The sequence below is a fragment of the Schistocerca gregaria genome, chromosome 6, assembly GCF_023897955.1.
Source record: "Schistocerca gregaria isolate iqSchGreg1 chromosome 6, iqSchGreg1.2, whole genome shotgun sequence".
Lineage (NCBI taxonomy): Eukaryota > Metazoa > Arthropoda > Insecta > Orthoptera > Acrididae > Schistocerca > Schistocerca gregaria.
The window spans coordinates 124363595-124435683 of NC_064925.1; the positions used below are offsets into that span (position 1 = coordinate 124363595).

The following is a 72089-nucleotide window of genomic DNA, read 5'->3' on the forward strand; positions in this document are numbered from 1 at the left end:
TCATGTCCGCCGCTGAGGTGTTCCCGCACCACCATGCCGATTGATCAGGTTGGTTGGGTGGTTGTTTTTGGGGAAGGAGACCAAACAGCGTGGTCATCGGTCTCATCGGCGTACGGAAGGATGGGGAAGGAAGTCGGTCGTGCCCTTTCAGAGGAACCATCCCGGCATTTGCCTGCAGTAATTTAGGGAAATCACGTAAAACCTAAATCAGGATGGCCGGACGCGGGATTGAACCGTCGTCCTCCCGAATGCGAGTCCAGTGCCTTACCACTGCGCCACCTCGCTCGGTCGATTGATCAGGTCAGCAAGAGACGCGAGTATCGCGGAAAAGTCTTCTAGTGCTGCAGTCGGTCTGCCTGAAATGGATTCATCATTTAGTCAAAAATGAAACCGAGAGAGCTGACTAAGTGGTTAGCACCCTGGACTCTCATTCGGGCGGAGAACGGTTCACATCCAGATCCGGCCAGCCAGATAAAGGTTTTCCGTGATTTCCCTAATCGCTGCAGGCAAATTTCTTTCCCCATCCTTGACACAGTACGAGCTTGCGTTCTGTCTCTAGTGACATCGATGCTGACGGGACTTTAAACACAACCTTCCTTCCTTCCTTCCTCAAAAGTGAATTGACAAAACCGTTTTATCATTAGCTAAAAGTGGATCGATTTGAAATCTGTCTGGTATAGAATCCGAAACAATGCAGGAGAATAGCCACAGTTACCACTTTGTGTCATTCGTGGCTTGGGTTGTAGCTCTATTTCGCAGTTCGACATACAGGGCGAGTCAAAAGGTGTGTTACAAGGTATGGTGGTTAGTAGGCGGGTACCAAGTGAGTATGTCCAAGAAAGCCTCGTTTGCGTGCTAGCGTTTCTGAAATGTGGAGGAGAAAGTAGGCAGTTGGGGCCACAAAAGCTAAGTCAGGAGTAGGAGAAAATTTATTTTTTATGTGTCATCAGTCTTCTGACTGCTTCGATACGACTCGCTACGAATTCCTCTCCTGCGCCAACCTTTACATTTCAGAGTAGCACTTGCAACCTACGTCCTCAATTATTTGCTGGATGTATTCCAATCTCTGTCTTTCTCTACTCTTTTTACGCTCGGTATCTCCCTCTGGTACCATGGAAGATATTCCCTGATGGCTTAACAGATGTCTGGTCATCCTATCCTACTCCCAGTGTATTCCATAATATTCCTTTTCCGCCGATTCTACAGAGAACTTCCTCATTCCTTACCTTATCATTCCACCAAATTTTCAACATTTTTCTGAAGCTTCACATCTCAAACGGTTTTCCTACTGTACATGATTCACTACCATACGTTTCTGTGCTCTAAAAGTAGATTCTCATACAATTCTTTCTCAAATTAAGACTTATGTCTGATACTTGTAGACTTGTATTGGCCAGTGATGCCTTTTTTGCCAGTGCTAGTCTCCTTTTAATGTCTGCCTTGATCCGTCCGTCACGGGTTATTTTCCTGCCTAGGTAGCAGAATTACCCTTGACTTCATTTACTTCGTGATCACCAATTTTGAAGTTAGCTTTGTCGCTATTCTCATTTCTGGTACTTCGCACTATTTTCGACTTTCATCTATTTACTCTCAGTCCATATTCTGTGCTCATTAGATTGTTCATTCTTTTCAAAATATCCAACAATACTTCTTCACTTTCACAGAGGGCAGGAATGTCATCAGCCAGTCTCGTCACTGATATCCTTTCCCCTTGAATTTTGATTCCACTTTTGATTAAACGTCAGTTTGTCAGTAAATACCAGTTTAATTACAGAAGGTGCTCAATACGATCATCATTTGGATGGCAACTTTGATGACAGATCGATTTGACGTGGACGCCTAGTAGCGCGTGGGATTAGCCGATCGGTCTGAGGCGCTGCAGTCATGGACTGTGCGGCTGGTCTCGGCGGAGGTTCGAGTCCTCCCTCGGGCATGGGTGTGTGGGTTTGTCCTTAGGATAATTTAGGTTAAGTAGTGTGTAAGCTTAAGAACTGATGACCTTAGCAGTTAAGTCCCATAACATTTTTGCCTAGTAGCTTGGCCCCTTCGCACACTACACCTGGTACCACTGGATTTTCATTCCTGGGAGTACATGAAAACCCTGGTGTACGAGACTCCCGTGGAGTCACCACAAGATACCGTAGTACACACACAAATACCTTATAGCGCCATCCGTCATACGCCGGGAACCTTTCCAAGGATTCCGCGAGTTTTCATCAGGCGATGCACAAAATGTATCGAAGTTGGTGGCCGTGATATTGACCACCTTCTGTAAGTGACTTATATTGGTGTTTACTGATATTAAAGTACGTCGTCTCTTTTACTGCTTTGCCTAGCAGAGGGTACCTACGTCCACCTACACGTTTCAGACACACTAGCATGCAAACGAAACGTTATTGAACATAAATTTATTGGGAAAATATGCTCATATGCTACCCATCTACCAACCCCATACCTTCTCACACACCCTCTATACGCGGCTGCAACAGCGTTTCGATCATGCGCACTGAGCACAGGCCATGGTGCCATCATGACCACCGCCCCTTTTCTTGACACGGATCCTTTGTTTGGCGTACTTCTGCAGCTACGAATTTTTAACAGTATCACACATTTTAATTGGAAAACTACTCACATGTGTGCGGAAAAGGAAATCGCAGCGGTAATTTTTACAAGCTATAAACTAAAGAGTTCAAGCTCTCATGGCGGCTATTTTTATAGGAAACTTGTTCCTCCTGTCTCTCTTCAGGCAAGGACTTTGCGGCCGTAAAGAGAGCGCCATATTGTTTGTGGCTTTAGAAATAAATAAAATTAACTAGTGGTATAAAAATATGAATACATATGAACACCAACAGCAGCCAAAAATTAAGGCAGTTTCATGACACCACTATCCTCTTGTTTGGAATTAATACTTACTGACCTGCTTGCTGTTGACGTAAGCCCTTTCCCCACAAAAACCACCATAATAGAAAGGGCGCAGTGTGGGGTCGAAGTACATGGCTGCGTTAGTCAGTCGGACATGTTCTTTCACTTTCAGTGTTATAAAATGCTTCTCTTACCTGTTCAGGAGCCCAAAATACAGGCAATATATTTCTAATTACACTCATGCTCATAAGTTAAGGATAGTTGCAGAATGTGGTTCCTCACAACTTGGCGCTACACAAAACTGGCGCTAGTAGCATAGATACATAGGGAACACACAAGACACACATGTGTAAGTTCACGGTATTGGTGATAAGTTGTAAAACCGTCCCTAAACACATGTACTACAAAACGCCACTGTTTCCTGAGCATGTACCCCGACATCAATATGGGATATGATCACTATGCACACGTACACAGGCCGCACAACGGGTTGGCATACTGAGGATCAGGTGGTCGAGCAGCTGCTGGGGTATAGCTTTCCATTCTTGCACCAGTGCCTGTCGGAGCTCCTGAAGTGTCGTAGGGGTTTGAACACCTGCAGAGATACGTCGACCGAGAGCATTCCAGACGAGCTTGATGGGGATTAGGTCTGGAGAACAGGTAGGCCACTCCATTCAACTGATATCTTCTGTCTCAAGATACTCCTCCACTATGGCAGCTCGGTGGGGCCGTGTGTTATCATCCACCAGGAGGAAAGTGGGGCCCACTAAACCCTTGAAAAGGCGGACATACTGGTGCAAAATGATGTCCCGATACACCTTACCTGTTACAGTTCCTCTGTCAAAGACATGCAGGGGTGTACGAGCACCAATCATAATCCCACCCCACACCATCAAACCACGACCTCTATACGGTTCCCTTTCAAGGACTTTAAGGGGTTGGTATCTGGTTCCTGGTTCAAGCCAGATGAAAACCCGGCGAGAATCACTGTTCAGACTATACCTGGACTCGTCCGTGAACATAACCTGGGACCACTGTTCCAGTCACCATGTACTGTCTTCTTGACACCAAGCTTTAGGGGCTCTCCTGTGACCAGGTGCCAGTGGAAGGCACCTTGCAGGTCTCCGGGCGAATAAATCATGTCCGTTCAGTCGTCTGTAGACTGTGTGTCTGGAGACAACTGTTCCAGAGGCTGCGGTAAGGTCCCGAGCAAGGCTACCTGCAGCACCCCGTGGCCGTCTGTGGGCACTGCTGGTGAGGTATCGGCCTTCTTGTGTTGTTGTACACAGTGGACGTCCCTTACTGTAGCGTCTGTACACGTTTCCTGTCTGCTGGAATCGTTGCCATAATCTTGAGATCACATGGAGGGCCCGTGCTACGACCTGCTGTGTTTGAGCAGCCTCCAGTCGCCCTAGTATTCTGCCCCTCATAACGTCATCAATATTTCTTTCAGCCATTTTCAATACACAGTCACCATTAGCACGTCTGAAAACATCTGCATGCTTACTCGCTGCACCGTATTTTGACATGCACCAACACACCTCTGCATATGTGGACTGCTGCCAGCACCACCGTGCGACGATCGCAGATCAAATGCAACATTCACCCCTAGGTGATTTAAACCCGCAAACCGCCCACCAGAGCGCTGTCTCACCATGCATCAGCATTATCCTTGACTTATGAGTATGAGTGTGTTTAGAGAGTGTCCCACGCTTTTCGCCAACGCAGTTGTATCATGTACAGGTAGGAGAAGATACTAGTTGACTGAGCTGAGAAGAATTCGACAGATTATCGGTGGAATAATATACGACAAGCGTGAAGACATACCTGGATGATAAAAAGTAAGGAGAGTAGCGTTGCATCCTTTCGCATCGTATACAAAGCACGTTTTCGGTTTCCCCTTTATATTACCTCGGTGTAGGAAATTCCCGAGATTATTTGTTTTGTTTATGTACTGAAAGATGCGGTGGTAGTTACACGTGTTTTAGATGTGGTATAAAGGAGATGCAAATAAAAAGAATATAAAAAAAACCTTAATAAAGAATACCTAGCCGGCGAGGGTGACGCTTTGGCCAGGCCTGGGATTATGACTCCTGCTCACTCTGCACTCCCCGCCCTCGCCTCAAACGAAAAAAAATATGTAACTGGAGTCTTTTTTTTTGAGACCTGTAAAAGAAATTAAACAAAAGTGTCCTGGCCATGGCATAAATATAAAAAGGAAACAAAAGAAGAACAGCGCCTCTTCCAGGACGGGGAGGTGCACCGTCCCCGAATCGAATACTCCCTGCTGATTAACGTTTAGGGTTGGTGTGCCTGGATGTAGCTTTTAGGCGGTTTCCCATATCTGACTATGGGAATACTGGGTTGGTCACACGTCGCACATGTGTTACACGATTCTAAATCATTTCTCAAAATTAGCTCACTTTCACATGAAAATCGCTGCAAGTAGACAGTTGTGCTACACATTTTCCATCCCGGGGAGTAGCCGGTTGGCGACAGGAAGGGCATCCCCCCACTCCTTAAACTAACCACGCCACAGCCGTTAGTAGCCATGTCGACCCTGTGCCAATGCGGGACAAAGGCACAAGAAAAAGAAGAATACAACTTCTGACCTCATAGGCGAAAAATAGCTTGTGTCGTCGAAGCTCTACAGTAACAGATGGCTCGGCGCTGTGACCGATCGGTTCTGGGCGCTTCATTCCGGAACCGCGCTGCTGCTACGGTCGCAAGTTCGACTCCTGCCACGGGCATGACTGTGTGTGATGTTCTTAGGTTGGTTAGGTTTAAGTAGTACTAAGTCTAGGGGACTGCTGACCTCAGAAGGTAAGTCCCATAGTACTTAGAGCCATTTGAACCATTTGAAGTAACAGATGAAGCGACACTGAAAACACTTCAGTCAGTTTTCCACCCTCAAGGCTAACAAACTTGTTAAAATAAACATTTCTCTAGTTTCTTGACGACTACTGCACTTCTTCTGCTACTTCTTCATCCACAATTGCTTGCGGGCTGCATTGCTAAATAGATCTTTACAAAGTTACTTAATGTTTCGTTTTCATCTGCAGAGAAGCCTGCGGAAACTTACGTGGTGACTATTCGTAAACCAAGTTAAATTCCAGTGATTGAAATATCATAAATATTTATTTATGTATACACTGTTCCACTACTCTGATAGTTTGCCTCGAGCATTTGGCAAGGCGGTTTGCCCTTCATGGTAGAGATCAGATTAGATTAGATTAGTACTTGTTCCATAGATCATGAATACGACACTTCGTAATAATGTGGAACGTGTCAGGTTAATAAAAGGTGTCTATACAAGATATTACATTAGACAAAATATTAGATGACACTCAATAATGTTTTTTTTGTGGTTGGGAAATTACCCACTTGCTATATCCAAAAATTCATCTAATGAGTAGAAGGAGATGCCATTAAGAAATTCTTTTAATTTCCTTTTAAATGCTATATGGCTATCTGTCAGACTTTTGATGCTATTAGGTAAGTGACCAAAGACTTTTGTGGTATCATAATTTACCCCCTTCTGACCCAAAGTTAGATTTAACCTTGAGTAGTGAAGATCATCCTTTCTCCTAGTGTTGTAACCATGTACACTGCTATTACTTTTGAATTCGTTTGGATTGTTAATAACACATTTCATAAGTGAATATATATATATATTGTGAGGCTACAGTGAAGATTTCTAGCTCTTTAAATAAGTGTCTGAAGGATGATCTTGGATGGTATTTTGTACACACACCACTCATTTCAAAGAATGATTCAATAAACAAAAGTTTCCTCATATATGTATTTTGAAGTATGTTGTGTGTGCTTGCACTGCTTGACATCTGAAGCGAATAATGAGAAAGTGAATGTTGTGTTTCCTTCTGTACGACATGTGTCTCAATTTCGATGCTGAGTGTATTGAGAAGTGGCTCAGTAATTACTGTATTTGTTCCAATACGTGTTTCCAGACAATTACGAAAAACGGAAGGCGATTAGCCTCCAGCCGCAGACATGGTCGTTGGAGCTGGATCACAAGCTTCAATTGGGTAAGTTAGGTAAATCTTTCTCCAACCGGAAGGTTGGCTTGAAGGAAGGAAGTTTTGGTTTAATGTCTCGTCGACATCGAGGTCATTACAGAGGGAGCACAAGCTGGGATTTTGTCAAGGATGGGAAAGGAAATCGTCCGTGCTGTTTCAAAGGAACCATCCCGTCGTTTGCCTGGAGTGATTTAGGGAAATCACGGAAAACGTAAATCTGGTTTGCCGGACGTGGGTTTGAACAGTCGTCCTTCCGAATGCGGGTCCAGTGTGCTAACCACTGCGCCACGTCGCTTGGTGGGTGTGTTTGAACACTCCATTGCTTTAGTAGTAGTAGTAGTAGTAGTAGTAGTAGTAGTGATATTGTTGGAAGTGGTATGCCCTTTCCTTCCTGCTACCTCTCAATTCAGGGACTGTGCGGCTGGTCCCGGGGGAGGTTCGAGTCCTCCCTCGGGCATGGGTGTGTGTGTTTGTCCTTAGGATAATTTAGGTTAAGTAGTGTGTACGCTTAGGAACTGATGACCTTAGTAGTTAAGTCCCATAAGATTTCACATATATTTGAACATTTTTACCTCTCAGTTGACTTACCCAGCTAATTATAGGTGAGTTAAGCATAGGTTCCAAACCATTGTGCAACTTGGATTTTTGCACATATACAGATCATCGGCAAACGTGAACGAAGCGATAATTAACTGTAAAATTCTTGGTCTACTCATGTTTGAATCCCAGACTTTCGAATTTGTAGTCTGACACAAACCCAGCTTGGCACTGAGGTACAGAAAATCGATGGTGTCTTTCTTTAATGGAGCCCTATTGGTGTTGGTCTTTAATGTAGGAAAATCACGGGAAATCTGTGAATGACTGGATGAAGAACTGAAGTACAGGGTGTAATGGAAGTGCTCGATAGCTCATCTTTGGCTACGTATTGTACTTGCAGTTAAATTAAAAGAAATTGATTACCTGATGCACTCCATGAATTTACTATAGGATGCAGAGAAGTTTGAAACTGTAGTTTCACGTTCTGTATTATTTTAACCCCTCCAATAAAATCGTCTAGTTATGTTACGTACTGAATATGTTTTCATACACGGATCTCACATAAATGATTTTAATTTCATTATTTTTAAGAAAGTTGATTATTTCTCTTATATTAGATTTACTTAAAAGTTTTGATTGTGCAATTGAAGACATTTACATTAACACTGTTAATCATAAACTTTAAGAGTAACTTCAAAGAAAAGGTTATCGATAAGTGACTCCTTTGTTGCGTAAAAGGATTTCGTTGCTACATGTATAAGTAGTTGTAAGAAGTGATTGTCGTATGTAGCTGAGAGGAAGTTGTCGCACTGTGTATGCCACGCCGTATTCTGAACTTCAGACATATTTGAATTCTGAAATTATGACGTCTCATAATGAAGAAAATTAAATGCTATATGACAGATAAAGTGTCTGCAACAAGTTATTTCAGAGTAAATGCTTTAAACAAAACAAAAAAAAACGAATATTCTCCTGCAAGCAGAAATATACCTCTAGCCGTAGAGCCAACAAATAAGTTGTAATAAATCGTAGAAAATGAAATTTACTAAATTAATTTTTAAAGCTATCTTTATTTGATGAATAATTCAACCTTTGCTCGTATTTGTTCCCAGTGGTCGAACATATCATGCAAGCAGCTGCAAATAAATAATTTTCGAGGTTTGTTATAAAAGTAAGTACTGAAGACGGATACAGAGATGTGGAGAGTCTAGTGCACCACCTCTCGCAGTAGTACAATTATCTGTTCTCTTTTGCACTGCGTGATATGAGAAGCGAGGTATGAGAGAGTGGATGTTGTTTGTCCTTCGGTACGACTAGTTAAGTTCCGATATTGAGTATACTGAAAAGTGGCTTCCTTGTTTTTGGTCGAGTTGCGCCATAAATTTCTTTTCTCCCCCACTTCAGTTCAGAACCTCCTCCTTAGCTTCTTCATCTATCCATCTAATCACCAGCATTCTTCTGTAGCTCCACTTTTCAGGTGTCTTCGCTTCTTGTCTGAACTGTTTGTCCCCACATTTTGGATAACTCTAGTGTTAAATGTTTGCTGTTCGGTCAGGAAAATTTTTAATACCTTATTGCTTGGAGTAGGAAAATGGAATGCTGAAACTGGAACGTCTTAATTTAGTCTGACTTCTTACATGTATCTGTTTTCGTGACTCTACAATATTCTACAAGAGCTTTTTCTCGGAAATGGGTGTCTGTGTGTTCCATGTAGCTAAATGTTCATATTATAATAAAGGAGATCGCTTACAAATTACTCGTGCTACCGGTTCTAGAATATGGCTATACTCGTGGGAGCCGTGCCAAGTAGGAATAGGAGGGATATTGAAGGTATCTTGAGAATGGTCGCACGTTTATTTGATCCATGAGAGAGTGTCACAGAGATACTTAAGGAACTGAACTGGAAGACTCTTGAAGATAGACGTAAACTATACCAACAGTTTCGAGAACCGCCTTTAGTGATGTCTCTAGGAATATACTACGAGGGTTGCCCAGAGAGTAATGCACCACATTTGTTTTTCAGCAGGCAACAATGGTAGGAATGCGAAACTTTATATAAGGATTATTTGAAGTTTCCGGAGTGCCAGTGCAAAATTTTCGTTACCTCCAACAGATAGCGTAGCTGCAGCAATGTTTCAAAATGACGTCTGTAAGCGGGCGGGAGTGGCTGAGCGGTTCTAGGCGCTACAGTCTGGAACCGCGCGACCGATACGGTCGCAGGTTCGAATCCAGCCTCGGTCATGGATGTGTGCGATGTCCCTAGGTTAGTTAGGTTTAAGTAGTTCTAAGTTCTAGGGGACTGATGACCGTAGAAGTTAAGTCCCATAGTGCTCAGAGCCATTTGAACCGTTTTTGGTACCGACAGAGCATATACATCCTTGTGTCCCGCTGGAGGAAGGCCATGGGAGAAGAAGGAGATTACGTGGAAAAATAGAAATTGTGGAAGAAATATCAGTCTTTCTTGTGTGTACGTTTCATTGTGTTCAATAAATAATTTTTGAAGAAAAACATGTGGTGCATCGGCGTCCCTCCTACAACTCCCTACATAACTTCGTAGCAGATTAAAACTGTGTGCCCGTCGGAGACTCGAACTCGGGACCTTTGCCTTTCGCGGGCAAGTGCTCTACCATCTGAGCTACCGAAGCACGACTCACGCCCGGTCCTCACAGCCTTACTTCTGTGAGGAGCGGGCGTGAGTAGTGCTTCGGTAGCTCAGATAGTAGAGCACTTGCCCGGGAAAGGCAAAGGTCCCGAGTTCGAGTCTCGGTCGGAGACACTGTTTTAATCTGACAGGAAGTTTCATATCAGCGCACACTCTGCTGCAGAGTGAAAATCTCTTTCTGGAACTCCCTACGTATGGATCACTTTGGGATCGTTAGGATAAGATTAGAATAATTACTGCACACACAAAAGGCACTGAAAAAAAATCATTCTTCCCGCGATCTGTACGAGAGTGGAATGGGAAGAGAGTCTAATAATTGGTAGAATGGGACGTATCCTCTGCCACGCATCTCACGGCGGTTTGCTGAGTATAGACGTAGACGTGGATGTTAAGCTACGCTTTTCTGACGTTGGTAACAAATGAGCCGTTTCAGCATGTTTATTATAGAGTGCATGGCTGTGATTCGTACATAGTCAGGTAGCGTAGCACACCTATGTCGGTACTTTCATTATGAAAGAATTGTATAAATACTGCAATTTGCACTACAGTACACGTAGCTTGACGGAGACGCTCGCGTATCGCCGTGCCGTCGGCCGGTGGGAACTAGGAGCTGACGGTGAAGACACTCCTGCCGCCGTTGAGGTCCCTGAGGATGCTGTCCAGAGGCCGGCCTTTGGTCTCAGGCAGCGCCGCCAGTCCGACGACGGTGCACGCGATGCTGACGGCCGCGAAGAACCAGAAGGAGCCGTATTCGCCCATGGCGTCGGACATGAAGGGGTAGAGCTTGCTCATGAGGGCGGCCAGCCCCCAGATGGTGCAGAAGCCGAGCACCGATGCGAGCCCGCGCAGGCGCGGCGCCACCAGCTCCATCACCAGCACGTAGGGCAGCGGGCCGGGGCCCACGGCCATCACCATCACGAACAGCGACAGGCACAGCACCGGCAGCCAGCCCACGGACGACACGTCCGTGGCCGTCTCCGTCCGCAGGTAGAAGTACGCGCCCAGGGCTATCAGCGACGCCGAGGCGAACACGTTCGTCACGAAAAATATCGTGCGTCGGCCGACGTAGTCCATCAGCGGGGTGGACACGGCGCCGCCGGCCACCTACGGGTACACACACACTTGCGACAACAGCCACCACCACTCTTCTTCATAGTCAGTATGTTTCTCATGTACAAAGTGCTTCTTGCTTACAAGGGAACCTCCCCATCTCACCCCCCTCAGATTTAGTCGTAAGTTGGCACGGTGGATAGGCCTTGAAAAACTGAACACAGATTAATCGAGGAAACTGGAAGAAGTTGTGTGGAACTATGAAAAAAATAAGCAAAGTATACAAACTGAGTAGTCCATTCGTAAGATAGGCAACATCAAGGAGGGTCTGAGCTCAAAAGCGCCGTGGTCCCGTGACTAGCGTGCGCAGCAGCGGCACGAGAGATCCTTGGTTCAAGTCTTCCCTCGAGTGAGAAGTTTTAATTTTTTATTTTCAGACAATTTTTATCTGTCCGTCCGTCCGTCCGATGCGAGGTAACTGCGCCGTATGGGGACGCTACACCTAATGAAATATCGAAACATCCACAAGGAAACCTAAATCGGTCAAGGCAGAAGAATTTTTTTACCCACTCGCCAAGTGTACACGTGAGGCGGGTCGACAACACATTCCTGTCATGTGACACACATGCCGTCACCAGTGTCGCATAGAATATATCAGACGTGTTTTCCTGTGGAGGAATCGGTTGACCTATGACCTTGCGATCAAGTGCTTTCGGTTCCCATTGGAGAGGCACGTCCTTTCGTCTACTAATCACAAGGTTTCGCGGTGCGGTCGCAAAACACAGATACTAAATTTATTACAGTGAACAGAGGCGTCAGTGTACGAACGGACAGATCATAACTTTGCGAAAATAAAGAAAGGAAACTTTTCACTCTAGGGAATACTTGAACCAAGGACCTCTAGTTCCGCAGCTGCTCACGCTAACCACGGGACCACGGCGTCCCTGGTGTCACACTATCCTTAATGTTGCCTATCTTTGGACAGGGGCTACTCAGTTTGTATGTTTTGCTTATTTTTTTCATAGTTCCACACAACTTCTTCCTGTTTTCCCGATTGATCTGTGTTCCGTTTTACAAGGCCTATCCATTGTGCCAACTTATAACTAAATCTGAGGGGGTCGCGATGGGGAGGTTCCCTTGTTAGTAGTATGCCATATGTTGAGTGGTAAATTCGAGGGCGTATTTCTCCGAAGAGTGGAGGAATGTTGAGTGGTACTTAAGATAGGTAAATAAATTAGTGAAATCAATGTGAAGTGAAGTAGAAATTAGAAAATAAATGGATAACTTAGTTTAGTTTAGAAGAATTACACACTGGCAAACAGCGGACAAAGCAGCAGTGGCAATGGCCGGCGCTTGAAGTCAGCATGTTCAGGAGAGAAGCGGAAACTGTCGGTTTAGCCGTAAGGGCATCGCCCGACCTCCACACGTGTTTCTCAATTGTCACATGTGATCAACGGCCCTCGCCTAAATTCCAAGAGCCAATAGCCGGCGTTAAGAAGATTCCTCGAGAAGCTTTTCAACGTGACAGAAGAGGCAATGACCGTGAAGTCGTTCACCTCCAGCGAACTGAAGTGAATAAATACGCAGTGGGCCCGACAAGAAGACTAGTTTCAGTTCAGTTTCGGAGCTGAAGACCGTCATGCAGGAAGAGACTACATCGTACACAGAAGCACCAAATCCACCGCTGTGATGGAATAGCAAGCCGCAGCCTCGCCGCCAGTAGACAGAACTAAAAGGTATTTGAAGACTGATTTTTACGTACCCGGGTGACTCGTGAGGATGGCCGACGCACAACACTGACACACGCGGCCGCTTAGAGAACAGAAACACTGGGACGCCACATCCGAGGTATCACTATCCGATTCACGACTTCATTCTCAATAATGAAACGGGTCACCACGATGCGCGTCTCCAGTCAACTGGGCGAGACGGCGACACGAGATACACACCGCCAGGCGCAATCAGACGCCGCCGCTGCCGCAGCAGAAGGCTTCGCAAACGGCACAGCTGCCACTCTACCCAGCCAGAACAATCCAGTAAGAAAAGCGTTGTACAAATCTTCAATAAAAGTTATCTTATGTAAAAATGCTGTTTCATTCTACCTCATACCCGAGCCAAGGAAGAACCCACCCTGCCCACATGTTGTTAAGAAAGAAAAAGTAATTTATTTTGTGTTTTCCATCCTGTCATAAAGCTTTAGAATCAAATGCCCTTTGCAGTAATGCTCATCCTGACAACTGACTAGCATCAAAAGAGAAAAGTCAGTTACAATCAGTGCCAGAAGTGTTACACATAGTTTAAATAACGCAAAAATCTCCAAAATTGGCGAAGTTTAGCAGAAGCTCAAAATTTAGCACGAACTTAAAGGTGCGATGCTTTTAATCCGAGCCCGCATCTCGTGGTCGTGCGGTAGCGTTCTCGCTTCCCACGCCCGGGTTCCTGGGTTCGATTCCCGGCGGGGTCCGGGATTTTCTCTGCCTCGTGATGGCTGGGTGTTGTGTGATGTCCTTAGGTTAGTTAGGTTTAAGTAGTTCTAAGTTCTAGGGAACTGATGACCATAGCTGCTAAGTCCCATAGTGCTCCGAGCGATTTTAATCCGACAGAAAACACAAAGACATCCTTGTCTGTCCATCCTTTAGACTGGAGGTCCGGGGGACTAGAGCCGTTCACTACAGTAAGAAAATGAAACACCTACAGCCGTCCTCTTGGTGTCATTTACTATGAACGTACCAGTTTCGGCACTTCAATGAACCATCTTCAGGCCTTAGTTGACGCTGAAGGGCTTATCACCTCCATATACAGGGTGAAAAGTATTTAAACGGACGGCCGCGCGGGATTAGCCGAGCGGTCTTGGGCGCTGCAGTCATGGACTGTGCGGCTGGTCCCGGAGGAGGTTCGAGTCCTCCCTCTTGCATGTGTGTGTGTGTTTGTCCTTAGGATATTTAGGTTTAGTAGTGTGTAAGCTTAGGGACTGATGACCTTAGCAGTTAAGTCCCATAAAATTTCATACACATTTAAACAGACAAACTCTGGGAGGTTGTAGGAGACACCAAAACAAATGTTTTTCCCTAATGTCATCTTTTCCTTTGAGGAGTATTTAAACCGGTAGCGGAAGATTCCTCTGGTGGCAAATTAATTAAACCAACAAACACTATTCCATTTTTTTATGACCAAGAGACAACACATTAACACAAACCAATTTCAATTACAGTAGATTTTCGAAAATGCCTCCATTGACAAGTAAAGGCCGTGCGGTTCTAGGCGCTACAGTCTGGAACCGAGCGACCGTTACGGTTGCAGGTTCGAATCCTGCCTCGGGCATGGATGTGTGTGATGTCCTTAGGTTAGTTAGGTTTAATTAGTTCTAAGTTCTAGGCGACTGATGACCTCAGAAGTTAAGTCGCATAGAGCTCAGAGCCATTTTTTGACACGTAAACAAAGGTTACACCGTCGGATCGTGTTCTGTCTGACGGGCAAAAACCCCAGGAGTATCCTGAATTGTTCCTGTTGCTGCTACTATCCGGGCTACCAGATCCTCTTCTGATGCAACAGCAGTTGCGTGAACAAGGTTGCGCATCTGTCCCCACACAAAAAGTCCTGAGGGGACGTATCTGGGGATCGAGAAGGCCATCGTACAGGACCACATCTGCCAATCCACTTTTCTGGGAACCGTCGGTCCAGGAATCGACGCACACGACGACCGAAATGTGCCGGCGCTCCGTCGTGTTGGAACCACGCGCGTTGTCCTGTAGGGAGCGGGACGTCTTCCAGCAATTCTGGCAATGCTCTGGAGAGAAAATTGCAATAGTGCCTGCAATTTAATGGCCTAGGTAGCAGATACGGCACAATTAAACAGTCTCCAACGACACCGACCCACACATTAACGAAGAACAGCACTTGATGAGCGCTATTAACTGTGGCGTGTGGGTTATCCTCACTCCAAACATGCGAATTGTGCATATTGAAGACTCCATTATTCCCGAACGTTGCCTCATCGGTAAACAACACAGAGGATGGAAATGTAGGATGCATTTCACACTGTTCCAGGTACCACTGCGAAAACTGTGCTCTGGGTGGATAAACAACTGGTTTCAGGTTGTGGACACGCTGTAAGTGAAACGGACGTAACAATTGCTCTTGAAGTACTGTTCTTGAATTTGTCTGATTCGTCCCCATGTTACGTACAATTGCACGAGTGCTGATTGCAGGTTTCACATGCTGCAAGACAGCTTCCTCAAATTGCAGCGTTCTTACCGTGCGACGGCGTCCCTGTCCAGGTAATCTGCTAAATGACCCGGTCTCACGCAGACGTTGGTACACAGCAGCAAAGGTCGAATGATGCGGGATACGGCAATTAGGATATTATTGTTGATAAACCCGCCGTGCAGCTCGTCCGTTGTGGTGCGCTACGTAGTACGCACCAACCAAATCAGTGTACTCACTCCAGGTGTATCGTTTCTTTAGTAAACATAGAGAATGGACTACTACACTGGTGGACAGCAGTTGCCTACAACTGAAGAGCTTAATACGGCCTCCACCGGTTTAAATAATCCTCAGAGGAAAAAAAAAAACATTAGGGAAAAATATTTGTTCTGATGTCCCCTACAATCTCCCAGAGTCTGTCGGTTTAAATACTTCTCACCCTGTATACGATGCATCAGTGGCCAACATAACTGTTTTACGCACTTATGGATAGTCTGCATACACTTGTTTTGTTGAAGAGGAATGGATATCTCTAAAAAGAACATCACAGAAGTTGGGAAGAAAAACACAGGTACCAGGAAGGAGACTGCGAAGAAACCATGGGTCACAGAGGAAATACTTTAGTTGATCGACGAAAAGAGGAAGCAAAAAAAGTGTTCAGGGCAATTCAGAAATAATGAAATAAAAGTCACTTAGGAATGAAATAAATGGGAAGTGCAGGGAAGCTATGGCGAAATGGGTGTATGAGAAATATGAAGAAATTGGAAAAGAAATCTGTGTCGGAAGGACTGAGACAGCGTATATAAAAGTCGAAACAACTTTCGTTGAAATTAAAATAAAGGGCGGTAACATTAAGAGCGCTATGGGGATTCCTTGGTTAAATGCAAGGAAGATAGCCGATAGATCGAAAATGTACATTAAAGAGCTGTATGAGGTGGAGAACATATCTGATGACGTGATAGGAGAAGAGATAGGAGTCGACAGAAAAGAAGTAGGCGATAGATAGAATTGAAAAGAGCTTTGCAAAATCTAAGATCAAATAAGGCAGAAAAAATAGACAAAATTCCATGGGAATATCTAAAATCATTGAGGAAAGTGGCAACAAAACGGCTATTCAGGTAGGTGTGTATAATGTATGAGACTGGCAATATACCATCACACTTTCGGAAAAAAACATCATCCAGACAGGTCCAAATATAGCAAGAGCTGACAGCTGCGAGAATTATGAATTATCGCACAATCAGCTTAACAGCCATACATCCAAATAGCCAAAAAATAATATAGAGAAGAAAGGAAAAGAAAGTGAGTATCCGTTAAACGACGATCCGTGGGAGAATTATCCAACTATCAGCTTAACAGCTCGTGCATCCATGTTGCTGACAATAATAACAACAAAAGAATGGGAAAGAAAATTGAGGGTCTATCAGATGGTTTTAGGAATGGTAAAGCCACGAGACAGACATCTCTCACATTGTGGAAAATTCTGTAAATTTGTGGTAAGGTCTTATGGGACCAAGCTGTTGAGGTCATCGGTCCCTAAGCCTACACACTACTTAAACTAACTTCCGCTATGGACAACACACACACCCATGCCCGAGGGAGGACTCGAACCTCCGATAAGGGGAGCCGCACGGACCGTGACAAGACGCCTTAGACCGAGTGGCTACCGCACGCGGCTCTTACATTGTGGTTGATAAGGGAAGTAAGACGGAAGGAAAATTAAAACTGACAGGTTTCGACGACGTGGATAAAGCGTTCGACTGTGTAAAATGATGTAATATGTTAGAAATTATGAGTAAAATAGGAGTAAGCTTTAGGGAGGGCTGGGTAACATTCAGTATTTATAAGACCCAAGACGGGAAAGGTTTAAGATTGCGATTAAAATTCAGGGTGAAGGGATGTGAATGATAAGATTTGCTGACGACATTGCTATCCTCAGTGAAAGTGGAGACGAATTACAGGATCTGTTGAATGGAATGAATATTCGAATGAGTACAGAATACGGTCCGAGAACAAATCGAAGAAAGACGAGAGTAACGATAAGTAGCAGAAATGAGAACAGCGAGAAACTTAACATCAGAATTGGTGATCACGAAGTAAATGAAATCAAGCGAAATTCTGCTACCTAGGCAGGAAAATAACACATGACGGACGGAGCGAGGAAGACACAGAAAGCAGACTAGCACTGGTAAAAAGGGCATCCCTTGTTAAGACAAAGCTACTAGCCTCAAACAAATGTCTTAATTTGAGGAAGAAAGTTTTCGGAACGTACGTTTGGGACACAGCAATGTATGGTAGGACATGAACTATCGGAAAATTGGAGCAGAAGAGGAGTATGTGAGATGTGATTCTACAGTTTAATGTTGAAAGTTAAGTGGCCTGGTAGGGTAAGGATCGAGGAGGTTACCGCAGAATCTATAATTATGAATAAAGCACTTATATTTGATTTAACCGAATCATTTACAAGTTTGTTACTTCGGAGGGTCTTTTACACCCTTGTAGACGTTAAGTATAAAGTACAAGACACAGGGATAGTGACTGCACTAGGTGAGGAAGACAGCGTTTGTTTCCTCTGGAGCTCCTAGTAGTCTATGCCACACACAGTGGAAACTGTTGCCTTTATTATACTTAAGTTCATGCCACGTTGTACGATTTAAAATGTCAAGAAAATACACTACTGGCCTTTAAAATTCCTACACCACGAATATGACGTGCTACAGACGCGAAATTTAACCGACAGGAAGAAGATATACAAATGATTGGCTTTTCAGAGCATTCACACAAGGTTGGAGCCGGTGGCGACACTTACAACGTGCTGACATGAGGAAAGTTTCCAACCCATTTCTCATATACAAACAGCAGTTGACCAGCGTTGCCTGGTGAAACGTTGTTGTTATGCCTCGTGTAAGGAGGAGAAATGCGTACCATCACGTTTCCGACTTTGATAAAGGTCGGATTGTAGCCTATCGCGATTGCGGTTTATCGTATCGCGACATTGCTGCTCTCGTTGTTCGAGATTCAATGACTGTTAGCAGAATATGGAATCGGTGGGTTCAGGAGGGTAATACGAAACGCCGTGCTGGATCCCAACGGCCTCATATCACTTGCAGTCGAGATGACAGGCATCTTATCCGCATGGTTGTAACGAAACGATCCCTGAGTCAACAGATGGGGACTTTTCCAAGACAACAACCATCTGCACGAACAGTTCGACGAAGGTTTCAGCAGCATGGACTATCAGCTCGGAGACCATGGGTGCTGTTACACTTGACGCTGCATCACAGACAGGAGCGCCTGCGATGGTGTACTCAACGACGAACGTGGGTGCACGAACGGTAAAACGTTATTTTTTCGGATGAATCCAGGTTTTGTTTACAGCATCATGATGGTGGCATGCTTGTTTGGCGACATCACGGTGAACACACGTTGGATGCGTGTATTGGTCATCGCCATACTGTCGTATCACCCGGCGTGATGGTATGGGCTGCCATTGGTTACACGTCTCGGTCACATCTTGTTCGCATTGACGGCACTTTGAACAGTGGACGTTACATTTCAGATGTGTTACGACCCGTGGCTCTACCCTTCATTCGATCTCTGCGAAACCCTACATTTCAGCAGGATAATGCACGAACGCATGCTGCACGTCCTGTACGGGCCTTTATGGATACTGAATATGTTCGACTGCTGCCCTGGCCAGCACATTCTCCAGATCTCTCACCAATTGGAAACGTCTGGTCAATGGTGGCCGAGCAACTGGGTCGTCACAATACGACAGTCACTACTCTTGATGAACTGTGTTATCGTGTTGAAGCTGCATGGGCAGCTGTTCCTGTACACGTCATCCAAGCTCTGTTTGACTCAATGCCCAAGCGTATCAAGGCCGTTATTATAGCTAGAGGTGGTTGTTCTGGGTACTGATTTCTCAGGATCTATGCACCCAAAATGCGTGAAAATGTAATCACATGTCAGTTGTAGTGTAATATATTTCTCCAATGAATACCCGTTTATCATCTGCATTTCTTCTTGGTGTAGAAATTTTAATGCCCAGCAGTGTAAGTGTTTGCTGTTACGCTGGAATATAATTTAAATAACTGACGATGACAAGTCTTTGATGACACTATTTTTTGGGTCTATAAATAAAGTACTTCGCATCGGTGTGGCCTCCACGCTGCACGTTACCTGTAGAACGCCCATGATGATTGTGGCGAGCTCCGGAGACAGTGCGTTGCCCCCTTCCTCGAAGATGAAGACGGCGTAGTTGATGACGGCGAAGAGGCCGCACAGCTGCTGGTTGACGGCGACCATGACGATGAGGCACAGCCCGACGACGGCGGCCCGCGAGCACGCCTGCCGCTCCAGCGCCGGTCGCTCCGCCCCCGTATCCGCCCCCGCGTCCGCCCCCGCCTTGGCCTTGTGCCGCCCCAGGGAGGCCTCGATCAGCGCCATCTCGTGCTCCAGCTGATCCTCCGTGATGCCGCGCCGCAGCCACCGCAGCGACTGCCGAGTTGTTGACATTACTGTCTTAACTTAGGCTCTTCTCAGAAGGTGTGACGTACGGTACTAAAGAACAGTGTTCCGGAACTTCCTAAAAACGTAACCTATAATTATAAGGACAAGTCGTTACTTAACATCATTACCAAGAATCCCGAAAAATTTCTTGACCACTTTTCTTCAAATTTTTACAGGATACTCTACTAAACATTTGGACCGACATAGGTCACACAATGTTGACTGGAATATTCTTTTTCAAATTCTAAAGGTGGCAGGGGTAAAATACAGGGAGCGAAAGGCTATTTACAATTTGTACAGAAACCAGATGGCAGTCATAAGAGTCGAGGGGCATGAAAGGGAAGCAGTGGTTGGGAAAGGAGTGAGACACGGTTGTAGCCTCTCCCCGATGTTATTCAATCTGTATATTGAGCAAGCAGTGAAGGAAACAAAAGAAAAATTTGGAGTAGGTATTAAAATTCATGGAGAAGAAGTAAAAACTTTGAGGTTTGCCGATGACATTGTAATCCGGTCAGAGACAGCAAAGGACTTAGACGGGCAGTTGAACGGAATGGATAGGGTTTTGAAAGGAGGATATAAAATGCACATCAACAAAAGCAAAACGAGGATAATGGAATGTAGTCAAATTAAATCGGGTGATGCTGAGGGAATTAGATTAGGAAATGAGACACTTAAAGTAGTAAAGGAGTTTTGCTATTTAGGAAGTAAAGTAACTGTTGATGGCCGAAGTAGAGAGGATATAAAATGTAGACTGGCAATGGCAAGCAAAGCGTTTCTGAACAAGAGAAATTTGTTAACATCGAATATAGATTTATGTATCAGCAAGTCGTTTCTGAAAGTATTTGTTTGGAGCGTAGCCATGTATGGAAGTGAAACATGGACGATAACTAGTTTGGACAAGAAGAGAATAGAAGCTTTCGAAATGTGGTGCTACAGAAGAATACTGAAGATAAGGTGGATAGATCACGAACCTAATGAGGAGGTATTGAATAGGATTGGGGAGAAGAGAAGTTTGTGGCACAACTTGACTAGAAGAAGGGATCGGTTGGTAGGACATGTTTTGAGGCATCAAGGGATCACAAATTTAGTTTTGGAGGGCAGCGTGGAGGGTAAAAATCGTAGAGGGAGACCGAGAGATGAGTACACTAAGCAGATTCAGAAGTATGTAGGTTGCAGTAGGTACTGGGAGATGTAGAAGCTTGCACAGGATAGAGTAGCATTGAGAGCTGTATCAAACCAGTCTCAGGACTGAGGACAACAACAACAACAACAGGTCACACATACTTTAATATACATAATACGAGGCGTGTTTTTTTTAAGTAAGTACCGTTTTGAAATTAAAAGAAAGACGTGCTAACATATCTCAATAATTTTATTTTTACATGAAAGCCTGTCCCTTAATCTACTTTTCTACATAATTTCCGTCAACACTGAGGCACTTGTCATAACGTTGTACCAGTTTTTGAATACCCTCCTCATAGAAGTCTGCCGCCTGACTTGTTAACCGCTGCATCACCACTGTTTTGACTTCGTCATCGTCTTCAAGACACTGACCACCCAGATGTTTCTTCAAGTGAAGGAACAGATGGTAGTCACTGGGCGCAAGATCGGGGCTGTACGGAGGATGATCTAGAGTTACCCATCGAAAAGATGTGATGAGATCTTTGGTCTGATTCGCCACATGCGGACGGGCATTGTCTCGCAGCAAAACTGTGCCCTTGCTCAACTTCCATGGACTGTTGCTTTGATTCTGGTGTAACGTAGGCCACCCATGTTTCATCGCCCCTAACAGTTTGGCTTGAGAAAACATCAGCGTCGTTGTGGTACCGCTCAAGGATAGTCAATGCACTGTCTAAACGTTTGGTTTTGTGCACATCCGTCAACATTTTCGGTACTCAACGTGCGCCCAATTTAAGGTAATTCAAGTGCTCGGTCACAATGCCCTACAAAACACCAAGAGAAACATTAGGAAAGTCATCCCGCAAGGAGGAAATCGTAAAGCGTCTGTTTTCTCTCACATTATTGTCCACTACATGCAGAAAACTTTCATTAACGACCGAAGGACGCCCACTCCGTAGTTCATCATGCACATCTGTGCGGCCATCTTTAAATGCTCTCACCAACTTTCTTACCTTCCATCACTCATAATGTTTTCTCCGTAAGTGCACAGATCTCACGATGAATATCGATCGCTTTCAGGCCTTTAGCACTAATAAATCTTATAACAGCCCGTACCTCACAGTCGGCGGGACTCAGGATTATCGGAGGCATCTTAAACATTCAGTACACAACGTAAACAAGGAAGAATCAGACTGTAATGGCGTCAGTGCGTAGATTAAGGTACAGTCTTCCATGTAAAACTAAAATTATTATGATATCTTTGCACGTTTCTTTTTAAATTTCAAAACGGTACTTACTTAAAAAACACGCCTCGTATATCTATAGTGCTTCAAAAGGAAAGGCGTTCTTTAACGTTGTTACCAAAAATCTTGAAACGTTCTGGACCAATTACTTCAGATTTTTACACAATACTGTACTAAATGTTCTGACGGACAGAGACTACATATTTTTTAAAAATATTTGCAGTATATAAATATAGGTGTAATATATATAGGGGAAACATCGTTAGAGAAAATGTTGGAAGTTCTTCACCAATTTATTTCAGATTTTATACCCCTTTCTAATAAACAATCGGACAGGGACATGGAAGCCACTACCGATAAGCGGGTTTCACGGAATTGAATTGTAGGCAAGGGTGCAGGTATGTAGCTAGTACACAGACTTTGAGACGTTGACAAAAGTCCAGTTTTTCAAAACAGTCAACAAATTTACTTCAAAATCTTTACACAATTTTATACTAAATGTTCGGACGGGCATAGACTACATATATATTACATAAATATCTGTGAGAAATAAAAACTTTGATGTTCGCCGATGACATTGTAATTCTGTCAGAGACAGCAAAGGACTTGGAAGAGCAGTTGAATGGAATGGATAGTGTTTTGAAGGGAGGATATAAGATGAACATCAACAAAAGAAAAACGACGATAATGGACTATAGCCTAATTAAGCCGACTGATACTAAGGGAATTAGATTAGGAAATGAGACACTTAAAGTAGTAAAGGAGTTTTGTTATTTGGAGAGCAAAATAACTGATGATGGTAGAAGTAGAGAGGATATAAGATGTATACTGGCGATGGCAAGCAAAGCGTTTCTGAAAAAGAGAAATTTGTTAATATTGAGTATAGATTTAAGTGTCAGGAAGTCATTTGTGAAAGTATTCGTGTGGAGTGTAGCCGTGTATGGAAGTGAAAAATGGACGATAAATAATTTGGACAAGAAGAGAATAGAAGCTTTCGAAATGTGGTGTTACAGAAGAATGCTGAAGATTATATGAGTAGATCACATAACTATAGAGGAGGTATTGAATAGAATTGGGGAGAAGAGGAGTTTGTGGCACAACTTGAATAGAGGAAGGGATCGGTTGGTAGGACATGTTTTGAGGCATCAAGGGCGACGATGTTAACTTGTTTACATTTTGTTGTGTGTACACTGCAATTGCATTCCGACGCACATGTCACTTATTGTGTGATACTGGACATAATAGGACGTGCTTCGAAGAAGGTATTTCCCAATCTGAAAAAAGCAGACGTGCTCATAGTTTATGGGAATGTAGTAAGCATGCCGTTCGTTTATTACCATGTGCGTCGAAAGACAACTTCAATTACATATGACATAAACGATGTATCACTGCTGCCAGCACTGCAGTTTCCTCGAAAATTTTGACGACCATAGACTATACATTTTTAAGTATATGTAATACGTATATATATATATATATATATATATATATATATATATATATATATATATATATACGTCAGCAAAAATCTCCTAAAGTTTTTGATCGATTTACTTCAAGTTTTTTCACAATGATTAACATTCAGACAGTCAGTCAGTTTCTTTAAACAATACTGCGTTCTTTCTTCTGCTAACTACGATTGCGAGAAAAAATGTTTTGCTATGAAAATGTGTATTTTAGTTTTCTTCCTCACAGTCAATTTCAACTGTGATATAAGGGCATTTAAACCATTAGAAAAATTGTTTCTCACATATATATTCTTTCTTCTCACATACAGTGTCAAACAAAATTTGCGTACGCAGGTACGTGCTGTTTCGTTTTATTCTAAACAATCGGTTTTAATACAAAGCAAGAAAGTTTTATTTATGTCTCATCGCCTTATAATTAGATTACTACTGGTACTACTACTTCTACTACTACAGGATCTGAAGCGTCCGAAACTCTTTAATCCTTCCAATCCGCAGATTAAAACCATGCGATATACTGTCATTGAAGCTACTGTCCTGATAGTTGCAGAACCGGAAGACATATCTCTCATACCGCATATGCCAATTATCCCAGCCAATTTACCAATTCATTTTAAGAGGCTTCAGTTTCCCATCAAAGTTTCTTTTGCAACACCAACAAACAAGGCTCCAAGTCCGAGAAAGAGGGGGCGAGCCGACAGGAAAGAGGCAATGAACGGAGAGAGGGAGATGAGGAGATGCATAGAGAAGAGGGCAGGAGGAGTTGGACAAAGGGAGGGTGGAAGACGGAATTTAGGACGTACATCCAATTCCTATACATATTTAGCAACTGCGAAGTATTGCTGGGTTCGCTAGCAATACATACTGTCAAATATACTTTACGTAGAGGAGATGAGACCATGACAATCATTGCAGAGATTCTGCTGAGTAACTGTTCCATGGCTGTTAGGTCTCAACGTAAGCTGACAGATTCTGGCGCATGCCGTTTCGGTACAGAGGTGGTCAATCCTAGTAAGCCGAAGACTGGCGCGTGGACCCAGTGGAGTTGAGACAGAGTTCGTGATACACTCGGCTAACTCGGAACTGACGTCAAACCGGCGTGTGCGTATTCATCAGCGCATTTTGAGTAAGCCGAACGTGACACTGACACCAGCTTCTCCCGTGTCAGAGCTAGCCCTCGAAAATCGCAACATATTCGCATGAAAATAGCTAAATTTTTGTGACAACGAAGAACATAAATGTCATTGATGCTTGTTTCAGTCGCAGCAAGTTTAGCTGTCCAGTTAGGTTTCTGTCTAACCACACCCTTGGAAGCTGCAACATATTCGGAAATGAACAGCCAAATATTTGTGAAAAGCGATAAATATAAATATCATTGCCGGTCGTTTCTCTCACAGTAAATTCACCCTGCGTTTTTAACCTACAGTTACATCGTACTCCGCAAGCCACCTAATGGTGTGTGGCGGAGGGTACTTTCGGTACCACTACCTGATTCCTCCAACCCTGTTCCACTCGGGAATAGAGCGTGGGAAGAATGACTGTCGGTAAGCCTCTGTACTGACTCTAATTTCTAGAATTTTCTCCTCGCGGTCAATACGCGAGATGTATGTGTGGGTGAATAATATGTTGTCCGACTCCTACTGAAAAGTGCTGTCCCGAAATTTCAATAGTAAATCTCTCCGTGGTGCACAGCGCCTCTCTTGTAACGCCTGGCAGAAGACTTTGTTCAGTATATCCGTAACGCTCTCTCACCAGCTAAACGATCCAGAGACGAAACGAGCCGCTCTTTGTTGGATCTTCTCTATCTCCTGTTTCTGTCCTATCAGATAGGGATCCCAGATAGATGAACAATATTCAAGAATCGGGCGAACAAGCGCCTTATTAGCAACTTCTTTCGTGGATGAGTTACAATTCCTTAAGATTTTCCCGATGAATCTGAGTCTACTTTTGCCACTATCTGTTTTATATGGTCATTCTACTTAAGGTCGCTCTGGATCGTTACGCCTTGATATTTTACGGCAGACGCTGTGTCCAGCTATTTGTCATCAAAAGCGTAACTGTACAGTAGTGGATTTCTTTTCCTTTAATCAGACAGAAGTCACAAAATCGAAGAAACTCCATCCTGAGCAAGTGCCGTCTTACATGCTAGTAACGTCTAATATTGCAGAAACTTCTTGTATTTTATTTACAAGAATATACGTGCTGTTTGTTTTTTCGGACATTTCTAAAAGAACAGACGCAATTTTAATCCTGCACCAATTATGAATCAACACACATAGAAATTAAAGACATTAGCTACCGGTGGGCATTGATTAATATCAATGAGGCAAGTGGAAAATTTGTGCTGCACCGGGATTCATACCCACGCCTCCAGCTTACTAGGCTGAAACGCTGAACACTGTGCTACCTGAGCACAATGGTAGCCACAACCGCACGGACAGCCCTATCACACATCCCATCAGTCCAAAATTCTCGACTTATATCACACTCTACTGATGTACACTATGTGATCAAAAGTATCCGGACACCTGGCTGAAAATGACTTACAAGTTCGTGGCGCCCTCCATCCGTAATGCTGGAATTCATTATGGTGTTGGCCCACCGTTAGCTGTGATGACAGCTTCCACTCTCGCAGGCATACATTCAGTCAGGTGCTGGAAGGTTTCTTGGGGAAAGGCAGCCAATTCTTCACGCAGTACTGCACTGAGGAGAGGTATCCATGTCGGTCTGAGAGGCTTGACACGAAGTCGGCGTTGCAAAACATCCCAAAGGTGTTCTATATTATTCAGGTCAGGACTGTGTGCAGACCAGCCCATTGCAAGAATGTTATTGTCGTGCAACTACTCCACCACAGGCCGTGCATTATGAACAGGTGCTCGATCGTGCTGGAAGACGCAGTCGCCATCCCTGAATTGCTCTTCAACAGTGGGTAGCAAGAAGTTGCTTCAAACATCAATGTAGTCCTTTACTGCGATAGTGCCACGCAAAACAACAATGGTGCAAGCCCCCTCCAAGAGAAACACTACCACACCATAACACTACCGCCTCCAAATTTTACTGTTGGCACTACACACGCTGGCAGATGACGTTCAGCGGATATTCGCCATACCCACACCCTGCCATTGGATCGCCACATTGTGTACCGTGATTCGTCACTCCACAGAAAGTTTTTCCACTGTTCAATCGTCCAGTGTTTACGCTCCTTACACCAAGCGAGGCGTCGTTTGGCATTTACTGGCGTGATGTATGGCTTATGAACAGTCGCTCGACCAAGAAATCTAAGTTTTCTCACATCCCGCCTGTCACAGTACTTGCAGTCTGGAATTCCTGATCTGGATAGATATCTACCTATTACACATTACGACCCTCTTCAACTGCCGGTGGTCTCTTTCAGTCAACAGACGAGGTCGGTCTGTATGTGTCGTTTCACGTTTGCACTTCACTATCACAGCGGAAACAGTGGAGGGGGGATGTTTAGGAGTGTGGAAATATCGCGTACAGACGTATAACACAAGTGACACCGTCAGCTGACCACGTTCGAAGTCCATGAGTTTCGCGGAGCGCCCCATTCTGCTGTCTCACAATATCTAATGACTAATGAGGTCTCTGATATAGAGTACCTAGCAGTAGGTGGCACAATGCGCCTAATGTGAAAAATGTATTTTTTGGGGTGTTTGGATACTTTTGAGCACATAGTGTAGTGTGGTGTCTGAAAGAACAAACACCACATATATAGTGAAGATGATGACGGTGAATGATACCTTCAGTGCAGATGCACACAAAGCTCGAACATTTACGGGAATCGGAGAGATAACATGAGTGATGTGGCTAATGATCAAGGGCACTACATCAGTAGAAGTTGGGAATTTGGGTATGATGGGAGGCGCGCTAGGATATGATGATGATGTTTGGATTTTGGGGCGCTCAACTGCGCGGTTATCAGCGCCCGTACGAATTCCCAACTTTTACTCAGTCCAATCTCGCCATTTTTCATGAATGATGATGAAATGATGAGGACAACACAAACACCCACTTATCACGAGGCAGGTCGTGTTAGGATAGTTAGCGCAGCTGTGGTAACCACCGTGCTCTGATGGTGTACCGGTCAGCTCATGAGTTTAGTAAGTAGGAGACCCGGGTTCGAATCCCAGCCTGGCACAAATTCTTAACGTGCATTATTATAAATCATTGCGCACTGGCAACTAATGTCTTTAAATTCTCCTTGTCTTGATTTATAAGAATAACACAGGATCTGTTACAAACGTGAAAATGGGGGAAAACAGAACGCGAACCTTCTATCTTCGCCTTCGTAACTTTGTGTCTCTGATCACAAAATGACGACGAACTGACAGAATTCTCAACGATACTATAATTCATCTTAGGATCTCCTGAAGGCTGTTACCGCCGATCCAAAATAACTAATATTCAATTAAAAGAAATTATACGAAGGGTGACGCGTCTGTGATAAATCTACAATGTGCCGTTGCCTTGAAACAGCATCCTACCATAACATACAAGTTATAATGCTAAAACAACAAAATACTGGAAATCAGTATGGTTTTTTCAAAGTTGTCGACTGCCCACGTTGCATCGAGTTGGACGTCATTTCGGTGTTAGTCCTGAGTAAACCGGCTTGAGGCTGCGGTGCGAAGGCACACAATAGGAGAACTGTCAGGGGAAATCCTTCAGTTTTCTGGAGGCAGGAAATGGCTTCCGTTCTGAGCTCGGCAGAGTGTGGTGGATGATGGAGAATATTCATAGTGAGAGACTATGTAGCTGTACAGGACAGATAAAATGAACAATAGACAGACGTGAAGAGCGTAAAAGGACACAAGTACTGACGACAAAAGTCTTTGCTTTGGAACAACTAATTAAGAAATGATGCCATTTGAAGTGCTCTGGGTATTATAAAATTTATACTTTTATTAATATTAATTAGACTGTGACTAATAAGGTGTCGTTGATTAACCCTTGTTCAGGGCAATCAATTTATCTGCAAAGAATTTAAGTGGGATACCTAATACAGACGTACCAGCACGAGCTAATGGAACAGTACAATTAACCACAGAGATAAAATACGCCACCACTATTAATTTGTCTTGACAAACGAAAACTGTTGTTCGGACATAAATAAAAGAAGCTTCCTCTGTAATAAAGCTGTTTCCTGAAACATCATTTTTGTCATATAAACTGTACTCAACGCACTGAGTATTTTCAACATACCTCATTAAAATATCTAAACATTCATTAATATTCTAATTATTTATTTTACTTATATTTGTTTTGCGTTTTAAAATGTTATTTTACGTCTTACATTCGTGGCTTTTTTGTTATTTAGTTTTCAAAATATAATAATGTTAATCTGTAAGGAAATGCTTAAAACATAACACTTTTTTGCACCATACACATAAAACGAACGAAATTTCTTCACGTAATACTCACGACGGAGAAGGAAATTAGAACAAAATTCACCAGGATTTCGAATTGTCACAGGTGAACCTCTGAATATCTTGATTTGGATCAGGCATATGTCAGTACATTGGTAAGCCTTGACGAAGAGAACTGATTACGTACTAGTGATTGCAGCTTGATTGTACTGTATCTCAAATGGAGATTGACGTCATAATCATTCAACAAAACTAGGTCTGAAAATTATTTCGCAAAGTTCTTCCAACATCGAAAGCAGTATACTTCCACGGCTGGATCTGTGCCATCGAGACCTGTGGGATCAGCGGATGTTTCTTGTCCTTGGATACGGCGTCAACTCTTTTTTTATTTGACCACCCGCCTTTTCACAGTTTTAAAAGAAACTACTGGTGAATTTGTACCGATCATTCGAGAATCTCCTTTTGAAGGTCCAAATATTCTTATGACAACACCCAAGTCTGGTAAACGACTGTCTGAACAGGTCGAAAGATATTTGTAAGATGCTTTCTTTCCCAGTGAAGGAGAAATATCTCTGTTATTGTTAGATTATTACGGTGGTCAGTGTGAAAGACCCTTCAGAGCATCATCCTTAGGACAGGAAACTTATTCAGCCGCTGATCCCAAAGGCTTCGACGCCACAGGTACAGTCGTTGGACGTGTACAGCGTTCGGTGTAGGAAGAAATTTATGAGAAAACTTTCTGTTGAATCATTATGATGTCAGTCTCCACTTGAGAAACAATACAATTAGGCCGTATTCACAGTATATATTAATTCTCTCCGCTAAGGCTTACCAATGTACTGAAATATGCCTGATACGAATCAGGATCTTTAGAGGATCAATCGTGACGATTTGAAATCCTGCTGAACTTCACTTGATTGGCTTCTACACTATTTACTAGCGCCTCGTTCAAGATGAGAAGTATCTGTAACGGCCAAACATTTGAAGATGAGTCTTCAGTGGCTCTAAAGCTAATTATTAAAATATTATCGTCTTTAGCGGCTGGTTGTAGTATTAATTCAAAGTATCCGCTAGAATAAATACTCTGCCTGAAAAAAAGTCAAGCATCCTGTACAGGAAGGGGGGAGGGGGGAGAACGAAATGAAACTTCACGGGTTGAGACGATATGTGACGTTCTTCGAATTATTACAAAATCGAGTCAAATTGAGAATGAACTTGGCACTACGAGCCTAGTTATTAGTGTGACCTCGCACACCCTCTGGCCTGGAAGTATGCATTGATTCGGCTGGGCAGAATGTCACAAAGTCATTGTGTACTCTTCTGAGGCAACCTGGCTACAACTGTAGTAAGTGGTCCAATCAAGTAGCTCCTCAGCTTGCCTCACAAGTGCTGAGTGCACCCTGCTTGTCAACAGCGCTCGGCAGACCGTATGGTCACCCATCCAAGTGCTAGCCCAGCCCGACAGCCCTTAACTTCGGTGATCTGAAGGGGTGGCAGGGCCGTCGGCGTCTTGTAAGTATGAGACCTCTGCCAAAGATGCCGCCATTATGGCTAACGATGCATGTCGGGACAGTGCGAAACAATGCAACGCCATTCGTCAGCCGATCACAGCACCACTCCAAACGCAGCAATTTTTGTTGTGGTGTTTATGGCAGCGTATACATGGGACGGTATTCCCTAGTCTGGCTGCTGCTAGTATCTGATCAATGGTGCGAGAACATAGAATGTTACAAGGAATCTACTAGCTGTTCTCGGACGGCAGGCGCAGATGTGAATTCGAATTTGGAAAAAGCCTCAGAATAATCTAGCCTTTTACTTTACATCCTGATAAGGTCCTCAGTTATTTGCTGGATGTATTCCAATCTCTGTCTTCCCCAACAATTTTTACTCCTCTTTATAGCTCCCTCTAGTACCACGGAGGTACCTGACTGAAGCATCCCCAACTCTCTTGTGGTTCCCATTTTAGGTACTCCACGTCGACGTCTGCTCGTAGATACGTATCGTCGGTAGGTTTTCCGGCTTTACTTCCCGACGTGACAGCGACGACCCTCCGATGAGGTCCGGGCCTTGTGTTTTGCTATTACTGCGAGCCTTGTAAATATCGCTTTTATTTAGTAATTTGCCCGGCTAAAACTCTCCCCTTGTATGATTAAGACAGACTGCGCCACCTTTCGGAGGGAGTGGGGGACGTCAAAGAGTCAAAAAAGTTCATATTAAGCAGTCCGTAAAACACATAGACATTCACTTCATTTAGCGTGTTAGTTAATGCCTACGCATTCCGCTAGATGGTGCTGACTTACTGCTGAATAGCTTTGGTTCCGTAAAACCTTCACTGATTAGTACCAGGTAAATGAAATAAGTACGACAGTCCTGTATTTTACTTTCACTCTATATTCAATGATTGTAGTGGTGATGGATGATGGCCTATTTAAAAGGTTCCTAGCCTGGAAGAATCTAAATAGTCCACGAAAGCCCATATGCACGCGCTCTACGTCCAGATTAGCAACTAACGGCACACGACACTTTCAAAAGTCCACATGTTAATATCTGAATACCGGTACCCCTGAATTCACTCGTTTCAGCAGATAATTTGAGTTTCTGTCGTCTATATGTCCGTAAAGTTCCAATCTAGCACTAAAGTCCTAAAATCCCCTTAATACTCCGTTGCTACCAACTGTCAGAGATCGTACACTACATCACTTTTAATCTCCGTAATATTCTAACAGTTTACCGTGCATGATCTCTTAACAGATGTCCTACCACCCTGTCCCTTCTTCTTGTCAACGTCTTCCATGTCTTCCTTTCCTCGCTGATTTTTCGGTGTACCTCCTCGTTCCTTGCCTCATTGCTGTGCCTAATTTTCAACATTCTTCTGTAGCACCACATCTCAAATGCTCTGGTTTGCCCACAGTCCATGTTTGACTACCACACAATGCAAATGTATATTCTCATACAGCTCTTCCTCAAATTAAGGCCTATGCTTGATACCAGTAGACTACTCTTGGCCAGGAATGCCCTTTTTGCCAGTGCCAGTCTGTTTCATGTGTTCTCGTCCTTCGTCGGTTATTTTGCTGCACAGAGACAAGAATTTCTTAACTTCATCTACTTCGTGATCACCGATCCTGATGTTAAGTTTTTCGCTGTTCTCACTTCTGCTACTCTTCATTACTTTCGTCTTCCTTAGTCTCAATCAATGTTCGGTACTCATTAGACTGTCCATTCCTTTGAGCAGTTCGTCTAATTCTTGTTCACTTTCACTGAGGATAGCATTATCATCAGCGAATTTTATCATCATCCTTTCAGCTTGAATTTTAATTCAGCTCTTGAACCTTTCTTTTGTTTTCGTCATTGCTTCTTCGATGTATAGATTGAAGAGAAGCGGCGAAATAGTACATCCCTGTCTTATTCCGTTTTTAATCATAGTGTTTCGTTCCTGGTCTTCCACACTTATTGTCCCCTCTTGGCTCTTGTGCATTTTGTATACTAACCGATTGTCCTTTATAGCTTCCGCGTATTTTTCTCAAAATCTCCAACATTTTGCACCATTTGACGTTGTCGAACTCTTTTTCCCAGGTCTACAAATTGTTTGAATGCTTCTTGATTTTCCTTTAGTCATGCTTCTATTATCAGCCGCAACGTCAGAACTGCCTCTCTGGTGCCTACACCTTTCCTAAAGCCAAACTGATTGTCATCTAACACTTCCCCAGTTTTCTATCTTGTTGTTGTGGTCTCCAGTCCGAAGACTGGTTAGACTTTTATTTAATTTTTATATTTTACACATCCAGTTCCTTACGACCATATTGAGGAGCAAATCTCCAAGGTCATGGACGTGTCAGTACAGGAGATTACAACATAAATGTAATAACACATATAATCAGATGTTCATGAACCCAAAAAAAGACAAGCCATAAGTTTATGTAAACGCAGTCAACAATATAACGTAGGAATCGGCTTAATTTTGCAAGGAACTCTTCGAGATAATAGAAGGAGTGATCCGTGAGGAAATTTCTCACCTTCGATTTGAAAGCGCTTGGGTTACTGCTAAGATTTTTGAATTATTGTGGCAGCTTATTGAAAATGGATGCAGCAGTATACTGCCCATCTTTCTGCACAAGTGTTATAAGCTGATACAGTTAACAAGAAACGACAATAGCATATATATATCCTTCGTTCAAAACACTGTCCACTTCATTTTTAACTGCTCTTCCACGTTCTTTCCCTTTTCTGACGGAATAACAATGTCATAGGCAAATCTCAAAGTTTTTATTCCTTCTCCCTGAACTTCTTATTCAAGTTTTTTCTTTGGTACCATTTGCTGCTTGTTCACTGTACATTTTGAATAACATCGGGGATAGGTTACAACCCTGTGCCACTCCCTTTTCAACCACTGCCTTCCTTTGGTGCCCTACCTTCTTAGAAATTTTTTAATAGCTTTGCGTTCTTTTGTTGCAGGTAAGTGGATGTGAGCGCTAGCCGCACGCACCTGCCGGGCTTCCGGGTACTGGCGCTTCTTGGCCAGCCAGTAGGGCGTCTCAGGGAGGAAGGCGAAGCCAACGGCGAAGAGCAGCAGCGGCACCAGGTTGAGGTAGAGGACTGCCGAGTAGGGCAGGTAGGCGCCCACCACGTACGAGAACAGCACGCCCGAGTTGCTGATCAGCCCCAGCAGGCAGCCGAGCGCGCCGCGCACTTCGTTGCTCGCGATCTCGCTCACGTATATAGAGGGCAGCACCAGCGACGCCGCCGCGTTGATGCCCGCCAGGATCCTGCCGAATCCAAATGTCTCGCCTGTAGAGGAAGGTCACGTAACCGACGGGGTCAACATTAAAGGGGAAAGGCGGATAGTACTTTAGGAAAGGCAAAGGCGAAAGTGGGGCTGTTGTAACGCTGTGGTTGATAATGAAAGCAAGACTAAAGACAAGTCAAGACCCATTCGTACGATTTGACGACCTGGAACAAGCGTCCGAAAGTGTAAATGAAGCAAGAAGTTCGAAATTCTGATAAAAGTAGGCTAAGCTATAGGGAAAGACGTGTAATACACAATAAGTACGAAACACAAGAGGGAACAATAAGGCTGGAAGACCAAGAACGAATTATGACGGAAATAAAACAAATATTCAGCAGGGGGATTGAAATTCAAGGTGTAAGGATTTCAGTAACAAGATTCGCTGATGACATTTCTATCCTTCGTGAAAATGAAAAAGAATTGTAGGATCTGTTGAATGGAATGAACAATGTAATGAGTACAGAATATAGACTGAAAGTAAATAAAAGAAAGACGAAAGTAATGAGAAGTAGCAGAAATGGGAATACCGAGAAACTCAACATCAAAATTTGTGATCACGAAGTACCAGGTGATCAAAAATTCAGTATAAATTTGAAAATTTAATAAACCACGGAATAATGTAGATAGACCAGTAAAAATTGACACACATGCTTGGAATGACATGGGGTTTTATTAGAACTAAAAAAAAAAAAAAACCAGTGTTCACAAAATGTCCGACAGATGGCGCTGGACAGCAAAACGTCAGTGACTGCACATGTGTTGTGTACATAGTTCCGCGTAGTCAGCGCGTACACAACTTTCCCAATAGAGCGCCACCCCCCCCCCCCCCACCCCCCCCACCCCCCCACCCCCCGTCGTGGAAACTCCATTGCACGACGAGAAAGTCACGGTATGGGTTGGATTTACCACATCTACCGTTATCGGGACGTTTTTCTTCGAGGAAATGCGTGATTCTGGTTTTGTGACTGCTGCCGTGACGGGTGAGAGGTACGCCGATATGTTACAGAATCGCATCATCCCCAGCCTGGCTGCTAAACACCTACTGGAACGTACGATGTTTATGCAGGATGGCGCTCCACCCCATATTGTTAGATGCGTGAAAGTTCTCTTGCGCGCGTCGATTGGAGATGATCGTGTCCTCAGCCACCACTTTCGTCATGCTTGGCCACCCAGGTCCCCAGACCTCAGTCCGTGCGATTATTGGCTTTGGGGTTACCTGAAGTCGCAAGTGTATCGTGATCGACCGATATCTCTAGGGGTGCTGAAAGATAACATCCGACGCCAATTCCTCACCGTAACTCCGAACATGGAGACTGTAGTGCTGTTCACAACATTATTCCTCGACTACAGCTATTGTTGAGAAATGATAGTGGACATATTGAACATTTCCTGTAAAGAACTTCATCTTTGCTTTGCCTTACTTTGTTATGCTAATTATTGCTATTCTGATCAGATGAAGCGCCATCTGTCGGACGTTTTTGAACTTAAGTAATTTTTTCGTTCTAATAAAACCCCATGTCATTCCAAGCATGTGTGTCAATTTGTACCTCTCTATCTACATTATTCCGTGATTTATTCAGTTTTCTAATTTATACTGATTTTTTGATCACCTGGTACAATAAGTACAAGACCCAAGAGGGAACAATAAGGCTGGAAGACCAGGAACGAAGTGCTCGGAATAAAAAGGGTGTAATACATGGATGTAGTCTTTTGCCCCTTCTGTTCAATCTATACATCGAAGAAGCAATGACAAAAATAAAAGAAATGTTCAGCAGGTGGATTAAAATTCAATTTCAGTAATAAGATTAGCTGATGACATTGGCATCCCCTGTGAAAATGAAAAAGAATTGTAGGATCTGTTCAATGGAATGAACAGTGTAATGAGAACAGAATATAGACTGAAAGTAAACCAAAGAAAGACGAAAGTAATGAGAAGTAGCAGAAATGGGAATACTGAGAAACTCAACATCATTTTTGATCACGAAGTAGATTAAGCTAAGAAATTCTGCTACTTAGGCAGCAAAAAACGCATGATAGACGCAGTGAGGGCCGGCCGCTGTGGCCGAGAGGTTCTAGGTGCTTCAGTCCGGAACCGCGCTTCTACTACGGTCGCAGGTTCGAATCCTGCCTTGGGAATGGATGTGTGTGATGTACTTATGTTAGTTTGGGTTAAGTAGTTCTAAGTCTAGGAGACTGATGACCTCAGATGTTAAGTCCCATAGTGCTTAGAGCCATTTGAACCATTTTGAACGGAGTGAGGAGGACATAAAAGGCACGCTAGCAGTGACAAAATTGGCATTCCTGGCCGAGAGAAATCTACTCGTATCAAACACAGGCTTTAATATGAGGAAGAAATGTCTGAGAATGTACGTATCGAGCACAGCATTTATGGTAGTGAGACATGGACTGTGGGAAAACCGGAACAGAAGAGAATGGAAGCCTTTGAGATGAAGTGCTATGTAAGAATGCTAAAAATTAGGTGGACAGATGAAGTAGAGAATGGCGACGTTCTCAGCAGAATCGGCGAGGAAAGAAACATATGAAAAACACTGACAAGCAATAGGGACAGAAAGGTAGGACATTTGTTAAGACATCAGGGGTTAACTTCCATAACTTCCTTGGTACTAGAGGAAGCTGTAGAGGGTAAAAAGTATAGAGGAACACAGAGTTTTGAATACATCCAGTAAATAATTCAGGACATAGGTTGCAAATGCTATTCTGAGATGAAGAGGTTGACACAGGAGAGGAATTCATGGCAGGCGTCATCAAACGAGCTAGAGGACTGATGACTCAAAAATAAAAAAGCTCCTTCGAAAACATAATTTATTCTGAAGACTATATAGGAATATTCTTGACACTAAATAATAGTACAACACGTTACTTGATGGTTAGTTAGTTACATGTTCCATACATCACTTGACTGACTGTTTTATCGAAATAATGCGGAACAAGTCAATTTACGGGATATGTGACATGATTAGTGGTAACTGTAATAAACATTATCTTTTTAGTCTTACTCAAGCAACTACTTTCTTTAGCAACCAGTTTTTAAAGGAAACTATTGTATGGAATGAAAGGAATTGGCCAGGAGAAATGATCTTATATTAGATTTAAAATTTTGCTGCCTGTCAGACGTTTTATGTTATTGGGCAAATGATGAAAGTATTTTGTTGCAGCATAGTGAACTCTTTCCTGAGCCACTGTCAGATTTACTAGCCTCCTTATACAAAAGGCAGTGTCTTGAATGACTCATTATTGCCCAGCTCAAGGATAGAAACCTGAAATTTGGAGAAGGTATGGATCTTGAACCGTAGACGTCGTTTAAGAAGGGATTTTTCGAAATTCCAAAGGTAAGGAGGCGAAATAGGGGATGAAAGTTTTTTTATTTTAAATGTCACTTCAAGGCAATTTTGAAGCTAGATCTACGAAAACTGGTATTTGGTTTCGCAGTCAGAAATAAAGGGCTATCGACCCCCATCGCCGTTACCTGAACTTGACACTGCTTTGCAGGGAAAAGATTCTGTTGAAAATCATACAGCACCCGTATTCATCCTTTCCGAGACGGCTGGAAGCTGTTTTGAATGCTAACTGTTTTCCTAGTCGTATTGGACAATAGGTTATGTTTTTGATGTTTCCATACATTTTGTCCAACCCCAAAACATTGAAAATTAGTAAGCATTGACGATTCACTAGGGGTCACAATTCAGGGAATGCGTCAGCATTAGCCTCTGTGCAAATCAGTGTGCTTGCTCAGCGAGCGTGAAGAACTTGAGTGTCAAACATGAGTAAAAAATTAATTATACTGAAGAGCCGAGGAAACTGGAACACCTGCTTATATCGTCTAGGGCCCCCGCGAGCACGCATAGGTGCTGCAATACCACGTAGCATGTACTCGACTAATGTCTGAAGTAATGCTGGACGAAATTGACACCATGAATCCTGCAGTGATGTCCATAAATCCGTAAGACTGCGAGGGGGTTGAGATCTCTTCTGAACAGCACGTTGCAAGGCATCCCAGATATGCTCAATAATGTTCATGCCTGGGGAGTTTGTTCCACAGCACATGGTCTCGCGGTCTCGTTCTTGCTTCCCGAGCATGGGGTCCCAGGTTCGATTCCCGGCGGGATCAGGGATTTTCACCTGCCTCGAGATGACTGGGTTTTTGTGTTGTCCCAATCATTTCATCATCATTCATGAAAGTGGGCAGTTTGGACTGAGCAAAGGTTGGGAATTTGTGCAGGCGCTGATAACCGCGCAGTTGAGCGCCCCACAATCCATTCATTATCGTTTGGGGAGTTTGGTGGCCAGCGGAAATGTTTAAACTGAGAAGAGTGTTCCTAGAGACACTCTGTAGCAATTCGGCACGTGTGGCGTGTCGCATTGTCCTGCTGGAATTGCCCAAGTCTGTCGGAATGCACAGTGGACATGAATTGATGCAGGTGATCAGACAGGATCATTACATATGTGTCACCTGTCAGAGTCGTATCTAGACGTACCAGGGGCCCAATATCACTCCATCTGCACACGCCCCACATCATTACAGAGCCTCCACCAGCTTGAACAGTCCGCTGCTGACATGCAAGGTCCATTGATTCATGATGTTGTGTCTATACCCAAACACATCCATCCGCCTGATACAATTTGGAACGAGACTCGTCGAACCAGGCAACACGTTTCCAGTCATCAAGAGTCCAAAGTCGGTATTGACGGGCACAGGCGAGGCGTAAAGCTTTGTGTTGTGCATCACTCGCTCCGACACGCTCGGCCTAATGCCCAAGGGCCAGGCACCGAAGGTAGAGTGACAGCTCACGCACTCCTGATCACTGGATGTTAAAGGTGAGAGACACTCTAACGAACCTTTTTTTGAAATCTTGTTCAAGAGGACATTGTTGCGTTTGAAACGTCCCCTTAAAAAAATTATACAAGACTGTGCTTAAACTGACACACAATAGTTTTTAGCGCAACGCAATCTGACTTTCAATAATGCCTACAAGAGAATGGCCCTGACTAACATTAACCTATATGTTTCACAAATCACTTACCTCACAAAAATCTTCGTTCCTCGAACTACTGCAATACAGCGAGCGCCACTACTGCCAGCTAACTAAAAGATTCAAACTACGGAAGTCACTAACTACTGATAGGCACGGTTAGCAAATGAAAGATTTTAATAGAGAACAAACAATGTATTTACCTTTATAGTCATAATATATATATCAGTTCATGACACCAATTCTTACAAATTTCAAAACTCCGCCATCTGTCTCCCCACGTCCACCACCGCTGGCGGCTCACCTCCAACAGCGCAACGCTACGCGCTGTTAGCATCCAGCTGCCGCTGCTCAACACTACAATGGCAGACAACAATGCAAACCAGCCACAGACTGCACACGGCACAGCCAGTGATTTTCAGAGCGCTACGTGGCGTTACCAATAAAAAAACGTAAACAGCCTACTTACGTAGCCCCCATGCTCCCCACAAAAAAAAATTACAAATTGTTTTGGGCAGTGGGCAATACAGATTTGAATTTTTTTTGTAATTATGATTACAATAGCAAAGAAATCAAATGCACACACTTATTGATACAATGTTGGTCAAAAGCTAAAATTTTCTCACAGTCCATATAGACAGTCCTGATCATTCATCACAGTAAAATAGTAGTGTTTTTCTCAAAGACTGAGCAACAAAAGAAAATGCACACGGAAGTAGTGGATTTCCGTGCAGTCTTGAAGAAGTAGTGTTGTCCTTCCAACGGAAAGACAGTGCTGACTCTTGACATGCAGACAAGTAATGGGTCGCAACAGAGCAAACCCACAGCAGAGTCACTCGAAGTTTTAAAGAATATTGGCAGATAGGTCAACACAGAGTAGACCCATTGTAGTCATGGTAGAGATTATGGTATTGGTGGGCCACCAGAGGTGCAGACCCACTGCAGTCCTTGTAGAAATAATGGTACTGGTGAGTCATCAAAGGTGTAGACCCACTTCAGTCCTTGTAGAGACAGCCAGCAGCCATCTGTTGCGACTGTGCAGGTGCACAATCACTATCGAAGAGTCTTGCGCAGAATGGCGGCTCACCTCCAACAGCGCAACGCTACGCGCTGTTAGCATCCAGCTGCCGCTGCTCAACACTACAATGGCAGACAACAATGCAAACCAGCCACAGACTGCACACGGCACAGCCAGTGATTTTCAGAGCGCTACGTGGCGTTACCAATAAAAAAAACGTAAACAGCCTACTTACACGTTGTTTTATGCGAAAAGCGTACATAATATGATGCTCTCACGCACATGTGCCGGGTGGCTATAAATAAAGTATAGCTACTGATGGAAGTCACGTGTGGGTTGTCATTACAGTACAGCAGCGAAGCTTGGTAGATACGCTGATGCCTGAAACTGATTTACGCAGGAAAAAATTAGTCCCAGTTTTGGTCATCAGTTGCAAATCTGCCACTGTACAGCATCTCGTAGACATCTCTGGTACTCATACTGAACAAACTGCGCAAGTGGTGTGTGAGGTAATGGGCGAGTTGTGTAGCCTTGAAAATATTCTAAGTTTGGGATTGGCGCGGCAGCACTGGCCGCTCGGCAAGCTGGTTCTCGTCAGCAACTGCGTGGTGCAGAACATTAGCCGGAGCAAGAGGGATAGGCCCCAGCGTGTGGAACAGGCTGACGGCGTGGCTGCGAATTCCATGTTGACGCTGTGTCGAGGAATGGGCTTTGTGTCGATGAAGGAGACTTATTTGCTGGGAGTGCCAAAGATCTACATCTACATCTACATGACTACTCTGCAATTCACATTTAAGTGCTTGGCAGAGGGTTCATCGAACCACAATCATACTATCTCTCTACTATTCCACTCCCGAACAGCGAGCGGGAAAAACGAACACCTAAACCTTTCTGTTCGAGCTCTGATTTCTCTTATTTTATTTTGATGATCATTCCTACCTATGTAGGTTGGGCTCAACAAAATATTTTCGCAATCGGAAGAGAAAGTTGGTGACTGAAATTTCGTAAAAAGGTCTCGCCGCGACGAAAAACGTCTATGCTGTAATGACTTCCATCCCAACTCGTGTATCATATCTGCCACACTCTCTCCCCTATAACGCGATAATACAAAACGAGCTGCCCTTTTTTGCACCCTTTCGATGTCCTCCGTCAATCCCACCTGGTAAGGATCCCACACCGCGCAGCAATATTCTAACAGAGGACGAACGAGTGTAGTGTAAGCTGTCTCTTTAGTGGACTTGTTGCATCTGCTAAGTGTCCTGCCAATGAAACGCAACCTTTGGCTCGCCTTCCCGACAATATTATCTATGTGGTCCTTCCAACTGCAGTTGTTCGTAATTTTAACACCCAGGTACTTAGTTGAATTGACAGCCTTGAGAATTGTACTATTTATCGAGTAATCGAATTCCAACGGATTTCTTTTGGAACTCATGTGGATCATCTCACACTTTTCGTTATTTAGCGTCAACTGCCACCTGACACACCATACAGCAATCTTTTCTAAATCGCTTTGCAGCTGATACTGGTCTTCGGATGACCTTACTAGACGGTAAATTACAGCATCATCTGCGAACAGTCTAAGAGAACTGCTCAGATTGTCACCCAGGTCATTTATATAGATCAGGAACAGTAGAGGTCCCAGGACGCTTCCCTGGGGAACACCTGATATCACTTCAGTTTTACTCGATGATTTGCCGTCTATTACTACGAACTGCGACCTTCCTGACAGGAAATCACGAATCCAGTCGCACAACTGAGACGATACCCCATAGCTCTGCAGCTTGATTAGAAGTCGCTTGTGAGGAACGGTGTCAAAAGCTTTCCGGAAATCTAGAAATACGGAATCAACTTGAGATCCCCTGTCGATAGCGGCCATTACTTCGTGCGAATAAAGAGCTAGCTGCGTTGCACAAGAGCGATGTTTTCTGAAGCCATGCTGATTACGTGTCAATAGATCGTTCCCTTCGAGGTGGTTCAAAATGTTTGAATACAGTATATGCTCCAAAACCCTACTGCAAACCGACGTCAATGATATAGGTCTGTAGTTAAATGGATTACTCCTACTACCCTTTTTGAACACTGGTGCGACCTGCGCAATTTTACAATCTGTAGGTACAGATCTATCGGTGAGCGAGCGGTTGTATATGAGTGCTAAGTAGGGAGCTATAGTATCAGCGTAATCTGAAAGGAACCTAATCGGTATACAATCTGGACCTGAAGACTTGCCCGTATCAAGCGATTTGAGTTGCTTCGCAACCCCTAAGGTATCTACTTCTAAGAAACTCATGCTAGCAGATGTTCGTGTTTCAAATTCTGGAATATTCCATTCGTCTTCCCTGGTGAAGGAATTTCGGAAAACTGCGTTCAATAACTCCGCTTTAGCGGCACAGTCGTCGATAACAGTACCATCGGCACTGCGCAGCGAAGGTATTGACAGCGTCTTGCTGCTTGTGTACTTTACATACGACCAGAATTTCTTCGGATTTTCTACCAAATTTCGAGACAATGTTTCGTCGTGGAACCTATTAAAGGCATCTCGCATCGAAGTACGTGCCAAATTTCGCGCGTCTGTAAATTTTAGCCCATCTTCGGGATTTCGCGTTCTTCTGAACTTCGCATGCTTTTTCCGTTGCCTCTGCAACAGCGTTCGGACCTTTTTTGTGTACCACGGGGGATCCGTTCCATCTCTTACCAATTTATGAGGTATGAATCTCTCAATTGCTGTTGCTACTATATCTTTGAATTTGAGCCACAGTTCATGTAGAAATTAATAATAGCCAGAGGAACCATGATACCTTACAAAGAAACATGCACATTACCATTATTTGCACGACGATTCTGATGGCGTAATCAGATTTTCAATATCTTTATAAGTTTAAAGTTTAGTATCTGACTGTAAATTATACAGGTAACACCCAGTAACGAATTTCCAAAATCTAAACGGTTCATCCGATTTTGTCGATCGACGTGTCTTGTAGTATAAACCTAAATTGGTATGAATTACAGGCATGCAACATGAATAGTACATGAGTTATTGGAGGTGAAAGTGGCCGATCACTGTTGATCATGTCAGGCCTTAAGTACTCCACAGTTACATGAAAAAACGGTAGCAGCATGCTTATAAATGTATTTATTAATCTATGTCTTTGTTTATATCCGATATATACTATTCATAAAGAAATTGGTAAAATTTTTCCGGTGTTTTAGAATGTACGGAGACATCAGGCTACTGACCTACTTTTCTTTCTGTTCCTTTGATATATGTTTATTTAATTTGTTTATGTATTTAATAATGAGTGTTAAAGCGTGTTTATGGTCCAGCCGTAGGGATATTTATTTAATTTCAAGTTATTTAAATGCAATTCCAGTATTTCGTATGTGTGTCAATATGTTTGTGAGTGTGCGTTGGCTTGGAGACTTGGCGGGAGCGCTCTAGTCAATCACAGCGCACGTTACTACGATGGGCGACTACCGAAGTCAATGGAGAGTATGGAAGGCGAGTGCTGGACGGGAAGTCGCGATGGACGGTGGCGGGAAATACTTGGAGAGTGTTGAGAGTTTGCGTGTGGTTGCGGGAGCTAGAAATATTTCGTAGTGCCGACTTGTGCACTTGTGAGATTTCCGTGGCTTCTGCAGTGAGGATGTGTTATGCGTTTAGAAGTGAATGTCTCGCGAGCTATGTTGTTGCTTATAACTAATTACGTGAAGTAGGAATCTATTATTTCCCTGTTATTCAACTTATATTTTATTTAATTGCTCAACCATCGACACCAGTAAGTGTTTTGCAGTAATAAACGGCATTTTTAAAGGTAATTCTGCTATTGTATTCATAATTTAAAGTCGTTAAAATAGTACTTGCAGATTTTATTTAATTGCAATCTTTCATTTATAAGTTTCTATGTTACATTTAAAATTCGCAACTGCCGAGTGATAGGAACCTTCGACCATTCCATTCAAGTGTATATACATATTGTATATTGTAGACTCAGCAGTATTTGGCTCCTAATGCGACAACTACGTATCTCAGCCTCTAGACAACGAAACCAGCCAAAACTTTTAATATTTCACAGGTACGTAATTGAGGGTCACATTTTTTTTGACAGCCCTCAAGCGGTTAATAATAAAGTCAACATTATGTCTTTCTCACCTGTTTGTTCTTTTTCTGCCCACGTTCCATTCCTAATCCATACACACGAAAACTTTTATACGCGTCTTTCTCGCATTCACAATGCCAGATTTGTTCTGGTGGCCAAAATCGGAACTAATCTTTTTCCAGCGTAAGTCGGTTACGCATTAACGCATTCGATGATCAGAATATGTACCAAGCTTCGCTGCCATACGATATTTCAGTCAACACTATCTCTGTGAGTAGCTGCACTTCAGTTATAGTCACCCAGTACAGAACAGCGGACTGACATCCAGTGCACTCCTATTCGAGGAATATTGAAGGCGGATCAGGGAAGATTAGAAAGGAGGAGAAGACACTCGCGAACGTCCAGGAATGGCAGCGTCACCTGGTGTGGGATGACTGCTAAGTGCGCGTCATTTATGACGGCGGCCGAGTTTAGGTTCGTTCTGCGCATCTGACGTCACAAAACACAGTCAGCCAATGAACAGAGAACGACGTTGCCAGAGATCGACTGCAGTGCAGAGAACGGACGAGTGTCTTCAGTTTTAGAAACGTTCAGTCATAAATAAAGTAATTGAACAAAAGCAATGTCTTTACAGTAGACTTCCTTTTATAGAAAGTTTGGAAAAAGCATTCTTTATACCAATTGCTTCATATTCTATTAATTAATTAAACCAGACAAGCAATAAGCCTCGTAATTCAGGCGATAGCAAGGAAAGGTGTTTGTATCATTCTCACTAACCGCTTTTTAGCAATACAGAACAGCCGTAATTGTTTATTTCCTATTGTACTTCGACGAAACGTGACTAATTCATAGTCATACCAATATTGTTTGTCGCAATTTTGCGTGCTATTTTAAAAACCTCCGGGAGGGCTGTTGACTGATCAGCTGCGTTAGCATAATGGTTAAAGTGTTTGGCTACTAAGTGAAAAGTTCTGAGTTTGATCGTTTCTCAGTGCCTAATATTTTCTTTATTTAAAAACAATATCGAATTCTCTAACTTCATGAATTTTGTTCGTTTGAATGTAATTTCTCGAAATTTCTAGTGGCAACTAAATTCGACCATACGGAAAGTATACGCTATGGACTTTTACCTGTGCAAACTGTTCAAAATTTCGTGCAGTGGTTTACTACATCTAATGCTGCACAGTAACTGCATTGAACATCGAAACAAAATTAAGTCATTTATGGAGGCGGTATCAGTCAAGAAGATGTGTAAAAATCAAATTTTTGGGCCAAATAGTTTTCGTGAAATCGAATGATAAAGTGCGTTAAAGCAGTCGAAACACCATGTGTCTGCACAGGCGAGCAGTGCAGTGATGACAAAATCGCGCACAGCTCGGAATGCGGGGAGCATGTCTCTGTAGCAGCGAAAGGGTTAATGCGGCCGTGATGGCTTTACTTCATAAACTGCGCGTTCCTCCCTAAACGTAAGTTTGCGAACTATACTATGGCGCTGCTTCTCTTGGCGCGTGCAACTGGCAACGCAGCAATCTTTCGCGTCTGGGTGGGCATGCGCGAACCGCGAAGATAAAAGAACTGAACTTTTATTTTTATAGTCAAACACACGCACGGTGCATGCAGTATTAGTGTGCGTGCCGTCCTTGTGTAGTACGGGCTGGGCGCTCGATCTGTCTTGGGTTTGACCGAGGGCTGACTGTAACGGCCCGGAGGCTCGGGACGAGCATTTCAGAAACTGCACGTCTCGTCTGGTGTTCGAGGAGTGCTGTGGCGATTGTCTTCAACATGTAAGGCGACCGCTTGCCATACTCGGGAAACCTGGGCTCGAGTACCGATCCGGCACAAATTTTCACTGTCGTCATCCCATTACGCAGCTGGTAGTTGTCCATATTCGCGTGTGCGAATACATTTAATGTAGTTTAATTATAACTATGCTGTATTTCGCACTCGCGCACGAAGCGACTGCAGCGGGGCGGAGCGAGTAACGAACAGATGTGCGCGAAGTTTAGAAGCTGTAGATTCAGAAGGTCATAACTGCATACTGTTGGAATCATGGCCGAAATTTTCGAGCAGCATGGACTGAGGCGGTTAATACCTTGCTAATGTGATTTTCTCTCCTTAAGATATGAAGTCAATTTGATGATGTTTCATTGAAAGTTCTACAGCATGTATCAACGATAATATGAAATACCCCAATTACTGGGATCGCAGATTTACTTCAAACTTTGTGCGCCTTTAGTGAGGCCATTAAAATAACATAATGTCCAAGTAGTAAGGTCCACGACTCTGGTAAATCGCAAGTGAACTTTTACTCTTGTACTATGTAACTGACGTATCTGTGCATAGGTGCTGGACGTTAGAGTTCATGGTAGTCAAACTGTTTTACTCCAGTTTCCTTTGCGGTTTCTTCCTTAACCCACCCCAGAGCAGGTGTTTTCTTGCCATGAAGAGTTGATCCCCGCCTCTTCCACACTTAGAACCGACATATCCTCTGGTCATCGGAACGTTCTGGTCGGAAAAACTATACGTCGATAGTCTCAGAGATCTTGCTGCGCCCTCCTCCTCCAGACGCAGGTTTCCTACTATTCTCGGTGATTTCACTGTTAATTTTTCTAAAAAAGGAAATAAATGTAAATAAATAAACTAGTGATGTCCATTGTACCCCAACTCCGCGTTCCGTACGCTTTCTTTGGTTCCCGGAGGGTGGGAAGGGGATGTGGTGGCCAGGCCTTGGTTTGCGACCCCTGCCCACTTAGCCCCCACGACTCCCTTTGGGCGCCTGGGAGGTTCCTTAAAAAAAACAAAAAGTGATAGCGTGCGAGCTTCGTAAGATGAACATGTATGGGGTAACGGTTCCAGTTCCCAAAAAAATTGCACCTACGCTATTCCTCCTTGCTACATTAGCAACGTCTCACCGTCACGCAAGCTAACTGCCAAACGCGGCCTGCCTCTGCGTCTGCAGCTCGAAGCGTTGAGGCGCAAAGTAGTTCCGGTCACCTTACCAGATTCCATGTGTAAGGGATTTCACAAATGACGACAGGCATACGTTTTCAAGAAAACTAAATATGTCCCTTCATTTACTTGTCGATAGTTATAAATATATTTACAAACTGCCCATTTGCTTCTGTCTCGAGTTCTTCGGCCGACTTCGTCTGATGACTTTTCTGACGTTTTGCCAGCACGAGTGGCTGACATTGTCAAAGCTTCACCCTCCATTGCCGGTGGTGCACTGGAGCCGAGCCCAGCGTGCATGCAAGTGTGGAACCTTCACTCCTGGGTTCCACGTGTGATGGGCGTAGGTTTTAATAGCCTTTCGCTATTTTTCCTACATTAAGATAGGTTTATTTTATAGGATAGGTGTTTGAGTGTCTAGGCTGTCCTGCACTGGGGACTATGAGTTTATGGTTGCTGCCTGGCTTTACACACGCAGCAGGTCTGGCCAGCGAAGTGACGACCGCCAGTGTGGTCGGTTGCCTAGTTCTCTGACCAGTTGGTTGGTCGACCTCTCGGCTTTTCCATAGAATGTTGTCGCAGCGTCCTTGAACCTCTGACGCAGAGGCTTGACGTCGGCGACGTTGTGGAGCTCCTCAGTGGGGAAGTCCTTTGGCAGGTGTAGTGCCAGTCGTAGCGCCCTGTTCTGTATCGTCTGAAGGCGCTTCAGGTTAGTGTCGGCTGTGTTGCCCCACACGACAGCGGCGTACTCCAGCAGCGGTCGTATGGCGGCCTTGTACAGGGTAAGGCCGACGTCTTCCGGCAGCGTTGTTGTGGGGTTGAGCCGAGCTCTCGGCCGCAGATTATATGTACCTGGCCCGCCAACGTCCGAGGGCTTCTCCGAGGTCATTTCCGGTGCGGTTCTCCTCTTGCTACCTGCGACGGTCGTTCGCTGCAGCACGGGGAGCCAGGATCCGTTTACCTTAAGGCTTTCTTCTTTCTTGTTGGAGCTGTTCCCCTATTCGTGTATTTCTACAGCTTCTCTAAACATGCGGGTGTGATAGTGCTTTTCTAGAGCTAGAACTTCCGTGTTGGCGAATTTGATTACATGGTCGGTCTCACACAGCGCGGGCTCTGCCACGGCCGATTTCTCCACCTGCCCCAACCTGCTATGTCGCTTATGTTCCTTGATCCTGGTGTTGACTGATCGTCCATTCATTCCGACATAAACGTTTTCGCTGTGCGTGGAAAGCGGTATATTCCCGACAATGTAAGTGGGTCCCTTTTATTCTTTGCCGGTCTAAGACATTCTCTGATCTTCCTTGTTGGTTGAAAATTGTCTTTACGCAGTGTTTGTGCAATATACGACCGACACGGAAGTTCTGGCTGTAGAGGAACACTATCACCCTGTTTGTTTAGAGAAGCTGTAGAAATACACAAACACGGGAACAGCTTCAAAAAGAAAGAGGAAAGCCTTAAAGTAAACGGATCGGGAAGGGAGCGAGACAGGGTTGTAAGCTGTCCCCGATGCTATTCAATTTGTATATTGAGCAAGCAGTAAAGGAAACAAAAGAAAAGTTCGGAGTAGGTATTAAAATCCATGGAGAAGAAATAAAAACTTTGAGGTTCGCCGATGACATTGTAATTCTGTGAGAGACAGCAAACGATTTGGAAGAGCAGTTGAACAGAAGGGACAGTGTCTTGAAAGGAGGGTATAAGATGAACATCAACGAAAGCAAAACGAGGATAATGGAATGTAGTCGAATTACGTCATGTGATGCTGAGGGAATTAGATTAGGAAATGAGACACTTAAGTAGTAAAGGAGTTTTGCGATTTGGGGAGCAAAATAACTGATGATGGTCGAAGTAGAGAGAATATAAAATGTAGACCGGCAATGGCTAGGAAAGCGTTTCTGAAGAAGAGAAATTTGTTAACATCGAGTATTGATTTGAGTGTCAGGAAGTCTTTCCTGAAAGTATTTGTATACTATGGAAATGAAACGTGGACGATACATAGTTCAGACAAGAAGAGAATAGAAGCTTTCGAAATGTGGTGCTACAGAAGAATGCTGAAGATTAGATTGGTAGGTCACATAACTAATGAGGAAGTTCTGAAGAGAATTGGGGAGAAGAGGAATTTGTGGCGCAACTCGACTAGAAGAAGGGATCGGTTGGTAGGACATATTCTGAGGCATCAAGGGATCACCAATTTAGTATCGGAGGCCAGCGTGGAGAGTAAAAATCGTAGAGGGAGACCAAGAGATGAATACACTAAGCAGATTGAGAATGATGTAGGTTGCAGTAAGTACTGGGAGATGAAGAAGCTTGCACAGGATAGAGTAGCACGGAGAGCTGCATCAAACCAGTCTCAGGACTGATTACCACAGCAACAACAACAACAACAACAACAATTATTATTATTATTATTATTATTATTATTATTATTAGTCGTAAAGCACCCATGTGGAAGACGATAAGTAAAGCTGGTTCACTTTCCGTTTTTCTTGGTCTTCTGGTTCTTTTTATTTGCCCACCAGTTTTTCATTGTTTGCGGAAATTTAGTTCTTCTTTCTTCGCTCCATTTTGTTCCGGTTCTCGGTGCTTTTGTCTCTGGTTTAACCTCCCACTTTTCAACTTTTATTCTAAAATTGTTCCTTGCAGCTATTTCTTCTTTAGTAATTTTTGCTAATTCCAAATTTTATTTAACTTTATGAATCCATTCTCCTCCATTAACAAGAGAATCTACGTATTTTACAATTCTTTTTGTTAATCTGTGTTCAGGAAGTCTCATTATGTGGCAATAGAATTTAAGGCGTCTTTTCCTCATGTCTATCTCTATGTTAGAATATTCTTCAATTTTTGATGTTTTCTGTAATCTATATCCATTCTCGGTCCATCTTGGTCCCAAAATTTTTCTAATTATTTTTCTTTCTTCTTTCTTTAGATTTTCTAGACCAGTTTTCCTGTTTAGTGCCAAGGTTTCGCTGGCATATAACATTGATGGTTTAATGACTGTATTGTAATGCCTAATTTTTGCATTTAAAGATAAACATTTTTTATTATAGAGGTTTTGCACTAATCCTAAACCTTTACGAGCTTTTTGTATTCTTTCTTGTCAACAACAATTATTATTATATTAGTTAATAGTATGTGTACAGTTGTAGTCTGTAGATGCCATAAGTTAAATAAATAAAACGAAAATAAAGTTCGTCTCACGAAGCTCGAACGCTAACCACCTGACCGCCATAGACTCTACCGTCCGGCACCTACGCACGGATACATACGACACATAATAGACGCGGAAAACATCTCCTGCGCTTTTCTCGGAATTGCCGGAAAAGTCTACCTAGCACATTATGTTGTTTCAACGGCCTACTAAAGATGTGCAGAGTTTGAAGTAAAACTGTGATCCGAATGTCGTGGCCTCCCCTCGTGAGACTGCAGGTTTCCCCGTCCGACGCCGATTTGATAACACGGTAGTAGAGCTCACCTTGCGATGTAGAGGTACCCCGTGTTAGTGGAGGCGATCTTGAGGATCCAGGAGACGAGCAGCGGCGCCACGGTGAGGTAGCCGAACGGCTTGCGGGGGACGAACTCGGTGAGCCCCGAGAAGACGGGCGTGAAGACGACGGCAGCGACGGCGAGCAGCGACGACACCCAGGAGCCTTCGTCGACCGTCAGCGGCAGCGACACCACGCCGTCCTCGGCCGACTGCAGCTGCGGCAGCGCCATCGCCGGCCACACCATCGACGAGCCGAACGCGAACGTGTTCAGGTTCACTGCGCACAACGCCAGCAACGCACACTGTACTGTCTCTCAGTCAGGCGGACGTAGCGTGAGCAACTGCACAATACAATGGGGACAACCAGGTCACAGAAGTCGTGGTCTAACATTCTGGGTGGTGTCTGTTTGTTCTATATCGTGTCTCCCTACCACTTCCGCGCAACGACGCTCTGAGCGTGTTTTTTAGGGAATTGACTAGTTTGAACCTGGGACCTGTTGCTGGTAAGGAGACGGCAGACCACACATGACATGTAGAATTCAGAAGAGTTCAGTGAGACTGGCGATGATATTACCAAATACTGAATGATTTCAGCGTCAGCTCCACTGCACTCCCTGTAAAAGAATCTTAATACTAACTAAATTTAGTGGAAGGGGTTCAAGGCTTTCCTCTTTGTAGTTAGCTGGTAAAATAAGGTCGAAAAAGCAGTCAAGTTTACCATTGGAAATTTTATTCTACTCACAAAACATTGTTTATAAATTGCACTATTGATAAAAGGAAATGTTTTAATACAGGACGGTAAAAACCAACTGAGTCCAACAAAAATGTAAACGAATATTCCCTGAATGGGTTTCCAAGTTCTACAATGGATCAAAGGATGACCTATGCCATATCATATCTATAATCTAGGTTTAAATTAAGTTTCACAAAAGAGAAAACTATCAAAATGGTCTACAGTGACCCTCAGTTATCTTTAATTACTTATAACTTGTCGTAAATTACAGTGGCTGATGTGGCTTCTGAATAGCTATATAACAGAAAAATCATCGCGTTTCAGATTTTACTTCAAGTGGCAAATGTGAACACCATTAGCTTTAATTGACGATCGACACTATTATTACGCAAAAAGGGGGTGTAACAGATGAGAAATCTGCAGTTCTGAGTGAAGCTTTATGCTCTGTTATGCGGCATCGCGTGCGATCATTACCTTGTCGTGTTACTACAATTTACCGAAGTTGGTTTAAAAAAAACTATCTGGCTGTGTTTTCATGTGACCAATCAGGGTCTCAATGTTAACCTTAAGCTCCGCCTACAAAAATTCTGTCTATCCAATGAAAAACGTTATACTTTTCGTGGTGGGGCAATGTTTTTAAAGTTTTCAACGTAACAGAGACGCGAAAAAGTCTCACGCTAAAACCTCCAGCTGGTGTGGGCCTTTTAGCGTTATCTTAAAATCTATACTGTTCTTCTGGAGGGCTCTGTCTCTTAACATGGGCTGGGGATGGACCTAGCGGTTAGCTGGCGACGTGGGTGTCCGTCCCTTATCGTAGGGCCTTCAGCTTAACACGGTTCTGCTCTCGGTTTCTGTTCTTGTTTCTTGTGTTAGTCTGTGGTATTCCATTTGCTCACTCGTTACTCGTATTACTTTGGTTAATTTAATGTCACGTTTTATTCGGAGCTATGTGACATACTACTGGATTTGCTTACCGTGTCAGGGTTTTTATGGAAGGTGTTGGATTTGCCTGATACCTTAAAGTGGGACAGCAAATACACAGATGGCGTTAGTACCACGTAGGCCGGCCGTTGTGGCCGAGCTGTTCTAGGCGCTTCAGTCTCGAACCGCGTTGGCGTCATCCGGATGTGGTGCGGAGGGGCACGGAGCCAGCAGATCGCTCTCCCCATCGCTGTCAGCTCCCAGACCTTGGACTCGCTACTTCCCATTCAAGTAGGTCCTCAACTGTCATCAAGAAGCTGAGTGGACCCCATTCCAGTTCTCTCGCAAAGGAAAAATCGCTAGCCGTACTGGGAACTGAAGTCGGATCCTCTGCATGGCCGTTACATGTGCTGACCAGTCAGTTGCGTTGGTAGGAAGCACCGAACAAGTAAAGGACTGAGACCTTTTGGCTGATTACAACTGTTGTCTGGAATGGGACTCGAACCTGGGACTTCTGCATTCTCGGGTCAAGATCTCTGCCTTGAGCAACCCAAACACGATTACGACCCGTCCTCACACCTTTACGTCTTCTAGAAAGTCATCTCTTACCTTCCAAACTTCCGCAAAACTTGCAGTAATAGCACACCTCAAAGAAAGAATAGAGCAAGGTTGTGGCTTAGCGACAAGCTGGGAGATGGTTTCCACAAAGATTTCATTTGGGAAGTCAATGGATGTACTGTTGATTTAGAGCTGCATTTGTTTTAAATCTACACTACAGGCCATTAAAATTGCTACACCAAGAAGAAATGCAGATGATAAACAGGTATTCATTGGACAAATATATTATACTAGAACTGACATGTGATTACATTTTCACGCAATTTGTGTGCAAAGATCATGAGAAATCAGTACCCAGGACAACCACCTCTGGCCGTAATAACGGCATTGATACGTCTGGGCATTGAGTCAAACAGAGCTTGGATGGCGTGTACAGGTACAGCTGCCCATGCAGCTTCAATACGATACCACAGTGCATCAAGAGTAGTGACTGGCATATTGTGACGACCCAGTTGCTCGACCACCATTGACCAGACGTTTTCAGTTGGCGAGAGATCTGGAGAATGTGCTGGCCAGGGCAGCATTCGATCAATTTCTGTACCCAGAATGGCCTGTACAGGACCTGCATCATGCGGTCGTGCATTATCCTGCTGAAATGTAGGGTTTCGCAGGGATCGAATGAATGGTAGCCACGGCTCGTAAGACATCTGAAATGTAACGTCCACTGTTCAAAGTGCCGTCAATGCGAACAACAGGTGACCGAGACGTGTAACCAATGGCACCCCATAACATCATGCCAGGTGATACGCCAGTATGGCGATGACGAATACACGCTTCCAATGTGCGTTCACCGCGATGTCGCCAAATACGGATGCGACCATCATAATGCTGTAAACAGAACCTGGATTCATTCGAAAAAATGACGTTTTGCCATTCGAGCACCCAGGTTCGTCCTTGAGTACACCAACGTAGGCCCTCCTGTCAGTGATGCAGCGTCAAGGGTAACCGCAGCCATGGTCTCCGAGCTGATAGTCCGTGCTGCTGCAAACGTCGTCGAACTGTTCGTGCAGATGACTGTTGTTTTGCAAACATCCCCATCTGTTGACTCAGGGATCGAGACGTGGCTGCACGTTCCGTTAGAGCCATGCGGATAAGATGCCTGTCATCTCGACTGCTAGTGATAAGAGGCCGTTGGGATCCAGCACGGCGTTCCGTATTACCCTCCTGAACCGACCGATTCCATATTCTGCTAAGAGTCGTTGGATCTCGACCAACGCGAGCAGCATTGTTGCGATACGATTAACGCCAATCGCGATAGGCTACAATTCGACCTTTATCAAAGTCGGAAACGTGATAGTACGCATTTCTCCTTCTTACACGAGGCATCACAACAATGTTTCACCAGACAACGCCGGTCAACTGCTGTTTGTGTATGAGAAATCGGTTGGAAACTTTCCTCATGTCAGCACGTTGTAGGTGTCGCCACCGGCGCCAACCTTGTGTGAATGCTCTGAAAAGCTAATCATTTGGATATCACAGCATCTTCTTCCTGTCGGTTAAAACGGGTCTGTAGCACGTCATCTTCGTGTATAGACACCGAACTGAGGCTGCAGTGTTGGCGATGTTTATAATGATCGACCACGATGGTACCTCTTCCGCCTCCAAGTACAGTAGCTCGAGATGGACCTACAGTGGACGCTTCGCTCATTCCGAAATCGACGGATGGTGGTGCATACACAAACAGGGGTCGCCGCACCCCCGCCCTAGTGTTCATCCGCTCCTGCTTTAAAGTCGGCGCACGCGGAGAACCTGGGGAGAAGTCACGTCGAACATTGCAAGACTGCCATCGAAGCCTCATATAGATGCCGAGTCCGTATGTCTACCACAGTCACCATCATACAAGGGCTACTAATTGGTGAAGGACATTATTCTGGTAGATGAACGACTGCCAGTTCTATAGCGAAAGACAAATTACTTTCTGTTTTGCTTTTTCGTGCTTGACTACTTGAACATTTCAAGTAAAATAGTATAAATTCTGCCTATGCAACTGTGTGTCTTGTGTTTGTAGTTTAAAGGGCTATCACATATCGACCTCCTACAACTGCAGACATCTTTGATCCTTACATCCCGTCGTCTTCACCAGAGCAAGTTGTGTCTGCAGCCGTAGGAGCTGGATACATCGTAGACCTTTTAAACTGAAACACAAACACACAAGCTGAATGGGTAAAATTTACGCACTTTTATTTACAGTGCTTAATAAGCCAAGTTGTCAAAGCAATGTCAGAATCTGTTGAACTGACAATTGTTCATCCAGCTGAAAACTGTCCTTCGTTCCCCGACCGCAGTGAGTTATGGAGTCACTATCTCGATGGAGCTTCGATGTTCGTGGTTTGTTCTACCCCAGGTAATCCGCATAGGCAGAGTTATAACGAGGTGCCGATGGTGTTAACGGGACCGTTTCCTGGACGGGGAAGTACGTAGGCCCCTTCATAGAATCCGCCCGGCGTATTAACGACAGTGACTCTGTGTTCCGGTCTGGATGTGGTTTTTAGGTGGTTTCCATCGTCTCACCATGTGAATATCGATCTGATTCCCAAATTTCGCCCCAGAGACACACTACGCTGACAGATTGGGTACACTGCTTGTGTTCTGGGCTGCGAACAGGAGACCTAGGACCTTAACTGTGTGGTCTACTTAAGAACTCAGTCGCCATTAGCATTAGATACTGATGAATACCAGTACGTAGTTACTAGCTGTGACATCTATTTGGGTATATAGTGCCAGCCGTGTTAAATTACCGTTTAAGGGATGGGGAGGTGCGCCGGTGCCGGATCGAATCCTCCAGGCAGATTCACGACGAGAGTTGGTGCAGCCTCGATGTGTTTTAACGCTGTTTTTCACGCACCTCTAGATGAATAATGCGTTGGTACCAAGGTAAAGAAAATTCTATACGTTCGTAGGATTTGTCAATCTGGAAAAAAAACATTCGACAGTGTCAAATGGTGCAAGATGTTCGATATTCTGAGAAAAACAGGGGTAAGCTATAGGGAGAGACGGGTAATGTACAATATGTACAAGAGCCAAGGGGGGATAATAATGAACGACCAAGAACGAAGTGCTCAGATTAAAAAGCGTGTAGGACAGGGACGTAGTCTTTTGCCCTTGCTGTTCAATCTGTACATCGAAGAAGTAATGATGGAAATAAAAGAAATGATTAAAACTGGAACTGAAATTCAAGGTAAGAGGATATCAATGACTGGGTTCGCTAATAACATTGCTAACCTGAATGGAAGTGAAGAAGAATTAAATGATCTGCTCTATGGAATGAACAGTCTAATGAGTCCAGAATATGGACGTATTGTAAATCGAAGAGAGACGAAAGTAATGAGAAGTAGCAGAAATGAGAACGGCGAGAAACTTAACATCAGGATTGATGGTCACGAGGTAGATGAAGTTAAGGAATTAACCAATGACGGACGGAGCAAGGAGGACATCAAAAGCAGAGTAGCACTGTTGGAAAGGTCATTCCTGGCCAAGAGAAGTTTACTAGTATCAAACATAGGCCGTAAGTTGGGGAAGAAATTTCTGAGAATGTATATTTGGAGCACAGCATTGTATGGTAGTGAAACACTGACTGTGGGAAAACCGGAACAGAAGAGAATATAAGCTTCTGAGATGTGGTGCTACTGACTAAGTTTGAAAATTAGGTGAACTGATAAGGAATGAGGAGGATCTGCGCAGAATTGGAGAGGAAAGGAATATGTGGAAAACACTGATAAGGAGAAGGGACAGGATGATATGACATCTGTTAAGACAACAGGGAATAATTTTCATGGTACTAGACGCAGCTGTAGGGGGGAAAAACTATAGAGCAAGACAGAGATTGGAATATATCCAGCAAATAACTGAGGATGTTGCAAGTGCAACTTTGAGATGAAGAGATTGGCACAGGAGGGGTATTTGTGATGGGCAGCATCTAACCAGTCAGAAGACTGGTGACTCAAGAAAAGAAAAAAAAGCCAAGTCTTGCCTGAGTTACACGATTTGCAGACACTTTTATCCATTCAGTCCTGGCCTACTCCAGGAAGGGCATCCGTACACCATTTAAATTAACTGTGCCAAACCCGTTCTGCCGACTCTGCGCAGATTCGGGACAAAGGCACAAGATAAAGAAAAAGAAAAAAAGACGGAGATTCCGAAGGAAGCGAAGTGCCATCTGGCGGCCAGTTTGGAGTGACTGTTGACTTCGGAGGGGTGCGATGGCGGCGTCGTGTGCGATCGGGGTAAACATCGCCGATTCTGCGAGGATGACAGAATTGAGAAGGACTTTCATCTACATCTACATCTACATTTATACTCCGCAAGCCACCCAACGGTGTGTGGTGGAGGGCACTTTACGTGCCACTGTCATTACAACCCTTTTCTGTTCCAGTCGCGTATGGTTCGCGGGAAGAACGACTGCCGGAAAGCCTCCGTGCGCGCTCGAATCTCTCTAATTTTACACTCGTGATCTCCTCGGGAGGTAAAAGTAGGGGGAAGCAATGTATTGAATACCTCATCCAGAAATGCGCCCTCTCGAAACCTCGACAGCAAGTTACACCGCGATGCAGAGCGCCTCTCTTGCAGAGTCTGCCACTTGAGTTTGATAAACATCTCCATAACGCTATCACGCTCACCAAATAACCCTGTGACGAAACGCGACGCTCTTCTTTGGATCTTCTCTGTCTCCTGTCAACCCGACCTGGTACCTATCCCACACTTATGAGCAATACACAAGTATAGGTCGAGAGAGTGATTTGAAAAACCACCTTCTTTGTTCATGGACTACATTTTCTAAATACTCTCCCAATGAATCTCAACCTGGCACCTGCCTTCTCAACAATTAATTTTATGTGATCATTCCACTTCGCCGACCGGAGTGGCCGAGAGGTTCTAGGCGCTTCAGTCTGGAACCGCACGACCTCTACGGTCTGGGGTTCGAATCCTGCCTCGGGCATGGCTGAGTGTGATGTCCTTCGGTTAGTTAGGTCTAAGTAGTTCTAAGTTCTAGAGGACTGACGATCTCAGAAGTTAAGTCCCATAGTTCTCAGAGCCATTTGAACCATTCCACTTCAAATCGTTCCGTAAGCATTCTCCCAGATATTTTACAGAAGTAACTGCTACCAGTGTTTGTTCCGCTATCATATAATCATACAATAAAGGATTCTTCTTACTACGTATACGCAATACGTTACATTTGTCTATGTTAAGGCTCAGTTGCCACTCCGCTGCAGATCTTCCTGCATTTCGCTGCAATTTTCTAATGCTGCAACTTCTCTGTATACTACAGCATCATCCGTGAAAAGCCGTATGAAACTTCCGACACTATCTACTAGGTCATTTATATATATTGTGAAAAGCAATGGTCCCATAATACTCCCCTGTGGCACGCCAGAGGTTACTTTAACGTCTGCAGACGTCTCTCCATTGATAACAACATGCTGTGTTCTGTTTGCTGAATACTCTTCAATCCAGCCACACATCTGGTCTGATGTTCCGTGGGCTCTTACTTTGTTTATCAGGCGACAGTATGGCACTGTATCGAACGCCTTCCGAAAGTCAAGGAAAATGGCATCTACTTGGGAGCCTGTATCTAATATTTTCTGGGTCTCATGAACAAATAAGGCGAGTAGGGTTGGGTCTCACATGATCGCTGTTTCCGGAATCCTTGTTGATTCCTACATGGTAGATTCTGGGTTTCCAGAAATGGCATGATACTCGAGCAAAAAACATATTCTAAAATTCTACAACAGATCGATGTGAGATATAGGCCTATAGTTTTGCGCATCTGCCCGACGACCCTTCTTGAAGACTGGGACTACCTGTGCTCTTTTCCAATCATTTGGAACCTTCCGTTCCTCTAGAGACATGCGGTGCACAGCTATTAAAAGGGGAGCAAGTTCTTTCGCGTACTCTGAGTAGAATCGAATTGGTATGCCGTCAGGTCCAGTGGACGTTCCTCTGTTGAGTGATTCCAGTTGCTTTTCTATTCCTTGGACACTTATTTCGATGTCAGCCATTTTTTCGTTTGTGCGAGGATTTAGAGAAAGAACTTCAGTTCGGTCTTCCTCTGTGAAACAGCTTTGGTATAAGGTGTTTAGTATTTCAGTTTTACGTGTGTCATCCTCTGTTTCAATGCCATCATCATCCCGGAGTGTCTGAATATGCTGTTTCGAGCCACTTACTGATTTAACGTAAGACCAGAACTTCCTAGGATTTTCTGTCATGTCGGTACATAGAGTTTTACTTTCGAATTCACTGAACGCTTCACGCATAGCCCTCCTTACGCTAACTTTGACATCGTTTAGCTTCTGTTTGTCTGAGAGGTTTTGGCTGCGTTTAAACTTGGAATGAAGCTCTCTTTGCTTTCGCAGTAGTTTCCTAACTTTGTTGTTGAACCACAATGGGTTTTTCCCGTCGCTCACAGTTTTACTCAGCACGTACCTGTCTAAAACGCATTTTACGATTGCCTTGAATCTTTTCCATAAACATTCAGCATTGTCAATGTGGGAACAGAAATTTTCGTTTTGATCTATTAGGTAGTCTGAAATCTGCCTTCTATTACTCTTGCTAAACAGATAAACCTTCCTCCCTTTTTTTATATTCCTATTAACATCCATATTCAGGGATGCTGCAACGGCGTTATGATCACTGATTCCCTGTTGTGTGTTCTGTTTGCTAAATACTCTTCAATCCAGGCACGCAGCTGGTCTGATATTCCGTAGGCTCTTACTTCATTTATCAGGCGACAGTGCGAAACTGTATCGAACGCCTTCCGGAAGTCAAGGAAAATGGCGTCTACCTGGGAGCCTGTATCTAATATTTTCTGGGTCTCATGAACAAAAAAGGCGAGTTGGGTTGGGTCTCACACGATCGCTGTTTCCGGAATCCAAGTTGATTCCTACTGAGTAGATACTGTCTTTCCAGAAATGGCATGATACGTGAGCTAAAAACATGTTCTAAAATTCTACAACGGATCGATGTCAGAGATATAGGGCTTCAGAATGAACGCCGTGCTGGATCCCAACGGCCTCATCACTTGCAGTCGAGATGACAGGCATATTATCCTCATGGCTGTAACGGATCGTGGAGCCACGTCTCACTTCCTGAGTCAACAGATATGTACCCAGAATGAGATTTTCACTCTGCATCGGAGTGTGCGCTGATATGAAACTTCCTGGTAGATTAGAACTGTGTGCCGGACCGAGACTCCAACTCGGGACCTTTGTCTTTCGCGGGCATGTGCTCTACCACTGAGCTACCCAAGCACGACTCACGCCCCGTCCTCACAGCTTTACTTCTGGCAGTACCTCGTCTCCTACCTTCGAAACTTAACAGAAGCTCTTCTGCGAACCTTGCAGAATTAGCACTCCTGGAAGAAAGGATATTGCGCGAAAGGTAAAGGACCCGAGTTCGAGTCCGGCACACAGTTTTAATCTGCCAGGAAGTTTCATATAGGGCTACAGTTTTGCTCATCTGCTCGACGACCCTTCAAAAATGGTTCAAATGGCTCTGAGCACACTGCCTATAAGTTAGAACTACTTAAACCTAAGAAACCTAAGGACATCACACACATCCATGCCCGAGGCATGATTCGAACCTGCGACCGGAGCGGTCGTGCGGCTCCAGACTGTAGCGCCTAGAACCTCACGGCCACTTCAGCCGGCGACCCTTCTTGAAAACTGGAACTACCTGTGCTCTTTTCCAATCATTTGGAACCTTGCACTTGCATAGCGAATCTAACTTGGAACGGACGTGAGACCGGGTCGCTGTACTACATTTTGACCGACTGTTGGCGTAGAAGCAGCACGGGCGATGGCGCCGCCGCTGTGAGCCGTGCAGCTTACCGACGCAGGCGGCGAGGAACTGCGGCCATACCGCCGGCTTGGTGTGGGAGCGCGGCGCCTCCGCCCCCGGAGGCTGCTTCTCTGGAGAGGCCAGGCCGGTGGCATTGGCGTTGGCGTTGGCGGCAGTCTCTGGGGCCGCGCGCGGCACGTACACACCGGTGACGCCGTAGCCGTTCGCCACCTCTCCAGAAAACCGCTTCATGCTGCCGACCAGAAGATTGCAAACAGTGTCTGCCGTGGCGGCGCGTTAAATACCACGCGAGCGTGCGCCAGAGGTTGTCGCTGTAAATCACTGAGGCGGCCTGTCTGCACACCGAACAATGGAGGGTGTTTGCAGCGGTGACATCTGCACGTGATTACCGGAACGCAGCTGGGCGTCGTGTAGTAGTGGAGATGTTTTGTGTCGTTGTGCGGTAACAACGGCCTCAACACTGCGCGTTACGCCTGGTTACGCCAGAGCGAACGCGAGAATCGGCGAACGAGAATTCTGTCGGTTGTAAACGGTAGGCGAGCTCGGTTCACATTCGCTAGTGCTCGCTCGTGTTCCGCTAGTTCTCGATCGTTTAGCGAAACGTCGGCGCTAGCAGTACAGAAAACTTTAGTTTGTTATTTTGTCTACTTTTGATGCTGACATGAGTTGCATGACTGTTGGAGTGGTCTGAAGAGAATATAAAGTTGCTGATAAATGAGTGTAATACCATAGATTCCTCTAGGATCAGAGGATCACAGCATAAATGCCGACGAAAAAGAAGTGTGATTGGTAGAAAGAGGGCAGAAGCACTCAAAGGTCACACTGGGAACATAAGTAAGACGATACATTCGTTAGATAGCAGCAACAGGTGGGAAAGGAGTGAATAAGCACAAGCTGTGCATTTCTATGTTACTTATAATCCGTCTTGATTGCAAATATGTTTATTCACATGACCGGTTTCGGTTGCTCTAGAACCATCTTCAGATCTGCAGTAATTAGCGGAAGCGAAATACTCGCCCGCTATTAACATAATATTAATTTTTCTCCACAGCCGCACGAAGTTGCAGAAATACGTAGCTTTAAGATTCTTGTTTTCAGTACCATAGCCGACAGCCAGAGCCAGGACTCCGACTACAATGCAATGGTTAACGGAGGTAAGAGAAAAAGTACTCTCTCGCGTGTGTGGGCCGCAATTGTAATTAATAACTAAAGACTCGCGTCCGTCGGCCGTCGCAGTTTAATATATTATTATTGTTATTATTATTTTTTGATTGTTGCCGACTTACGTGGTGGGCCTTGATAAAAATGATATTTCATTTAATTTTGATTTGCGATTAAATGCTTTCCTGAAGTTCTCCTTTTTAACAATATTAATCTCAAATTATTTGTTACGTTAATGAATAGACTCGCTGAATCTTAAAACATGAGTATATAAGTTGAACAATGTAATAAACTTTTCATATTATTTTCCTCGGCTAGTCAGCTCACTTTAAAGCAAAAGATCTTTAGTTATTAATTACAATTGCGGCCCACACACGCGCGAGAGTATTTCTTCTTACCTCCGTTAACCATTGCATTGTAGTCGGAGTCCTGGCTCTGGCTGTCGGCTATGGTACTGAAAATAAGAATCTTAAAGCTACGTATTTTCTGCAGCTTCGTGCCGCTGTGGAGAAAAATTAATATTATGATAATAGCGGGCGAGTATTTCGCTTCCGCTAATTTTTCATAAGTTAATATCGCCACGTAATGGCGTCGTTGGCTGCATCGGCCGCTGCGATTGTTGAACTGTAAATTACTTGAATGCAGGTTAATTCAAGGAAGACGGACATGAAATCGGGATAACCTCTTACAAATTAAAAGTGCACAGTAAGATTAACTCAATATGTTATCTGTTTAACTCATACAAATATGCTTACTTTTGCCAGCACTCGCAAGATGTCCGTCTGTACACAATCAAGACAAGAGAAGAAGTGAAGACGACTAAAAACTTGACAAAAGAGCGTAACTTGTCACCTATTTAGATCATTTTGTCATAAATTATTTCTTTGCAATCGAAACTTACATAGAGAAATTATTATTTTACGGCTACATGATAAAAATATATTATTCAGTTTTTAAATGTCTCTTCTTTATAAATACTGTTTTTTAAGTCTTTTCGTAATATAGCACTGGGGACGCTATAAGCACTCAAAGGTCACACTGGGAACATTAAGTAAGACGATAAATTCGTTAGATAGCAGCAACAGGTGGGAAAGGAGTGAATAAGCACAAGCTGTGCGTTTCTATGTTACTTATAATCGATCTTGATTTATAAAAATGTTTATTCACATGACCGGTTTCGGTTCCTCTAGAACCATCTTCAGATCTGAAATTTCGGCAACCTTCACATGCTGCGTCACATGAATGTGACGCGTTACTCCTGTAACCGAAATTGCAGATCTGAAGATGGTTCTAGAGGAACCGAAACCGGCCGTGTGAATAAACATTTTTGCAGTCAAGACGGATTATACATAACATAGTATAAAAAATGATTGCATGGCTTCAGAAAACATCGCTCTTGTGCAACGCAGCTAGCTCTTTATTCGCACGAAGTAATGGCCGCTATCGACAGGGGATCTCAAGTTGATTCCGTATTTCTAGATTTCCGGAAAGCTTTTGACACCGTTCCTCATAAGCGACTTCTAATCAAGCTGCGGAGCTATGGGGTATCGTCTCAGTCGTGCGACTGGATTCGTGATTTCCTGTCAGGAAGGTCGCAGTTCGTAGTAACAGACGGCAAAACATCGAGTAAAACTGAAGTGATATCAGGTGCTCCCCAGGGAAGCGTCCTGGGACCTCTACTGTTCCTGATCTATATAAATGACCTGGGTGACAATCTGAGCAGTTCTCTTAGACTGTTCGCAGATGATGCTGTAATTTACCGTCTAGTAAGGTCATCCGAAGACCAGTATCAGTTGCAAAGCGATTTAGAAAAGATTGCTGTATGGTGTGTCAGGTGGCAGTTGACGCTAAATAACGAAAAGTGAGAGATGATCCACATGAGTTCCAAAAGAAATCCATTGGAATTCAATTACTCGATAAATAGTACAATTCTCAAGGCTGTCAATTCAACTAAGTACCTGGATGTTAAAATTACGAACAACTTCAGTTGGAAGGACCACATAGATAATATTGTCGGGAAGGCGAGCCAAAGGTTGCGTTTCATTAGCAGGACACTTTGAAGATGCAACAAGTCCACTAAAGAGACAGCTTACACTACACTCGTTCGTCCTCTGTTAGAATATTGCTGCGCAGTGTGGGATCCTTACCAGGTGGGATTGACGGAGGACATCGAAAGGGTGCAAAAAAGGGCAGCTCGTTTTGTATTATAACGTTATAGGGGAGAGAGTGTGGCAGATATGATACACGAGTTGGGATGGAAGTCATTAAAGCATAGACGTTTTTCGTCGCGGCGAGACCTTTTTACGAAATTTCAGTCACCAAAATTCTCTTCCGAATGCGAAAATATTTTGTTGAGCCCAACCTACATAGGTAGGAATGATCATCGAAATAAAATAAGAGAAATCAGAGCTCGAACAGAAAGGTTTAGGTGTTCATTTTTCCCGCTCGCTGTTCGGGAGTGGAATAGTAGAGAGATAGTATGAATGTGGTTCGATGAACTCTCTGCCAAGCACTTAAATGTGAATTGCAGAGTAGTCATGTAGATGTATTCCTGAAGACATCATGTCTGTTTATGCAAACTTTGCATTTGTTTTTAATACGCAGCTGAAAAATAAAGACTCCGAATTTTGTGATCTGTTCTCAATGTTGGCTGAGATATTACATAATATGCACATTACTCGGTTAACTTTCCCTCTTCTTTCACGCAAGTTGCAACCCTCTGCCGCTAGAGGGCTCCGGATTGTAAAGAGTAACTTGTCAGTGTGTAACGTAACTATGTCTGTATACTGCCAGCCTCTCAAAAAACTGAAAGCACGAATTTCAAGAGTTCGTCCACATATGGAGCACCCTCTTCTGGCATAAGGAACTTGCTTATTAATAATAGTGATGCTGTAACTGTTGGTTGGTAATATTTACTAACAAAATGCAAAAAATGGTCCAAATGACTCTGAGCACTGTGGGACTTAACGTCTCAGGTCATCAGCCCCCTAGAACTTAGAACTACTTAAACCTAACTAACCTAAGGACATCACACACATCCATGCCAGATGCAGGATTCGTACCTGCGACCGTAGCGGTCGCGCGGTTCCAGACTGCACCGCCTAGAACCGCTCGGTCACCTCGACCGGCTGACAAAATGCAACCTAAAGATAGATTGTGTACTTACGGGTATCCCGTGTTTCCGTTTTTTATTACGACTTTAAAAGAGAGAGATTATTAACTGATCACCGATGCGTCGGTTCTCGATTGTGTTCAGGAGACGTACGAATTGATTACGCGAATAATTGACCTTTTGACCCGGATTGCCTTCACGCAATCAGAATCTTCGATGAAAATACCAAAGGGACCTAACTGAATATAAAAATGGAAATGAAAGCAAATTAGTGGAATTTCGTAAGAGAAAGATTAAGAGATCGGAAGTTGAACACATTAGTGGTCTCCCAAACACAATCGAAACACAAAACTCATATACAATTTGAACATCATTTTTGGTTAGTGAAAGAAAAGAATAAGTAGAAAATTACTGCATCGTAAAATATTAATATGTTTTGAACAAATTGGCTTTAAACTTCTACACATTGACAAATACACAATAAATGCATGACTTACGTCTGATATTTCTTCTTTAAATGGCGCAGTCCAATAATCGCTGCATTGTCAGTCCGTTCCTTCTTAAAATTAAATGTCTTTGCGTGTGCATAAGTACATTGTATCCACACTCGAGTTACCGAAATGTTTGTTCGTCGTTTCACATAGTTTTTACACAAAATAAAAATACAACTTGTAGCAATGCTATGTAGTACGTCTTAACATGTCGGCGACCAAAAGTACAAGGGATAATGAAGTCTCTAGAATATTTCTTAACAAAAGTTAGATTGTTCTTTCTTCTGTTTCGCAGCTTCTTGCTATCAAGCACTGCGGCAATGATTTTAAATATCTGCGCCCAGCGGGACATAGTGTTTGTTTAGAGTATTTAAACGCTGGACGCGCGTTTTGGTACTGGCGCCCATTAAAAAAAAAAAAAAAAAAAAGAAAAACCTACTCTGGCGCTGTGATGCTTAGCATCTTTACGAACTATAGCTCGTTGGCTGTCCTTTTCTTTAAAGACAACCCTTCACATGCAAAGTAGCTGAAATACAATAATATTACACTCTCTTTCAGCGCGACAATGCTAGACCACACACCAATACTGCGACATCTGCAACAATTCGACACCTTGGTTTCGCTGTCATCGATAATCCAACATAGAGTTGCGAATCGGTCCCATCCGATTTTCATCTGTTTATAAAAATTAACCAACACCTTCGCGGACTTCACTTTCGTTGTGATAAAGCGCTGACTGATTGTTCACGCTTACTATTCACTCGAATTTGCAACTCATTTGATGTCCATAATAATTAGCAGTTGCCTTTGAGTTATCACTGAGTGTTAACAATGGAGGAAAAAGTGAATTGCTTTTCTTTGGCATGTTTTGGCATACGCTTGCTGATAGCATCTGTCTTTGTGCAAGTTCTAAGAGTTTTATAGTAAGGTGGAATACAATTAATGTTTTCAACTTCGCAGAGATAAAATATGAAGAACGTAGATGCAGTCGACATCACCAACTTTTCCTGAAGACCTACGTAAGTTTTATTTATTAGCTAATTTTCTGGACATTCATTGCAGTGATGTCGACACTTCGTTAGAAATTGTGGAAACCTTACAATAAAAAAAAGATATAACTCGTACAGTTCTGTGAATTATGGTTCGAGCAATGTTGTTGTGCTAATTAAAGTCCAGAACAAAAATAGAGTACCTTCCAAGCCCAAAGAAGACATGTACAGTAACAGCTTTCAATTATAACGAAAAGGCTGTAATTTTTTTGGTTAAATGAAGGAGGAAGAAAACGCTTAAACTTAAGCAGTGTGCAGAGCTAGTTTCGTATTGTAAAATCTGAATATGAATTGTATAAATTGAAGAAACATTACACGAAGTACGAAATATGTGCCAAAATAAAACTCACAAAAATTTGAAAGAAAAGCTATTGGAAAGAGAACAGCTCGTGAAAGTCAGTGCACTGTTACTGAAACAGATCTAGACTGTGGTTAGACAGACTCAGGAAATGGTACAGAAAAGGAAGTCACAAAATTACGAAGTTTACTTAAAGCAAACATGTAGAGGTATCACTAACATGTAATGCTATAGAGAAATTCGTAGCTGATGTGAAGACGAAGCTACTTCTTACCCCTTAACATGTTGTATATAAAGACGGCACTTTATCATTTCAAGCGAAAGAAAGACAGTGTCCCTTGTGCAGTCGATGAGTGCCATGATGCATTTGTATGCAACAGTGCCAGTGGTAAGTATCAGTGGATTACTCTTTCCATAACTTTATCATTTTCTTCGGAAACATCAAGGCGAATTAGGATCCAAAATTTTAAAAAGACGCTGTTTACCAGCAAAAGTCTTGTAATCGACGTAGCAAAATCTGTTAAAGTAGGAGGGAATAATACTCAACGTTACATCCGAAACACCTTCTTACTGTTGGCAGAGAATAATTCATTGCTTTTGTTTACTCTTGGCATGGAAATAACGACTCCTCTGTCTTTAGTAGGACGTCAAAAAGACTGCTAATATATTTTACATTCCACTAGGAACTGATTACGTGATTCATTTTCTTAATAAAAAAATTGTCAATAGTGTGAAGCATTTTTCAGATATACACTCCTGGAAATGGAAAAAAGAACACATTCACACCGGTGTGTCAGACCCACCATACTTGCTCCGGACACTGCGAGAGGGCTGTACAAGCAATGATCACACGCACGGCACAGCGGACACACCAGGAACCGCGGTGTTGGCCGTCGAATGGCGCTAGCTGCGCAGCATTTGTGCACCGCCGCCGTCAGTGTCAGCCAGTTTGCCGTGGCATACGGAGCTCCATCGCAGTCTTTAACACTGGTAGCATGCCGCGACAGCGTGGACTTGAACCGTATGTGCAGTTGACGGACTTTGAGCGAGGGCGTATAGTGGGCATGCGGGAGGCCGGGTGGACGTACCGCCGAATTGCTCAACACGTGGGGCGTGAGGTCTCCACAGTACATCGATGTTGTCGCCAGTGGTCGGCGGAAGGTACACGTGCCCGTCGACCTGGGACCGGACCCCAGCGACGCACGGATGCACGCCAAGACCGTAGGATCCTACGCAGTGCCGTAGGGGACCGCACCGCCACTTCCCAGCAAATTAGGGACACTGTTGCTCCTGGGGTATCGGCGAGGACCATTCGCAACCGTCTCCATGAAGCTGGGCTACGGTCCCGCACACCGTTAGGCCGTCTTCCGCTCACGCCCCAACATCGTGCAGCACGCCTCCAGTGGTGTCGCGACAGGTGTGAATGGAGGGACGAATGGAGACGTGTCGTCTTCAGCGATGAGAGTCGCTTCTGCCTTGGTGCCAATGATGGTCGTATGCGTGTTTGGCGCCGTGCAGGTGAGCGCTACAATCAGGACTGCATACGACCGAGGCACACAGGGCCAACACCCGGCATCATGGTGTGGGGAGTGATCTCCTACACTGGTCGTACACCTCTGCCGATCGTCGAGGGGACACTGAATAGTGCACGGTACATCCAAACCGTCATCGAACCCATCGTTCTACCATTCCTAGACCGGCAAGGCAACTTGCTGTTCCAACAGGACAATGCACGTCCGCATGTATCCCGTGTCACCCAACGTGCTCTAGAAGGTGTAAGTCAACTACCCTGGCCAGCAAGATCTCCGGATCTGTCCGCCATTGAGCATGTTTGGGACTGGATGAAGCGCCGTCTCACGCGGTCTGCACGTCCAGCACGAACGCTGGTGCAACTGAGGCGCCAGGTGGAAATGGTATGGCAAGCCGTTCCACAGGACTACATGCAGCATCTCTACGATCGTCTCCATGGGACAATAGCCGCCTGCATTGCTGCGAAAGGTGGATATACACTGTACTAGTGCCGACATTGTGCATGCTCTGTTGCCTGTGTCTATGTGCCTGAGGTTCTGTCAGTGTGTGCGATGGAAGCTGGTTAGTTTTTTTTATGTCAGGCAACAGATTTTTATATTGGTTTTTGTCATTACAACTGTATCAGCTGATCAGTATTGTTAAAATACAGTCATTACTACATTGTCAGTTTGCATCACCACGTTTGACGAATTTGATCAACTACGCATCGCAATATGCAGAGCAACGACCATGACCACTTCACATTCCATTCCTCCTCCATCGGAATAAAACTAGCCATTTTTTTAAATGACTGAATGCATTAATTTTTCTTTTATCATATATGTCTGGTGTAAGAAACATGTTTGTTTTTGTTACACAATAGATACTTTCCATTTTTGTGACGTCTGCAGGGAGTAAACGAGGAAGTGTTTCATTGTTACCAAAATATACATTTCTTCAACATTTGTCACAAGAACTCTGCTACCGCATTTTAAAAAAATGTTTAATGGCAACAAACTTAAGTCCTGACTGATGGAAATCGTCTGTAATGTAACGTCATATACTGCCTTGATTTTATTTACTCTGATAGTCATTTGTGTATCAGTTACAACTGCAACAGTTTACCTGTCGATATTAACTGTTAATTATTCAAAAAATTAATGAAGTGAGACATACTTGATATGGTTCAAATGCTTAAAGTTCACGTGTATGCACTTTGGATTTCATGCTGTGTCTTTCTGTCACGGCTACGTCTGCTTATTCGCCGATTCGGGCGCTAAGCAGGAAGGGCTGCTCAAAGCGCTGTTATAAGTAGACCGCAGATCTTTAGGTCGCGAAAGTGTGTTTTTGGCACTTAAAATACGCTCTTTCGGTACCTGATTTATATTTATGTAAAACCTAAAATAGGCACTAAAAGGTGCAGAGAAGCTAAACATAATATGTCGTACACAGTTTTTACATGTGCGCATATTATTATCCACTAAAAACAAGGAAAATGAAAATTGGCACGGTTCAAAAACATAGCGAACTTTATACTGCTTTAACGTTCAAACTGATGGTTCAAATGGCTCTGAGCACTATGGGACTTAACATCTGAGGTCGTCAGTCTCCTAGACTTAAAACTACTTAAACCTAACTAACCTAAGGACATCACACACATCCATCCCCGCGGCAAGATTCGAACCTGCGACCGCAGCAGCAGCGAGGTTCCGGACTGAAGCGCCTAGAACCGCTCGGCCACAACGGCCAGTTTTCAAACTGACCCCAAACCTTCTGAGACAACAAATACAGTATAAAAACACATAACCATATATTGCAATACGTGTAATATGTAATTTAATAATTTCCAGATAAACCAGTGGTGTCAAACATTCAAACAATAGTTTGCTTTACACTTAATAACTGAAACTTTTTCTAGGTTTTCCAGATAAAAAATATGGCTCTTGATCAATCTGTCTTCATTTATATGAAGAAAAAGAAGTTCTACATTGACGGATATAACAGTGGCACACTTCTGTTTTGGCGGAAGTCGGAAAGAAATGCTGCAATCAAGGGAGCTGCATTTTCCGCTGTGTATGCATGCTGCCGAACGCAAGATCTTCAGCCCGGTGCTCTTCTGTAAAACCTTTTGCATTTTTGTTCATATTTGTCCTCCCGCTTCGTATGGCGCTTCATTAATTTTCCAGTAAAGAAGCTTTGTCGTAGATAGTCTCCATGAACCTTCCAAATAATTCTTGCATAATCTTAGATCCATTAAACGTCGTTGTTAAAAGTGTTTACTTCAGTTTTTAGTATTCGTTCAACATTTGCCTTGCGTAACGCTCTATGTATGCACAGTTCAGACTTTTTATCACTCGAAACCTGATACAAGATAGGAAAGAGAGCCTATACGGAAGTGCGTACAAAAATCGCCACTTAAGTTTAGCGAAAAAAAAATTAAAACACAAACAGTGTAGCAGTTTTATTTTTCCAGCTATCCAATAGATTTTTGTTAATGCTCAAATCGTAAAAAAAGATAAAAGTTGTGGCTTGGTGCGTCATTTTAAAAAGAAAATTGTGGACTGTGCTGTACATAAAACATTTTCTCTTTACTTACTTTACCTTTAAATAAAAATTGAACTTAGGAAATAAAAAATTATGAAAATATGTAATTATAATAAAACTGCAAATTGAGTCCTTCAGTACAATTTTAAACAATATTTACAAAACAATCTGCTTCACAAATACTCTGGCGGTGAAAGAGATAAGAAGAATTTGGCAGTTCCTTAATGACAAGAAAAAGCAAGAAGCACTAGAACATAACGATAAACCTCTTTTTTGCATATTTGGCAGAATATAATTTTTCCAAGTGTCGTATAGTGCGGAAACTCTGGCAGCTAGTCTTATATGACTAGTTTTGAACGACCTGTTATCGGCATTTGCTTGTGTTGAAGAAATCGCGCACAGAATCTAGGACAGATTTTGAACAATGAGCATGTTACATTTTATATCACCAACGGTACACTGCGTATTAGTTTAGTTTGGCGGATGGATAACAAAATACGACAATGGCCTCGCTTTCCTACAATAAGTGTCTGTGTGTAAAGAAGCAAACAGGTGATTTTTTTTCGACAACTGCTAGGCAGCTCTACCCCTCTCCCCCCCCCCCCCCAATGTGTATGTGTGTGTGTGTGTGTGTGTGTGTGTGTTTTTAATCTGAGGCCAGTTCAAGGCTTTCGAATATCTGTCTTTTTGGAAACAGGCAACAGGCCAGGATTCTGTGATCTACAGATCCTTTTCTCTGAAAATATCGCCTACAGTTCTCCCACCTTCGGTTCTGGTAAGCAATTCTAATATTTCGAAAATACAATATTTTATGTAGCATTAAGGGAACAAATACCTTTTAGGATTGTAATGCTAAAATAGGCAAAATTAGGCGTTAAGATCGAAATAGGCCGTTTTAGGTGCTACAAAATTAACGGTTTCGAGTTTAATTAGTCATGAAACTCATAATTACAAGCTTATTTGTTACTAGGAACTGAGGAAAAGAATAGGTTTTAACCTAAAGGTCCGCGGTCTAGTTATAAGTGGTTCTTCGTGCGGAAAAACCGGATACCTTTAACATTTTTTAAAAAATAGTTGAAGTGCACCTTAACAGTCAATATTTTGTCAGTACATTTCTTTCAGTGTATTCTGTTTGCGTGAAAAACTTCAGTGTAGGCATCAACATGTCAGATTGGGCCGTTCCTTAGTGAGGTGTAGCAACTATTGAAACATGAAACAATCACTAACGTAAATGTCTCCAGAAATGTCGGTAAGTAGAGTTCCTCTTTCAAGTTACCTCCTCAGTCGTAATGAAAAACCAGCGGAAAGCCTCAACCAAGTACAGGTATGAGTAAAGTGTCGAATAATACTAAGGAAGGATGGAGCTGCAGTTCAGTGCTAAGTGAACGACCACCACGCATTTCACACTTACGTTCAAATTCAGACACACAAATTCTTCTTTTCCTACGCCATTTTGTTTAG

General features: G+C 43.6%; 1 protein-coding gene across 1 annotated transcript; it reads right to left on the reverse strand.

Annotated features, from left to right (window-relative positions):
* Positions 1-8486: 8486 nt before the first annotated feature.
* LOC126278143 (facilitated trehalose transporter Tret1-like) lies at positions 8487-60713 on the reverse strand. The gene is made up of 5 exons (XM_049978034.1): positions 60494-60713; positions 50384-50672; positions 33563-33842; positions 19534-19851; positions 8487-11202 (listed from the first exon to the last, which is right to left on the reverse strand). The coding sequence occupies exons 1-5, from the start codon at positions 60693-60695 to the stop codon at positions 10702-10704; spliced, it is 1590 nt and encodes a 529-aa protein (XP_049833991.1). The 5' UTR covers positions 60696-60713; the 3' UTR covers positions 8487-10701.
* Between the last annotated feature and the right edge of the window lie 11376 nt (positions 60714-72089).

Excerpts from the sequence above, each read along its gene's own strand:
- LOC126278143 (XM_049978034.1), bottom strand. The coding sequence starts at position 60,695 with ATGAAGCGGTTTTCTGGAGAGGTGGCGAACGGCTACGGCGTCACCGGT. Across the intron at positions 33,843-50,383 it reads GGGTACCTCTACATCGCAAG|GATCCTGGCGGGCATCAACG; the intron begins GTGAGCTCTACT and ends TGGATTCGGCAG. Across the intron at positions 11,203-19,533 it reads TCATCATGGGCGTTCTACAG|GTGGCCGGCGGCGCCGTGTC; the intron begins GTAACGTGCAGC and ends GTGTACCCGTAG.